This window comes from Triturus cristatus, chromosome 4_2 (assembly GCF_964204655.1).
Source record: "Triturus cristatus chromosome 4_2, aTriCri1.1, whole genome shotgun sequence".
Lineage (NCBI taxonomy): Eukaryota > Metazoa > Chordata > Amphibia > Caudata > Salamandridae > Triturus > Triturus cristatus.
Genome location: NC_140586.1, coordinates 967,061,569 through 967,133,657, shown reverse-complemented (window position 1 = coordinate 967,133,657; position 72,089 = coordinate 967,061,569). Strand labels below are relative to the sequence as shown.

General features: G+C 48.3%; 1 protein-coding gene across 2 annotated transcripts; it reads right to left on the bottom strand.

Annotated features, from left to right (window-relative positions):
- Positions 1-28,484: 28,484 nt before the first annotated feature.
- On the bottom strand, positions 28,485-61,438 carry LOC146839165 (uncharacterized). 2 transcript variants are annotated; one of them, XM_085603191.1, is made up of 4 exons: positions 61,319-61,438; positions 33,197-33,268; positions 32,519-32,653; positions 28,485-32,060 (listed from the first exon to the last, which is right to left on the bottom strand). In XM_085603191.1, the coding sequence occupies exon 4, from the start codon at positions 31,011-31,013 to the stop codon at positions 29,784-29,786; it is 1,230 nt and encodes a 409-aa protein (XP_085459317.1). In that variant the 5' UTR covers positions 31,014-32,060; positions 32,519-32,653; positions 33,197-33,268; positions 61,319-61,438; the 3' UTR covers positions 28,485-29,783. The 2 variants fall into 2 exon arrangements, with proteins under 2 accessions (XP_085459317.1, XP_085459318.1); XM_085603192.1 differs by lacking the exon at positions 61,319-61,438 and adding an exon at positions 61,150-61,239.
- Positions 61,439-72,089: the final 10,651 nt, after the last annotated feature.

Here is a 72,089-nt window from a genome sequence, read left to right as displayed (position 1 = left end):
TGAGGACGCCCACACCTGCATACCACAGTGTCTCCCTGCCGCCGCCGTATCTCCCACCTACACGGCCGCTGTGCGCAGGGAGACTACTGCTCCCAGCAACCCTTGCGGGAGGAACCCGCCCACGCAAGCAGAGCGCGCTGAAGGCGCATAAAGCCAGCGAGAGCCCCCGCGACGCGGGATCGCGCGCGGGTCGGCGCCGGGCTAAGCCCGGGCAAAGGGCGGGCCCTCTGAGGTCCTCAGAGGTCAACAGTGGTCGGGCGGGCCACCCATCTAAGCTGCCTTCACGGGGACCACCAGGTGAGAGAAACGAAAAAATGCCTGTCAGTGGGAGGTGCCCTGTAAATCAAACTGGCAAATCGATAATGGCACATCCTATCATTCCTTCATCATTAGAAAGCATGCTGGATAATGCCTTTAATATGGTTGCAAATGAAATCGCGAGCACTGAGAGACGGATGTCATTGGGCCTCTTACGTACACACCCGGAGCCCGGGGACTCCAGTACAGAACACATCTTATCCCTATCTCCAACTGTGATAGTTACCAAGCCCAACATGTGTCATCCACCTACTATCACCCCTGAGGAGGAAGGTGATACTATCATCCTTGATTCTCAGCTCGACGTTACTGAATATGTCCCTATTCCCCAGGCACCCTCGAAAACTAAACCCACTGGAGGGTCAAGGAAAAAAGGCCCAATAAAACAGTCAACTAACAAAAGGAAACCAGCCATATGCAACAAGGACCAACCCACACCACAGAGCATGTGGACTAGAGGGAAACAAAAAACAACAGAGGGTAGTAACGCCAGTACTGAACAAACACATTTGGCTGAAGGACCGTTGAATACTACACCCCCCAGAGATGGTATAAACTGCATTTGTACACAGACTGATCCAGTGAGTGAAAACTCCACACATAATAAGTCAAATGCTAATTTTATGGAAACCATTGTGGATACCATTTTTAAACAGCTAGAATCTCAAATGATCAAACAGTTTAATAATGTTTTTAAAAGACTAGATCGTATTGAAACTATGATCAAAAACGAAGATGCAAAAAGGAAGGGGGCTATTAGTCTTGACTTAACAAGGGGTGAGCGCTTCATTAAAGATCTAGAAGCTGCAAATAGGGGCACCCTGATTGAAAGACAAAATGCTCCTAATAAAACGACCACCCCTAGTATCATACCCAGAGGTGTTAACAAAGCTACAGAATCAACACCACATATTAGTCAGGTCAGCAATATGACAAATGATGCTGCCACTTTGTCATCTTTAGGGAGGAAGGCAGAACCAATACGCAATACCAGTCAGGCTAGCAATATGCCAAATGATGCCCCCACTTTGTTATCCACTGGGAGGAAGGCTTCTGCTCCCATTGGATTAGATAAGGGCCATACATTTACTGTTAAGCCAACATCGCATCCAGGGCCTGTTCTTCATCTGCCCCCCGACGCCTGCCCCTATGTAATAATTTTGGCAGGCGTACCACAGTTAAGAGAGGGGCAGAGCGAGTCATGGATGCAACTAAACAACAAATGCACAGACTGGCTATGTAAACACAAAGGAGTAGGCCCCAACATCATGAGAGAAATTCTAACCTCTAGACGGGTGAGTTGGGTTGGGCCATCACCCAAGAATATAGAAGGGGACTGTATTGTCATTAACTTCAGAAATCCCTCTATAGTTAAATATATCCTTGGCAGTACCAACATGCGCTTCCCCCTTCCGAGTGACATAATTTCTCTGCAATTGGGCTATTTCTATAGACCGCATCATAGATTACCCAGCCCTTTTTTATCACCTCTTCCCTTACACAATAGATATAGTGCATTGTCTGACTTGGGTACTCTGGACTGACCATCAACTATCTCCTTTGACCCACTGGGTAGAAATCAATCTAATATACTTGACCCAGCAGGGGATCTATTCTTGGATCCAACTAAAACGACTGCTAATGCCTCTAAGGCGGTCAAGGACAGGTGTTATGTCTCCCCCTCGGTAACATCTATCAATAACTTGACAATCCTGAGCTGGAATATAGCAGGTTTAAATACTAAAGTAACAAATGGGGATTGGGTGGACTGGGTCTCTAAAATTGATATCCTGATGTTTCAGGAAACCTGGTGCACCACTCCTTTGTTTTTTGATGGATACCGTTGTTTCAACCAAACCGCACCAATTCCTGCGTTGGGCAGACCAAGCGGGAAACTATCCATATGGGTTAAAATAGGCGCAGATATTAAAATCGAACCACTGGAAACACACGACAGGAACTTCCAGGCACTGCTTCACATCAGCAGCGTCAGAATATGTTTAATAAATGTTTATAATAATGATTTTAAAACACATCCCAATATGAATTTTATTAGGTTGTTTAATTTTATTGACGATATTTTAGAGGGACAAAAATTCGGGAAACTTGATGGGATATGTGTAGGAGGAGATTTTAACGCACATATTCACCGACAAACCCCTCCTTGCAAAAGAGGCAAAGAATTATCCAATCACTTGGCCACAAGGGACTTAATTAATGTTATGGAAAAGGCTAACACTATGGAAAATAAATGTCCCGTGGCCACGTATGTCGGACATGGGAGTGCATCCACAATTGATTACGTATTCGTGACCTCCGCACTTGTGGACCTTTTATCAGAGGCCAAAGTAGTTAGGTCTGTACACAGTGACCATCACCCGATTCTATCCACTCTGAAACTCCCCCTTAAGAGGGTGAATCGGATAGAAATAGGGGCAAAAAACCTAGTCGCATCGACAGACAAACTAAGGGTGGTTTGGAAGGGGATTGACAACAAGGGGGTGTCAGCCCGAGTCATCAAATCCGAACCAAGATTAGTACTCACCTGTTTATCTTTTGAACGCCCAGATCATGCGATCATTGAAGCATTTATGGCGCTGTGTAGGACCATAAAAAAGGAGATATCTAAGCCAGTTAAAATCAACTTTGATACTAATCCTAGATGGTTCGATAACTCCTGTTCTAGAGCAAACAGAGATCTGAGAGCTGCCCTAAAAGTCGATCCACCCAACCAAATATTGGTAAGGTCCCTGAGGATCAGTTATAAACGTACTCTAAGAAGACGATCCGAAGAGCTATTAAAAAGTCATTGGGAATCACTCGTACATACTGCAGCAACAAAGGATGCTGCTGGGTTTTGGAAAGAGGTTAAAAACCTGAAAACGTTTGGTTCCAATATTACCCCCACAAATTGCAGTATATCAGGGGACGTATGGGTGAAGCACTTCACTAACATTTATTTGTCATCGACTCCTCCCACTGAAAATCGTCAACCTTTTAAGCTTCCAAACATTTTAATAACAGAAGTGGAGGATGCAATTTCTCAGAGCGCAGGGAATAAGGCGCCCGGGCCTGATGGAGTATCCATCGATTTAATAAAATCAGAGCCCGACCTATGGTCCCCATTACTGTGTAATGTTTTTAACAACTTGTCCATTACCTCATTGCCCGATACCTGGTCAAATAGTACAATCGTCCCTATCTTTAAAAAAGGCGATAGACTCGACCCTGGCTGTTATCGCCCAATATCACTGATTGACAATACATTGAAGATTTTGGGCAGGGTCATTTTTAATAAGATCAGCACTTGGGCCGAGGAAAACAAAATCTTACACCCTTGCCAGCTAGGCTTTAGAAATAACGTAGGGACGGTTGAGCAGTGCTTGAACCTAAACCTAGTTTTAGATAAATATATTAGAGCAAAAAAATCCCCACTTTATCTAGGTTTTATGGATTTAAGCTCTGCTTTCGACTTTGTCAACCGATCTCGCCTATGGACTGCTTTGCTGGGCTATGGTTTAGATGAATCTCTGGTCCAATTTCTGGCCTATCTACATAGAGATTTAAAGGCCCGTGTTCGCATCAATAATGATGGTGAGGTTTCCGGCGAGATTTTAATTGGTAGGTGTGTAAGACAGGGTTGCGTCCTGGCTCCCCTACTTTTTATTTTATACATAAATGAATTAAGTTCATCAATAGATAAACTAACCACTGATGTCCCGCTCGTCAATGGCAATCCTTTACCCGTACTTCTTTATGCCGACGATGCGGTACTCATAGGCCGTACACCTAATGCACTTCGCACTTTAATTTCAGGCTTTGTTTCTTTCATGGCCGACCTGGACTTATGTACAAATTTTAAAAAATCTTATATAATGTCCTGTGGGCCAAAGAAACATAAAATTCGACATATAATGGCAGGGAATAATATCCTAGACAGCACTTGCACCTTCCCTTATTTGGGCCTGTTGTTCTCTGATTTTGGATCCTGGCAACCACATGTTGCCAGAGGGAGGAATAAATTGGGTAAAGCCATTAATTCTTTAATTACTTTACGCCAACCAAGGCTCGCCGAGGTCACCTTATCTTTACTACAAATCTATAAAACCCAGTGCGTCCCTACAGGAACGTACGGCGCCGAGGTGTGGGGATACTCGAGCTGCACCAATCTTCAGGTAGAAGAAAATAAGTTCTGTAGGAAGGTACTGGGGGGAGTCTTCTCGGCTCCGTCATATGTATGCCACAGAGAATTGAACCTCCCCTACATAGAGGACTTTATAAAATCAAGACCCGCTCTATTCTGGTTAAAAATCTGGCGTAACCAAGCTGCCTCATTGACCCGCGATATAATCTCAGATTGTTTAAAATGTGAGCGGGCAAATTACATCCCTTGGCTTAAAGCGGTACAGGTGAGCTTAGAAAGCGTAGAAATGGGGCATCTTTTCTCAGCACCTGACACAATAAACTCATCACACAAGCTTATAGTGAAAAGGGCCTTATTCGACTTATATCGAATAAATAGAGAAAATATTGAATTTAGAAAGCCAGCCATCCTTGGGTACCTACATATACAAGAACATTGCACTAGGCCATCTACCAAACCCCAAGGTTATTTGTGTAAGGTATTGGGCAGATGGAATAGGAGCTTGTTGTTTAGATTTAGGGACGGGAGCGTGGTAAATTTACTTTGTTTCCCTTTGGGTTATTCCCATAACTTAAGAGACTTACCCTGTCCATGTAACCAAGGTGGCAAGCAAAGTTTGATGCACTTTACACTGTTTTGTGGCTTTTATAAAAAATATACTAAATATTTTCTCATCCCTTATTTTAAAGTCAATGCCCTGACAGACTTTAAAGAGGCCTTTAGAATTTTGCGGACACTAAGCAATGAGGATGTAATTTATAGAGTCAGTCATTTTCTCCAAACTGCTGTCCGCTCCCGTGCCTCAATGAATACGATTTGAATTATGCCCATTATTTTAGATTTTTGTATAACGGCTTGTATATTATTTGCATGTTGCATTCCTGTTCTTTAGGTGTACGACAATACGTGTTGAACATATATTTTAACTTTTTAATTATTCATTGGGATGATCTTTTTATAAATTTTAAAGATGTATTTATTGAGCCTCTGATGTGAACAAACTGGACCTGGCCTGTTAGCTTTTGAAGTATCCTTTGCACATTTACACTTTGACTCTGCACTTTTGTATGAGAATATATGAAATAATTTTTATGTACTTTTATGGATGTTTCTAACATATCCGAATAAAGATCATTTGATTGATTGATTGATGGCCAACATGTTTTGAATGCACCGCATCATCTTTTCAGGGGTTCTCCTCAGGACAAAGAACTGCTATCCACTCTATGACAAAACACAACATTACACAAAATTCATGCATCAATATCAAACAGCTTAAATAGAATGGGGGTTCTCTTAGCTTATCATCATAAAACACCTTTACCTCATTTGATTTGAGATTATAAGCACCATTATGCTAACGTTGACTTGAATCCTGGAATGAAAAAGATTATTTATCACTGAGATGCCTCTAACACCACCTACACAAGTGCTAATTATAACAGCCACTGTCAAAACAAGACCTCTAGGAGTATATACTTACAGGCAATGGGGTCAAACAGCCCACTTCTGTCATGCGATCACCAGTAGAACAATCTACAAACAAATGGATGAATTAAACAAGGACTATAACATGTCCGTACAAGCTTCCGGTAGACAGAGCGGTGTGCAGACCGTGACATAAGCGACTTAAAAAGCATTGAAACCCAAGTCGGGAAGGGCTTCTGCTTTTGCCGCCTATTTAATCCAATTTGCGTGCTCACGCCTAAAATGGAGAAAGTGTGGAACGGTATAAACCAACCACTAAGAAGACCCAACCAGGGACAGACAAATGATTTTTTTTTAAAAGGCTGAAATACCACGCTATTGAAACTAAACGCATAGGCAGGTACAATGAGTACTGGGGCTGCCACACTCACAATAGTTCTCCTCGCGGAACAGAACAACACTTACTTTAATTGTGTTCTTCGTAGCCCTGCACAGCATCTCGTTGCAGTGCACTCGCTGCTCGAAGGAAGTCAGCGGCCTGAAGTCTGAATATGGACTCCGCCTATCTATACAGCCCAGCCTCATCCTTTCTGGTGCACCATTGAATTCTGGGACATGTGGTCTCTCAATCCCCAAGTGCATTTACTGAGAGAATCTCAGAGTTTCAGCTCCAAACACAGGAGGCACAGTTTAGAAATGATGGAATTTCACGTGTAGGGATGACACATCATGAAGAAGTTGGGAAACATGAATTAGGCAGGATAATTATATCACAGACAAGTTATTTAATTCTGACATTTCATTGAGTCCATTCGACACAGTATCAAGGTGTAATATAAGATAGGCCTCTTTCCGGTTCAGTTTTTGATCAATGTCGCCTCCCCGGGGGTTGATTTTAATGGTTGCCAAAACTGTCCAGCGTAAATCCACTTCTGTATGGTGATTATCTATCCAATAGTTGACTAATGAAGCAGACAGAACTTTACGCCTTATGCGTGATTTATGTTGGATGATCCTTTGCCGAGTCTCCTGGTTGGTCTCACCGATGTACAGTTTTTCACAAGGACATTGAATCACACATACAACATTTTTTGTTTTACAGTTTGAGAAATTCTTATGTAGCCATTTAACGTCGTTGTGCTGAAACAATGCTCCTTCTATTGTTTGGGGGCAACAGACACATGTGCCACCTCTGAAATGTCCCTCCAATGGAGATAAATTCCAAAGGATGTGTAGATTGCCTCTTGTGGGCCCTGAAGGTATCACAGCATGAACTAGCTGGCTTCCAATAGTACGTTCTTTTTTCAATGCAAACAATGGCTGCTCGAATGATTTGTCAATTTTTTTTTATCAAATGCCAGTTTTGTCTGATAATCTTTTTGAACTGGTTAGTCTTTGAACAAAATGTGGAGACGCATACCATGTGTTCTAATTTGTCATTTGCTGTTCTTTTTTCAAGAAGGGTCTCTCTTGGAGTCCTCCAAGCACGTTTCATCGTATTTTTCATCAATTTGTTTGGATAGCCGCGTTCCTTTAATTTGTGCACAAGAATTTCTGCATTCGTGAAATAATCATTTGTACCTGAGCAGTTCCATGTTATCCGGAGAAATTGGCCCTAAGGCAAATTGACACCTAAACTGCGAGGATGATGACTAGAATAATGCAGGGCATTGTTCCTAACCGTTGATTTGGTAAACAATGTAGTTCATAATCTGCCATTATGGCCAAAGACCGCTGCATCCAAAAACGTGATAGATGACTGGCTACTGGACACACAAAATTGTATATCTGCTGATCTGGCACTCAACCATTCAATAAACAAATTTAAGATATCATCTTGTCCATCCCAAATGCATAAAATGTCATCAATAAACCAAAACCATTTTCGGATATGATACGCAAATGGATTGTTTTCATAGATAAACTTCTGCTCAAATTTGGCCATGAATAACACGGCCAGCTCTGGAGCAAAGTGCCAACCCATCGCTGTCACTTTGATTTCCTCTCCATGGGAAGACACTTGAGATGTCTGCCCCAGTATTCATGGCGGAAGGTCGAGTAGTCGCGGTGGAAGGATCTCCTTTTTGAGTCTGAGGTGCAGGTGTTATCGCAGAAGTGCAACGACGGTAGAGTCAGCAGTGGTTGTCTGCATCTTCCCCTCTGCGTTCTCCGGATCAGCTTTTTTTTATTTAGCAGTTGACACTGGCAAGTGAGACACAACCTCTACACAGATTTGCTCAGTCAGGGAGACTGGGGGACCCTGGACACTTCACAGGACTTCTCGGCACTCTGCCATATTTCCTCTGTTCCTTCTGGGCCGTTCCTCACAACGGGCTCTGCTGCTGGTCCTCCTCAAAGCGATACCAAAGGGGATGATGGACGGAGCATTTGAGCAAATCAAACACTCACCCACAGTCAACTGATCTGGGTTTAATCCATCATCATTCTTTAGCTCACTCCACCACCCCAGTTCAGACATGGCCATATGCAAATCAGTCTGACCCTGTGCATCATGGGAACAGTCCAGCCCAAACTGCCAAGCCATGTCTTCCCTGGACCAGAAACAAGCATCCTGGGACCGGTTTCTGGCTAATCAGCCGTCATCAGCCAGGCTAGCTTGAATCCAGCGGCAAAGTGAGCAAGGGACCCACCTCTGAGCATACCCTGCCAACTTACGGCGAACAAAGCGGTACAAAAGGGGAAATTCACAGGACTTCTCTGCACTCTGCCACAATTCCTCTGTTCCTTCTGGGCCGTTCCTCACAACGGGCTCTGCTGCTGGTCCTCCTCAAAGGGCAGGCAGACTTCTTCCGGAGAAGGCTCTCTACTCTTCCCTCTCATCAAACAGGCAGCTCACAAGCCACTGCCCAGGGCAATAGTTTCATACCGGAAGACTTGCAGAAACCAGGCAATGTGCCCTCGCCTATGGGGGAGTCACGATCAGTGATACTTATCTTGAAACACCAGCTCTTTGTGTCGGACAGTAAACCAACTTGAGTTACTACAAAGCCAATATGTTTGCGACCCACTTTTTTGTGTTGTTTTCAGACTCTGAATGCTTATTCCCTGTCTGGGTTTACTGGTTTCCCTGGTTGCATTTCATCGTCCATTTTCTTCTGCAGCACAAACAAGGGCTTTGTGCAGGGTGATTGCTGCTCACAGCAGGTATTGATGATGCTGCCTCCATGCGGGAATACTTACAGCAAGAGCACAGTGATTGTGAACCTTCTAAAAGGCGTTCCTGACTCCATCCCGCCACCCTTGTGTCCAAAGTTACACTCTTTTCGTCTGGATTGCTGACAATATTGCCCATCTTGTGCCATGTTAGATGGTGGGCAATCGAACAAGGATGCGACTGGTAACAACATGCATACACATGTGTAAACAATATACAGCCCTGCTACCTTATATTATAAATACACCTCTCAAAACGGGGATGCCAATGCAGGGTCTGGTCATGACACGTGAATGGAACTTTACTCAATGTCCTGTCGGCATCGCGAAACAGCGGTTATGTGGGGAGAGCACTCCAATATTGAAGCAATTTTATCAATAGTTCTCCGAGTAAAAACAGCGGTGCATCAGTTATGTAGGAGTTTGTCCTCTCCTACTGAGCTAAAGACCAGATATTGACAGGATGAGAACCTGTGTATAACTGTGCACTGTTCACAAAGTGTCTAATCTGACACTAACCAATTTATGAAATCATAATGTGTTTAATTTTCAACACCGAAACAAAACATTCTCTAGAATTTTTCACAATATTTGGATGTAAAACAACGAGTAAAGATATTGCGGTTTGTACCAAAACAAATTCATGTCATGTATACATAAATAACTCGGTTACATACAGGAATCATGTGTAACATTAATTCAATTTACATGTTATAGACATTTGGTAATGCAACGGAATTACAACACAACAGAAATGTAAATGCCCAATGCATTTCGGAACCAGCCGGTTCCTTCGTCAGGGGCCAGTCTGAAAAATAAAGAATAAACCATTTCGCTGGTTAGAACAATTTGTTTGGGGCTCAATCTCTAGAACTCTGATGCAGAACGAGCGTGTCTCGAAAAAGAGTTACCTGTTCGTGTGTGTAATTAAATGTTCTCTGAAAAAGATAAAGACGTGACCAAGTCAGCAACAACTGGGGCTGTAGGGTGTACGTGAGAGATGACAGCAGATCATTGCCAAATTCACGCTTACCTGTTTATGAGGAACCTCGTGGTTCTGAAAATGTAAAGAGCGAACCATGTCGGGTTAATGAAGCTAACAAAACCTGGGATGAAATAAGTGTGCTCAATTATATTGGTTTCCGAGGAGATAAAAAATCTTACCTCTGACGAGATACTTTTAGGAGCTGTGTGGAAAATAAATGGAAGATATCAACGAAACGTGCCGTATGGAATAAGAGGAGCTAACGGGAATTGCGATTTATGCAGTATTGACAATGTTACGAGCGTTTCCAAACAGGTAAAAATCTTACCTCTAGAAAGGTGTGTAGTGAGCTGTGGAAAAAGTAAAGAAAGCGAGGTATTAGAATCAACGCGTGACCAAAGTTAACGGGTTGCTCGGCCACCGCAAATACCAGTAGAGAAACCTTACCTAAGAGGTGCTTCGGGACAAGAGTAACCAACGATTCTCCTCACCGGATAAGCGGGTGCAAAGAGTCAAATGTAAGGATGCTATTAGAAGGTAAAAACCGGAACACGAACCGGAAGTGCTCAACATAGACAGCGGACAATAGGGGACAGATGCAATCAGCTGAGTGTTTCTAACTCAAAGGACGCACGGAAGCGCCATCTTGGAACAGAGTCAAAAGACTAGCAGGAGAATTGGTAGATACATCTGGGTTCATGGGATGCTATAGATATAGGAATGGGAATGGTAAAAGAAGAAAAGCCAAATCCTCAGAGAAAAGTGTGCATCGTTTGCGATAGTAGACGCTGTCGAAAAAGCGGAAAGTCTAAGAAGCTGACATTCCAGCCTAGAGTTTGTGAACAAATTTCCCATTTTCGGTTCAAAAAGAAACTGCCGTGTACGGGGAACTGGGAATTTAGCCTCTACGGTGGGTACTAAACCTCATGTTATGCGGAACGAACATTTAAGGAGTGTTGGTGTTGTTGGTGTAAGGCGGACACTTGAGTGTGTGTTTAGGAGCGATGAATATCGTGGGAAGCGAAGGTGTTACCTGTGGTTATAGAAATGGTGCGCTAGGTGGTGATAAGTGTGTAACATGGTGTAGGTGTTTTTAGTTGTGCTGCAGTGCTTGTCACTTGCCTGAAGTATGCAAAGTAGCCTAGGGCTTCTCGGGCTGGTCGATGAGCTCGTAATTAAATGAAACATGACATGTCTAACCTGTCATTAAGACCAATTGGTGCCATGGTGTCCAAAAGTTTGATCCAAAAGATCTCCCTTTGTAGGAGTCTCAGGTGAGTGTTGACACCTTGTTGTTGTTCCACATGTTCGATTATTTGGAATCTGAGTTGTGATATAGAGTGGCATGCTTCGTGCCAGTGGGACGCCAGAGGAGAATTTTTGCTCCGAGTTCTGATGCGACTTTTGTGTTCTGTAAGTCGTGTTTTCATTTTCCGTTGGGTTTTTCCAATGTATAGTTTGCCGCACGGGCATTTAATCCCGTAGATTACATTAGTGGTATTGCAGTCACTGGTGTGTCGGAGCAGAACATCCTTGCCTGTGGTGGGATGTTTTAAGATGTTTCCTGGGATGATGTTATTACAATGCGAACAGTTTTGACATTTCAAAGTTCCTTTGTTGGTGCGGATGATATGAGGTTTTTTTGTTGTAGAAGATATTAGTTCACGAAGATTTTGACCCCTAGTGTAGGCATGCAAAGGCAATTCACGGAAAATATTGTTGAAATCCGTTTCGTTGGATAGTAGTTCCCAGCGTTTATTGATGATTCTTTTGATAGCAGTGGAACTAGTCGAGTATTTAGATATAAACACTATGTTTGATTTGTTTGTTTTTCTAGCAGATGTCAGTAATTCTCCACGTGATTTTGCCATCGCTCTTTGTGCACAAGAGTCAATAATAGTAGGGGGGTACCCCCGTTCCTGGTATTTTTCTTTTTGTTCATTAATCTTGGCTGTACTGTCAGATGTGTCTGAACAGATACGTTTGATCCGAATGAACTGGGAGTAAGGTAGATTGTTAATGAGGTTATTGGGGTGGAAGCTAGAGAATTGTAACGCATTGTTGCGGTCTGTGGATTTGGTATAGACTGTAGTGGTTAGTCCATGTCCATCTGGATTTTTGTTAATGGTGACGTCAAGATATTGGATAGTCTGTGTGTCAATTTTGTGGGTGAATTGAATCCTGGGATTGTGGGAATTTAGAGTGGTTATCATTTGTTCGAGGAGTTGCTGTGTGTTGGTCCAGACCAAAAAGATGTCGTCAATGTATCGGCAGTATGTATAGATGTTTGACCACCACTGGGGAATGTCCATGATATACTCCTGTTCAAACATAGCCATAAAGATGTTGGCGTACGATGGAGCCCCCGGAAAACCCATAGAGGTTCCCGAGAGTTGAGCATAGAATGGTTCGTTCCATTTGAAGTAGCTGTGATGAAGGCAAAAGTGTAGTAGTTGTAAAATGAAAACTTTTCCTGTGTCAATGTCTTCGCGTTGAAGAAGAGCCCATTCAACTGCCTCCATACCTGTGGAGTGAGGAATAGAAGTGTAAAGAGCCACCACATCGATAGTGCACAATAACCAGGTGGATTGGATGTTGGGTTGAATCAGCTCAAGTTTCTTAAGGAAGTCTGTGGTATCCTTGGTGTATGACCACCAGTTCTGCACAAACTTCTGCAGATAATGATCCAGATATTTGCCCACGGTGTCAAAAATTGAACCGCATCCTGAGACAATAGGTCTGAAAGGTGGTTGATGTAAATTTTTATGTATTTTAGGTAACATGTAGAGATGAGGTCTACGCGGATCTGATGTGGTGAGGAACTGTCTGGTCTGTTCGTCGATCCACCCTGAATCATATGCTTTTTTCAGAATGTCTTGTAGGATGGTGTCAAGTTGTGATGTTGGATCGGTTTGTAATGGTAAATATATTGATTGGTCATTCACGTGAGTGTTGACTTGTTGTAAGTAGAACTCTCTGTCCATTATGACAATTGCTCCTCCCTTGTCAGCGGGTTGGATGGTGATGTCTGGGTTGTTTGCAAGGGTTCTCAATGTGATTCTTTCTTTATTCGTCAAGTTCTGGTGTTTGTTTGAGCGAAGAGTCAAATTTTGTATGTCCTTTTTGACCATGATCTCAAATGTGTCCAGCATCTTGTGGGACACTGGAGCTTGGAAAGTGCTGCGAGGCTTGAATTTCGTGAGTTTACCGGTTTCTGGAGTTGCATCTGTAGCTACAACGTTGGAAAAATAGTGACGTAAACGTAATGTCCGCATGAACTTGTACAGTGCAACATCAATTTCCAATTGGTTTGCATAACTGGTTGGAACAAAAGACAAGCCTCTATTCAAAACAGCTTTTTGGTGGGGTGTGATGTCAACTGATGAAATATTTATAATCGGAATGTTCTTCCCGCTGCGTAGCGATTTTCCTGCCCTTTCCTCGCCTGGTCTTGTTGTTGCGCTTTGTGTCTCTGGTTGTAGGGCTGGTGGTATTCCTTGGTCCGGGGCCTGGGATAAAAAAGACACCGTGCTCGTTTTATCGGCTTGTTCAGTAGCATCCTTAGTTGGAGTTTGTGAGTTAGAGGACGAGGTTCCCGGTTGCACTGGTATTCTAGCTGTGGAAATGTCCTTATCTGAAACCAAGCTTTCCTCTGATGAATGCGTGTTTGGTTTGCGCGGTTCAAATCTTTTGCGTGCATATATTTCGGCCCAGGTGTAAACCTCGTTTAACTTGTAGTCGATAGTGTCTCTTTTATACTTCCTTAGTTTCCCCTCTTGTAATTCTCTACTGTACTTGTCTAATTTTATGTTCAAGCCCTCTAGATTGATTCTCCAAGTGTCATGTTCTAACCTAGTCTGAAGTTCATCTTTCAGTGTGTTGATTTCTTGTTCGAGATCCTTGATGGTTTTGGAAAGCTCCTCGATAATAAGAAGAATCAGGTCAAGGGAGCATTTGTTGAGGATTGAGAACCATTTGTTCATGAAGGTGGGGTTCAGGTGGAAACGGAATAGCATGGGTCTTATTGAAAGTCGTAGTCCTCTGGGGATCCGTTTGGCTTTGTGATACTGTACTAATGTGGAAGCATGAAGTTGTTGGTTGAGTTGGCGTCTGGTTAGGTATTCGAGTTGCTTGAGTTGTTGCGAGATCGAGCCACTGTGTGTGTCCATGTTTTTTACTTCCTGAATTAGAGAATAAATTTCAGATGCTTGATCTGTGGTATAAACCAAAGTAGTTGCTCTGTTATCTGTTATGTTTGTTATGGATTCAAACGACATTTTTAGTTAGGGTGGGTGCTTCTCCTTGGTGGACAAAGAAACTGGTGAAACAGCGGTTATGTGGGGAGAGCACTCCAATATTGAAGCAATTTTATCAATAGTTCTCCGAGTAAAAACAGCGGTGCATCAGTTATGTAGGAGTTTGTCCTCTCCTACTGAGCTAAAGACCAGATATTGACAGGATGAGAACCTGTGTATAACTGTGCACTGTTCACAAAGTGTCTAATCTGACACTAACCAATTTATGAAATCATAATGTGTTTAATTTTCAACACCGAAACAAAACATTCTCTAGAATTTTTCACAATATTTGGATGTAAAACAACGAGTAAAGATATTGCGGTTTGTACCAAAACAAATTCATGTCATGTATACATAAATAACTCGGTTACATACAGGAATCATGTGTAACATTAATTCAATTTACATGTTATAGACATTTGGTAATGCAACGGAATTACAACACAACAGAAATGTAAATGCCCAATGCATTTCGGAACCAGCCGGTTCCTTCGTCAGGGGCCAGTCTGAAAAATAAAGAATAAACCATTTCGCTGGTTAGAACAATTTGTTTGGGGCTCAATCTCTAGAACTCTGATGCAGAACGAGCGTGTCTCGAAAAAGAGTTACCTGTTCGTGTGTGTAATTAAATGTTCTCTGAAAAAGATAAAGACGTGACCAAGTCAGCAACAACTGGGGCTGTAGGGTGTACGTGAGAGATGACAGCAGATCATTGCCAAATTCACGCTTACCTGTTTATGAGGAACCTCGTGATTCTGAAAATGTAAAGAGCGAACCATGTCGGGTTAATGAAGCTAACAAAACCTGGGATGAAATAAGTGTGCTCAATTATATTGGTTTCCGAGGAGATAAAAAATCTTACCTCTGACGAGATACTTTTAGGAGCTGTGTGGAAAATAAATGGAAGATATCAACGAAACGTGCCGTATGGAATAAGAGGAGCTAACGGGAATTGCGATTTATGCAGTATTGACAATGTTACGAGCGTTTCCAAACAGGTAAAAATCTTACCTCTAGAAAGGTGTGTAGTGAGCTGTGGAAAAAGTAAAGAAAGCGAGGTATTAGAATCAACGCGTGACCAAAGTTAACGGGTTGCTCGGCCACCGCAAATACCAGTAGAGAAACCTTACCTAAGAGGTGCTTCGGGACAAGAGTAACCAACGATTCTCCTCACCGGATAAGCGGGTGCAAAGAGTCAAATGTAAGGATGCTATTAGAAGGTAAAAACCGGAACACGAACCGGAAGTGCTCAACATAGACAGCGGACAATAGGGGACAGATGCAATCAGCTGAGTGTTTCTAACTCAAAGGACGCACGGAAGCGCCATCTTGGAACGGAGTCAAAAGACTAGCAGGAGAATATGGTTAGTGTCAGATTAGACACTTTGTGAACAGTGCACAGTTATACACAGGTTCTCATCCTGTCAATATCTGGTCTGTCGGCATCGCGGCCACCCTCTGACAGGTAAAAGGGCCTGTTCATCTGGTGACCTCTAAGAACATGGTACGGTGCCACCACTACTCACTGTATGTAGCCAGGGACACAGACCGTAGTCTTTGCCCCACCAACAGTGTGCTTTTAGGGTCCGTCTACGTCCCCAGAGCCAGACTCTGGGTCTTAGGGTACATTTTGGGCCTAGTCATGCAGTGCACATGCAGTATCCTCTGCTTGCTGAGGCCAAAATAAAACCAGGATACCACAGTCACTTGTAGTTCCGTCTCTCAAGGCAAGGGTGTACGGGCTTTGGCCAAGGTGGGGGACAGGATGACCAAGCAGGATGTGGTGAGAGGGGAAGGTATTCAAGCTAGCCTGGCTGATGAGGGCTGTTACCCCGAAACCGGTCCCAGGATGCTTAATTTTGGTCCAGGAAAGGTATGGCTTGGCAGTTCGGGCTGGACTGATCCCATGAGGCACTGGGTCAAGACTGATTTGCATATAGCTGGGTTTGAACTGGGGTGGCGAAGTGAGGTAAAGAATGATGATGGGTTCAAACCCAGATCTGTGACAGTGGGTGAGTGTCTGAAATGTTTCGGTGCTCCGTCCATCATCTCCTTGTGTGTGCTAATGTAAGAAAATGTCAGCTTTTTAAATGCGGCATTCTCAGAATTGCAATTTAAAATCCAACTTCACCATAGGTTTGGATTTTAAATTGTGGTTCCAGAGACACTGAACGTGAAAAGTTTATTTCTTCACAATTGGAAATTACACTTATATAGTGTAATAAGGTAATCCCAATGTTACCCTTAGGGAAAGATAGGCCCTGCATTAGTAAAAAAGCAACTTTGGAAATGTTTCACTACCAGGACATGTACAACTTAAAAGTACATGTCCTGCCTTTTAAATACATTGCACCCTGCCCTCTTGGTTGTCCAGGGCGTACCTTAGGGGTGACTTACATGTATAACAAGCATTTGCAATGCAATAGGTCTCGCATTACTGAAAGTTTGAGCTATTGGCATTGCAAACAATAATGCACCGCCAATAGCTCAATCATTGAGTAATGCGAGACCTATTGCATTGCAAATGCTTGTCTTTTTGTGCAAAAGGCTGCATTCTGTCACGGTTAAACAGTTTAGATAGGGTGAAAACAGACTTTCTACATCACAGTTTAACAATGTGTGCGCGCGCACCGGTTAACGATCGGGCGAATATAAAATAAAAGTATACTTCTAAGTGAGGAAATATTACGCAGAGCTACACCCACTTTCCTGTGTATATGTAGGGACTGTCATTTCGACATATCTGGCAATAATAAAAAAAGGATTGTGAGGAAACCCAGTTTAATGAATTGATTAATTACCATGTTGATGGTGCCATGGTGTGTGCAGCTGATGGAACATATGAATATTGTATGTTTGGCTGTGACATCGTTTTCTATTTTTATTCAACATTTCTCTTGCTCCTGTTATTTGGACCTGTGTTCCTGGGAACCCTGGGCTGCAGCATGTGTCACCGCTGCCAGGCCAGCCCTCATACAGCCAGGCCGCACCCGGAACACTTGTTGAGCTCCTCTCAGGCTGCAGCTGCAGGACATTCCCCTTCGCAGCCATGCCAACAAGTACCCGGCTGCTACCCGGGAAGGATGGGGCCATGTTATGTGTAGTGCAGCTTCACACCCACAGACAGTCACCGCTACAACTGAACACACCCCTTCCTGTTCCTCAACCGAGGTCAACCGGGCTCACCTCACACATAAACGAAGTGCCACTCTTCACCAACTAACAAGTCCGTTTTATAAGGGGTTGTTGCAGTGATATCCCTTTTTCTCTCTCTGTTTATATGCTACTTCGCCAATGTGCGGAGCAATTGAGGAAAAAACTCAGGTGATTGGCAAAGCCACTTTCCAGGGCTGCAGGCACCACAGGCCTCCAGATGCTGATCTATGAGAATGTAAGATATATCATTTAGGTCGCCACGGTGACACTATTTACGTTCATGTTTGCGATCTGCAATAAGACTGGACAAATGCACAACCTGTGTGTATAAGCAACACTATCTATAAGACCATGGCTTGTCCTAGTGTGTGCAGTAAAATAAACGTGAAATAACGCCAGCTTGGTGAAGTGACATCTGCTGGTTTTCAGTGGTGCAGGACAGCGTGTGTGATATCAATCCAGCATCTGCATTAATTGTGAAACGTAGTCACAATGGGCCCGATTCACAGAACTAACTTAAGACAAAATCCTAAACTTACTACCAGTTTGGTATTCACAGAAGGCACTTACTCATTTTGGTATTCACAGAAGGCACTTACTCATTTCGGTATTCACAGAAGTTAGGAGTCCTAACTTTAGGACTCCTAAATGCCTTCTGTGAATACCAAGTCTTAAAATTAGGATTTTTCTCAGTTTTAGAGTAGTAAAGTTAGGACTCCTAACTTTACTACTCCTAAACTGAGAAAAATCCTAACTTTACGAATTTAGGTATTCACAGAAGGCATTTAGGAGTCCTAAAGTTAGGAGTCCTAACTTTACTACTACTAACCTGAGAAAAATCCTAATTTTAAGACTTTCGGTATTAAGTTAGTTCAGTGAATCGGGCCCAATATAATTACATTCCTGATTAACAATTTCATACTTGCGTATGTGAAATTAATAATTTAAATGTGAAGTGTTACCAATGACCAATGTATCACACAACACATGCATTTCTTTGAGCATCTGTTTTTTGGCATTTATTTGGAGCCAGGAGCAAGGCCCTGAGCAGGCTTCTTTCTATACAAGATTTATGTATGTAATAATAAAGCTGAGTGTGCAGACAATGAGCGTTTTCGGCTCCTGATCTCGGAGTTTCACTTGAATTCATTCATTGACGAACTCAGCATAGTAAACATGAGGCATGTCTCCTGTTTAATAATCTATGCTCATATCTCATCTAATTAGATTTGTGGATATTTTAACAGCCCTGTCGATGCTGTGAAGAACCCTGCGAGCTGGCTATTTGTCCAGCAGGATGGCAGTGGTCCCCCTCGGCATCATTCCTACCATGGCGAGACACAACACCTTGGTACCTGCAGGCAAACAAAGTTTCACGTGCACTGTAGTCTGGGCGGACATGCCTGCACACGTAAACACCAACATCACACTGATGGTGATTCCAGGACTGCCCAATGTTCTGCAAAGATTCAAAACTGACTGTCTGCTGTCCTGGGTGGATGCCGGAAGCTAGAGAAGAAACGGCACAGTGAACAGACCCCGGACAGCCACGCAGCACACAAGGACGCCATCCGCAACCACCACCACCTCATCAAGGCTGCCAAGAGGACCTCCTTCAAAGACCGCCTCGACAACAACACACACGACAGCAAGGAGCTCTTCAACATCGTGAAGGAACTCTCTAACCCCATCTCCAACACCAACAACACCCTGCAGTCGCAAGCCCTGTGCCACTTTCTTCCACCGCAAGATAGCAGACATCCACGACAGCTTCAACACCCAGACAGCCCCAACAGACAGCAACATAACAGACTCTCCTCACGTCATCGACCACGACCCCCCGCTAGCCTGGGCCAGCGTGAGCATCGATGACACCATCAAGACCATGAGCACAATCCACTCCGGCTCTCCGTCAGACCCATTTCCGCACCACGTCTTCAACAAAGCAAGCAGCTCCATCGCACCCCACCGGCGCAATGCCATCAACCTCTCCCTCGAGACCGCGACCTCCCCAGAGAGCTGGAAACACGCCAATATCAACGCCCTACTCAAAAAACCCAAGGCAGACCCAAGAGACCTCAAGAACTTCCGGCCCATCTCTCTGCTCCCATTCCCGGCCAAGGTCATCGAGAAGATCGTCAACAGACAGCTAACCCTATTCCTCAAAGAAAACAGAATCCTGGACTCTTCCCAGTCAGGGTTCCGCAGCAACCACAGCACCGAGACCGCCCTCATCGCCGCCGACGACGACATCAGGACCCTGCTGGACAATGGTGAGACCGCAGCACTCATCCTCCTAGATCTCTCCGCCGCCTTCGACACCGTCTGCCACCGCACACTACGCGCACGCCTCCACGCGGCAGGGATCCGAGACAAGGCTCTGGAATGGACCACATCCTTCCTCTCAGGCAGAACCCAGAGAGTCCGCCTCCCCCATTCTGACCCGAAGCCTCTGAGATCATGTGCGGCGTACCCCAGGGATCCTCCCTTAGCCCTACACTGTTCAACATCTACATGACCCCGCTTGCACACATCGCCCGACAGCACGACCTCAACATAATCTCCTATGCCGACGACACTCAACTGATCCTCTCCCTCACCAAGGACCCCATCACCGCCAAAGCCAACCTCCACGAAGGAATGAAGGCCGTTGCCGACTGGATGAAGATCAGCCGCCTGAAGCTGAACTCGGATAAGACGGAGGTCCTCATCCTCGGCTCCAACCCTTCAGCCTGGGACGACTCCTGGTGGCCGACAGCACTGGGGACAGCCCCGACACCCACAGACCACGCACGCAACCTGGGAATCATCCTAGACTCAACACTCTCAATGACCAAGCAAGTCAACGCCGTCTCCTCCTCCTGCTTCAACACCCTCCGCATGCTCCGCAAGATCTACAAATGGATCCCAACAGAAACAAGAAAGACAGTCACCCAGGCCCTCGTCAGCAGCAGACTCGACTACGGAAACACCCTCTACGCGGGAAATCCAACCAAGCTCATCAAATGACTACAACGCATCCAAAACTCCTCGGCACGACTGATCCTCGACATACCACGCCACGGCCACATCACCCCCCACCTGAGGGACCTGCACTGGCTCAACAAGAGGATATCCTTCAAGCTCCTCATCCACGCACACAAGGCACTCCACAAGACCGGCCCTGCCTACCTCAACAGACATCTCTCCTTCTACATCCCCAACCGCCAGCTCCGCTCCGCCGACCTCTCACTAGCCACCGTCCCGCGCATCCAAAGAACTACCACCTCGCCGCCAAAACATGGAACACCCTCCCACTGAGCCTACGACAGACCCAAGACCTGATGACCTTCAGGAGAACACTCAAGACCTGGCTGTTCGATCAGTAGCGCCCCCCCCCAGCGCCTTGAGACCCTCACGGGTATGTAGTGCGCTTTACAAATGACTGATTGATTGATTGATTGACTGATTGATTGATTGGTTGATTGATTGATTGACTGATTGATTGACTGATTGATTGATTGACTGATTGATTGATTGATGCCTGCAATAAAAGCCTGCCTGTTCGCTCTAAGTGCTCTCCACCAAGTACCCACTACAGGGTGCCTCGGCACTTACTCGTCACCAGGGGCACTCACTTTGAAGAGTCTGCTAGTTTAAGACCTCTGCCATTATTGTTCAGCGGTTGGCTGGTAACTTCATCAACGCTCACTAATCACAGAGGGCCATATGTAGGTAGCCCAATACCGGTCGGTAACGGCTGATTTTCGGTAAATATACCGTTACCGACCGGTATTTAGGCTTTTGATATGTAGGGGGATCATTTCTGTATTCGGTAATTTACCGAATCGGTAAATACCGAATACAGAAATGAGATGTAGGGGGAGTGTGTGGTGGGTGTGGGGATTCGTTATTTACCACCGACTGAAAGTTGGTGGTAAATGACGAATGTCTCAGTAAATGCATTATTTGGCCCTTAGATGTGTGCAATGTGGCAGACACACATGCCCTCAGGGCATGTATGTGTGCCACATGTGCACACATGCAGGAATCAGGGGTGCAACAGGGTGTCAATGTGACACCCTGCCACCCTTGATTGAGCTCCCCCCATTACAGAGTGAGTAACAAACAAGAAAGAAAAAAAATACAAATTTAGTGAACTTTGTTTTAAGTGCGGCATCTTCAGCGAAACGTCTTTAAAGTCGGTTACACTGTTTGTGTGATGGGAGATGCACCAGGAACGTACACTTGTCAGTCTTTGATGTCCACTGCCAGTGACAGCACTGTGCTATGTCCTGTTTTACTAGGAAACATTTGCGTTTACAGCTCGAGGAGGGGCATCTAAGGATAAGTGAGTGGTTCCGGAGCGAAGATAACAAGCATTGGCAAGGTCAAGTTTCAGGCGAGCCTATCAATTAACAGGGCGAGCCAAGCCAGAGGCGAGCCAAGCGTCTTGATTGGCTCTTCTAGCCTGGTTAGAAGCTGATTCTGGAAAATGTTTGCCCTGTAAACCATACAACAAACATGACATAAAATATCATGGTCTCTTCAAAGTTAAGAAATTCAGCTGCTGAACGCGTGCGTCACGGAAGGCAGCCATAACTAGCGAAAGCAAAAGTAAGGCAGCTTAGACCCCAGCCCCCAAGCAGTCTGCTGCTTAAATAAACAAGTGACGGGCTGCTGGTGGTGCTCCACCATCTGCCCACTCCTGCAGCGTCAGTATGCCGCACACGCACACATGCATCCACTCGTCACCGCCTGCTTCAAAGTAAAAAATAAATAGCAAGACACATCTAAAAAAATAGATCCCCGTTAACCAACAGACCCAAGTAAAAGGCACAAATTAAAAAAAAAAAATCACATGGAGGGAGAGAAAGATACAATAAAAAAAAAAAAACACGGTTGAGAGGAAATGTAGCATCTGAAACAAACGGTGCGAGGAGGTGGCTCAACATATAACGCTGCCGACTTTGGATCAGGAGAACAGATTTCGAGCCTCCGTGTGGGCAGCATCATTTAATTATAAATAAATAAACCGAGATCCCATGCATATTAAACATAAATAAATAAACAGCATTGGGTGAGGGCAGGAAGCTGCCAGATGTGGAAATGCGAGCAGCAAAGAAAAAAGAGTAGTCCCTCATTAAAAAGATAACAGCCAGCAGTGTAAGTTAACTGTAGTTGGCCGATGCTGCTTCCTCCAGAAACGGAAGCGACATATTGGACCACCAGCCAACAATGAGCGAGATAACAACAGCAATGCCAGATTCCACCAATGGCAAGTGACAAAATAAAGAGAAACGCAATGGGTGGAGTTTCACTAGTAATACAGATTACTTGATGCCTCGTTGACCTAAAAAGGGAAGGTTTGTGCCTGGCAAAAGGGTTATTTTGCCAGGTCGACATGTACACAGAGGCCCTGCAATGGCAGGCCTGAGGCATGGTTAAGGGGATACTTGAGTGGGTGTCACCTTCAGTGCTGCTGGCCCAATAGTGGTATTCAATTTACAGGCCTTGGGTACCCATAATACCGCCTTACTAGGGACTTTTAAGTAGATTAAATATGCCAATTGGGGATAAGCCAATGTGACCATGTTTCGAGGACAGAGCATAAACACTTAGCACTGGTTCACATTGGTAAAGTGCACAGACTCCCAATACCAGCAAAAACAAGGTCAGAAAAATGGAGGAGGTAGGCTAAAAGTTGGTGGGAAGAGTACCCTAAGGCTGTCAGGTTTAACACACACCAACCCACATACAATTGGAATGTCCGGGGCATTGACACTACTAGGCAATGTCATTTAATACAGTCAGACCTGCAGCGCAGGCAGAACCACATTGCTTACTTGTAAGAAACACATATGTTCAGATCCCAGCTCAAGATACTGACCTATGCTACAAGGCCCTACGCAACGAAGGACCACCATACATCAACAAACGCCTGACTCTCCACCAACCAACCAGACACCTTCGACCAGCTACCCTCTCCCTCGCAGACACCCTACGATCCGTCGAGCCACCAGTGGAGAACGCTTCTTCTCGCACCTGACAGCCAAGGCTTGGAACAACCTCCCCCTGCACTTCAGGATCACACCGTCGCTCCAGCAATTCAGAAGAGAACTAAAGACCTAGAAGTTTGAATGATCAAACCTCCACACAGCACCAAACAACTCTAGTGCGTCAAGACACTCACAGGTGATTTGCTGCGCTCTACAAATGTTTGATTGATTGATTGATATGTCCACCACAGAACTCGCCAAGGTACAAGATAGGTGAAGAGGCCACCAATTTCTGCTGAGTAGCCCCGCCCACATTCAATCAATCAATTACACATTATAAAGCGCAGCAAATCACTCTTGAGGGTCTCTAGGCGCTGGAGCTGTTGACTGCTGTGTGGAGGTTTGATTGGAGAGTTGAGGTCCCGAGGTGCAAGGGGAGGTTGTTCCAAGCCTTGGCTGCCAGATGTGAGAAGGAGCGCCCTCTGCTGTTGGCTCAGCAGATCTGTGGGGTGTCTGCAAGGGAGAGGGAAGCTGATCGAAGGTGCCTGATCGATTGGTGGAAGGTCAGGCGTTTGTTGATGTATGCTGGTCCTTCGTTGCGCAAGGCCTTGAGGCATTAGCCAGCATCTTGAACTGGCATCTCTTCTGAATCAGGAGCCTGTGTAGTTTCTTGAGATGGGGTGTGACGTGGGTCCTTCTGGGAGGTTGAATATGAGTCTTGCCACTGAGTTCTGTATTGTCTGGAGTCTCATCTGGAGGCGTGCAGTGATTCTTACATAGACTGTGTTTCCGGAGTCCACTCTGCTGGTGATGAAGGCTTGCATGATGGTCCTTCTGGTGTTTGCCGGATCCACCTGAAGATCTTGTGGAGCCTGCAAAGGGTGGGGCAGCAGGTGGATGAGACTGCGTTGACTTGTTTCTTTATGGATAGCTTGCTATCCAGAATGATCCTGAGGTTGCAGGCATGGTATGTTGATGCGGGGGGAGGGGTGCCGAGCTCCGTGGGCCACCATGTATCATTCCATGGCGAGGTGTTGTTCCCAAAGATGAGGACTTCTGTGTTGTCTGTGTTGAGTTTGAGACAGTTGTACTTCATCCGAGCCTTTGATACAAGCCCTGGCAATGCCGAGTATATGGGGTGGTGACTTCAATTCTGTCATGATAACTTCCTAGATAGATCCTTCCCCACACCACAACACACAAATGCGTTCCGGACTAGCTTATGCTTACCCAGATGTGCAACATCTGGTGACAGATGCATCCTCATACACAAGAGTACTTGTAGTTCTCAAAGTACACTAACTGCACACCAGAATTGACTTGCTCCTATGCAATCCCTCTGTGGCATCCTTGGTCTTGTGACCTGAATATCTAGGCCGCACACTTTCGGACCAAAGCCACTTCAAAATGACGATTCAGTGGAGCAGACAACATGCACCAGTACCTGCTAGGAGGCTGTATGCCCCGGCCCTCCAGGACAGAGTCTTCTGTGATACTGAAGGTACACATATCGCCAGCTTAGAGGAGAACGAAGGGACTGCCTCTACGACAGTGATAGAGAGGGATACCTTTAAGGGTCTCACATAAGGCCTGTGCATCAAGATGTAGCACAGTGTAAAACATGCCTTGCGAGCCCAGAACCTCTCCCTTGAACAAACAAGACGAACAGCGGAAATATATCTGGGGTGGCTGCAGGAAACTAGATCACAATCACCCCTCTCCGAAAGGAGTAAAGAGAGGCGGTGGTCAGACTACGAACACTACACTATCCGATACTAGCATGGCTCCTAAGGCCGTTGACCCCAAAGCCCCCAGAAATGCCAACAGATCTCCGGTGGGAGAGATATTGAATGTGCAAGCAGATATAAACCAGGCTTTCCTGTAGTACCACACATCTGTCTACCGGGCCGAGGAGGGAGTGCAAGCTCCCCAATTAGATGAGTATTTGAATAGACTGTTGATTCCCAGACTTAACCCCCTTCAGGGACATACACCAATGAGGATTGACTAGATCACGCGCAACAAAACTCCTGGGATGGACGGGTTCCCGATAGACTTTTACTTCACCTACAGAGCAACCCTCTCTCCAAAACTACTCCAAATGTACCAACAGGCCTGGCAGGAGGGCACATTGCTGGGATCCCTATGGGAGGCTATGATATTGGTCCTGCCTAAGCCCAACAGGGACCCCCTGGAGCTACACTCCTACTGGCAACTGTACTCCGACCACAAGATTTGCATGAAGGTCCTTGCAAACAGGTTGCTCCCCTGCCTCTCTACATTGGCACCAAGACCAGAATGGTTTTGTAACTGGGAGAAAAATGTGTCTAAACCTATGACGCCTCTCTGGCTGATGGAAAAGAATCTTCATGAATTGCCTCCATACACAGCACACTCACTAGATAAAGAGAAGGCCTTTGACACCCTGGGGTAGATGCGCATGAAACTAGGCCCAGAGATATTGCACTGGATAAATCTCCTCTACACCAACCCACTGGCCCGCATCCGGACAGGCAGAGATCTCAGTTTCTTTTGAAGCATGGGGATAAAGATGCCCGCTGTCGATTACTTTCGCCCTAGCCATGAACCTGTTCGCTGCCCTGTTTCATTCGCAGGACCCAGTAATCGGTATACCGAGTGAGCCAAATTGGGAGGCCATATCACTGTATGCTGATGATGCATTTGTGTACCTCAGGAACATGCATGCGTACCTACCACAGGTGATGGATGTTCTAGACAATTTTGCTTGGGCTTCTGGACTGAGGCTAAATTGGACCAAATCCAGCTTATATCCCATGCGCAAACTCACAACTTAGAACAGGAAGTGCGGCCGCAATTAGCACGGGGGTGGCACCCTGACATCTTCAGGTATTTAGGGGTGAACTTACCACACCAACGAAGAACTTATACAGGGCAATTTAAGTGATGTCCAATGTTTGCAGCTCCCTGTCGTTTTGGGGCTCCCTGCCACTATCAACCCATGGGTAGAGTGGTGTTGCAAAAATGCTGTTAATACATTTATACTGCTCCTTGAACCCCCCAGTTTACCTGCCCCGGCGCTTCTTCAGAAAATTGGATTCTGTTTCTGTTCTTATGGACTTAATCTGGGGAGCGGGCCACAAGAGAGTCGTGCTTCGCAAACTATACTCTACCTTGGAACGGGATGGGGGATGTACATTTAAAAGACTAATAAAGAAGTACAAACTACTGTGTGACTTGGAAGCCTATTATTTCTCAATACAGCCTTTGTTTGTGATCTTGTAACAGTTCTCACATTAATATCCACGCTAGAAGAAATGGGAGCCTGGGGTGTCTGATCACAGAAACTCATTTACATACAAAGGAGGTTGAAAGCCTGTTCACAAAGCACAACACACCTTATTAATGTAAAAGTGTGTACATTGCACAGGGAGTGTGATTCAGGTAACAGTGTGAGGGTTGTATGACAGGAGCGAGCAGTCTTAGTTGCTGAGACATGAATGCCTGCAGGGTGCATCTTCAGCTCTTTCAACTGTTTGGGAGAGGGTGGCAGTCTCAAATTCTGGGGGCACAGATACCAACAGCTTCCCTCATAATCTCTGCTTTTTGCATCTACAGTTGGTGCAGATGCCACCTAAGAGAGTAACCTTTCCAGCTAGGCAGTCTGCTTTCTGGAGTCAGCCTGCTTTGCTTTTCCCAAACTTTGGTCAACAAAGGTAAATGTGTCTTCAACTAAAGTGTTCTTAGCTCGCTTTTGGTAACGTGGCTCGAGCAGTATGGCCTAAGGCACGCTCGAAGGTAAAGCAAAACAGTGGAAGTTACAAATTTCAATACAGTTTATTAAAAATAGACAAGGAACTTTAAGATTCAAACATGAAACTTGTAACCGTCAAGGCGTATCACAGCAGGTTCAAAGGTTGTTCAGCGATTCAAACCCATATCTCACTTATCCAAGTGGAAAGGTAGAATACCAATCAAGGCAGAGCAAGGTGCAGGGATCTCAGGGTTTGGGCTCTCGGTGCTTACACTGAAGCCGTACAGCGAGGGTAAAAACTGTTCATCGTATAAAAATGTGCACAAAGGAGAAGACCTCAGAACCAGGTAAAACCAAAGTACATTTCTGCGCTAATGTTGTGGTAAAACCAACAAATTCAGGTAAAAGGAAGAAGAGAAGGGAAAATACTAAAGCAAATCATGATAACATGGCTAACAACACAGAGAAATTACCTGATCCTACTACTGCAATGATAAATCACTGCTACAGGAGGCCCTCAGGAGGCAGAGTGATGTAGTTAATCCAGGAAAATTACTTTATGATATTCGTTGCCGCTCCCCAGCCAAACAGACACATCGTACAAGTGCTCTGGTGTTCGCGTAGGATCATCCCATTCACTCTAATAACAGCCCAAGTGCCTGCGTCCACTTTAGCGTTACCACAAAAATGAAACACTCAGGTTGAGTTGGACGCCTCGAGGCTATTCACAAAGGTACCTTACACCTGTGAGTAATCTATACATGCAAGGAAGCTCATAGAATAACTTTGCTACTTTTAGCTATTCACTATTACGATAAAGTTACTCAAAAGTGTGGACTTGCACGTCTGCACACCCTTAAATAGATGTGGAGCAAAATGTACAAATGTAACTTAATGAAGCAAAAATGGAGCAATAGAAAGTGCAGCGCCACACATAGCCGATGGCTCGTAATGCCTTCTAAAACAGCATACAAATTCAAAAGAATGTTACAAAATTACCTATATTTTAAAAATAATTATTTCATGATAAAATATGTTAACCTTTTAATAAATAAAAAAGAATTTAACTATTAAATAAATAATCTCAATTAATTCTATCCATAACTTTTTGTAAAGCAGTTCCGCCTCTGAAGAGAGTTGCGAAAGGAAATTTAGTAATTATGAGTACATAATAGAAAAACAATGATTTTACTTTAGATGGGATTTTTCATACAAACCTTTGAAAAAACATGTTTAAAATTAATTAAATTTCAAGTTAATAGTGTATCATTTTTATTAGTTATAAAATAAATTTACATTCATATTTAACATAGAAATATTTTATTTTTTTCAAGTTTGATAAACTTGTAAAATGCTCCCTACATTTTTTACACAGGGAGAGCCTCACCCAAGTTGAATATATACATTTTTTTATTTTTTCTAAAGCCTAAATTAAAAGTTAAGTAACATTTTTATTATGTATTCTTAATTATTAACTGTGATGTAGAGAATTAATTGTAACAGTCGGGGCAGACAACTCCACAAAGAAAAAGACAGGAGAGGCAGAACGACCTCACGTGGTTTGTGAATCTCATTTTCTTGTATTTTAGTCGTCCTATTGTAGTTTATTAATAGGCCTGATAATCTGTGAGACTCTCTTGGGTGTATCTGACGAGATTGTAAAGCTGGTGAAACTGTCCTCAGCAGATGAGAAGCAGGTTCCATTTGTAGCAAAAAGAAGATGGAAAGAGGCCACTAAAGTGGATCTTTGTAATACGAGGCCGTGTCCCATTCGAACAGAAGTCATTAGGACTATTTATGGTGGAGCCAAGACGGGTTTGCATATGGTTGGCCATGTCTGCAGTAGTACAAAGACTAGAGAATGATGTGGTGGGATGATACTGAGATCAACTACCAGTCAATCCATCACTTTTAGTTTTTCTCAATGATCAGCCCTATGTGGCACAGACATGAACAGATGTTGGTCCCATAGAGACCTACGGCAAAGGGACTCCTGCTGCTGCCCCCTGGTGAGGCTCATTAAGGCTGGAAACAGTTTGAAGTTACTTGGATTCTAGATCCTAGGGGAGTGGCCTCAAAGTTCAGGATCGAATGGGCTTTGTGGGATGGAGCCATGGCTTATAAACACTCAGGGAACAAAACACGCTGAAGGGAATGAGGCCACAAGTAGTTACAAAAGGATGAGGTTAATTCAAGCATTTCCATCCCTCGCTGTGTGCTTTTCTCAGTAGAGTTTGCAGGACAATCAATGGATTGATGGCTTTGTGGCTGCTTCATTAAAGGTTTTGCGATGCTGAAAGCTCCTCCTCAGGGTTTACAGTGAGCACTTTTTACTCTCCCACATTGTCTCTCTCACATAGATAGGCTACATTTACAACTTAAGTTTTTGTCACATTGAGAGCACAGATCATTTTCTTTCTCACTGTGGGTTCTCTCTTGTTGAATCAAATTGAATCTCCAGCTGACACTTCCCTGGCATTTAGAACAATTACAAGGTTTTTTCCAGGTAAGTTCTCGCAGGTTGAGTGAAACCAGATTTCCGACTGAAACATTTCCAGCTATCAGAGAGCTAATAAGGTTTTTCCCCAGTGTGAGTTCTCTCATGGTGAGTGAGAGTTATTTTCTGACTGAAGCTTTTCTGGAATTCTGAACACTGATAGGGTTTGAGCCCAGTATGGATTCTCTGATGTACAGTTAAACTGGATTTTTGACAGAAACTTTTTGGGCATTCAGAGCACTGATACAGTTTATACCCAGTGTGGGTCCTTTCATGTACAGTAAGGTTGGATTTCTGACTGAAGCTTTTACAGCATTCAGAGCACTGATAAGGTTTTTGTCCAGTGTGAGTTCCCTGATGTTGAATCAGACTGCTACTAAAACTGAATCTTTTTTGGCACGTGGAGCACTGATATGGTTTTTGTCCAGTGTGGGTTCTTGCGTGTATAGCGACACTAGCTTTGTGACAGAAGCTTTTAGAGCATTCAGAGCACTGATACGGTTTATGCCCAGTGTGGGTTTTTTCATGTTCCATAAGGTTGGATTTGCGACTGAAGCCTTTCTGGCATTCAGAGCACTGATATGGTTTTTGTCCAGTGTGAGTTCTTTCATGTTGAGTGAGACCATATTTCTCACTGAAACTTTTACAGCATTCAGAGCACTGATAAGGTTTTTGTCCAGTGTGAGTTCTCTGATGTCGAATCAAACTGCTACTAAAACTGAAGCTTTTTTGGCACGTGGAGCACTGATATGGTTTTTGTCCAGTGTGAGTTCTTTCATGTTGAGTGAGACCATATTTCTCACTGAAACTTTTCCAGCATTCAGAGCACTGATAAGGTTTTTGTCCAGTGTGAGTTCTCTGATGTCGAATCAAACTACCCCAAAAACTGAAGCTTTTTTGGCACGTGGAGCACTGATAAGGTTTTTGTCCAGTGTGAGTTCCCTGATGTCGAATGAAACTACCCCAATAACTGAAGCTTTTTTGGCACGTGGAGCACTGATACGGTTTTTGCCCAGTGTGGGTTCTTGTGTGTACCCCGAGGTTGGATTTGTGATTGAAGCCTTTCTGGCATTCAGGGCACTGATACGGTTTTTGTCCAGTGTGGGTTCTTGCGTGTACACCGAGGTTGGATTTGTGATTGAAGACTTTCTGGCATTCAGGACACTGATGGGGTTTTCGTCCAGGGCTAGTTTTCTCATGTCCAGTGAGGTGGGATTGATAACTTAAGCTGTTCTCACATTCATTGCTCTTATTCGAGTTGTTTGTTTCTCCAAGTTGGGTTTGTTCCTGGATACAGGCCATCTTAAGACTGAATCTGATTCCAGAGTCTGTACTTGTTTATGTTACAACTCAGCATTAACTTCTAAAATACATTTCAGAAGCTCTTCTTAACATATGTATTTAACTAATGATAGTTTTTCCCTGGAGATCATTTTCCTTCCTTTAAACTTTCACTGAGGAGCCCCTTGTATTTATTAAGATGCTCCTCATGGATTCATATTTTCCAAGTTATGCCCGGGTGAATTCTATAAGGTTTAATTAATCTCATTTAGTGATTCTAGTTTATCACATGTGATTTAGGAGTTTTAAAAGCACTGATAAGGTCTTTGGGCTTTAGTGTTTGCCTGTTCGGTATGTTTGTTCATACAAGTAATGACAGGTGATTAGGGCATGCCAGGTGGTTTATGAATTATCAATAGCGTAACAATGACTCCTTTAATACTTTCTGTGCCAGTCTATACTTTTTTGTTCAGTGGTTAAGACAGGTACATGATCCACTTTGAAGTTACAGGACACTTTGAAACCACTCGGATCAACCGAAGAGACAGATTTGGTGGGGAAAAGCTTTCTATATTGGAAATGATAATCCAGCATCTTTGCTGTAACGACATCTGAGAAAGAGTATTTACAATGACTTTCTTTTAAACAATCTTGTCTCTCCTCTCGTCTCCAGGACACAGAGACAAAAGCTTCTGTCACATCACATCACGTCTACGGATGCTGATCTGTTGGGGAGGGTTTGGGCCTCCAAAGCATTTCTCATAAACCATCAAACAGAATTTACAACACTGAGTTTTCTCAAGTGCACGGCGTGGGGTTCAATTGTGGCCAATGTTCTCCTTAATCTCAGTTACTGACACTTGGTAAACATTTATGGTCATTTTCATTTAGGGATTTGACAACTTTCACATTCGCCAGTTTCTTCCGCTCCAACATCTTCACCATTCCAGGCACATAGAATGTGTTTCTACTCTAGAGCTCGAGAATGTTTTAACTTCCTTGAAATAATCCTTTTCGTTGTGTTTCACTAAATTTAAACCTTCTTTTTTCTGTTCATGCTTCAGTCACCTGTAGAAATGGAGTCAGAGAAAGTAAATGAACACAAAGAAAAAGTATTTATTATTTTTAACTTTATACTTTGCACAAAGAAAGTATTGACAAAAACAAGCTAGGAACTCAGTTGAGTAGCATTTCTGATAGCGGTGAAACAGCTCTGGGACACTGTGTAGATCGGGAGCTTCGGATCACTGGAACTCAAGGATGTGAGAGCAAATGTAATTAATATTTAAGAAAGAAACACAAGTTGCACATATATTGTGGCACAGATTCTCAGAAGCAGCCAACACTATCAATTTACAATTTCTGTGGCAAAGGCTGGCATCACAATGAGATATTTATAATACTTTTAATGAATTATCAGATGTTATTTACTCCCCTACCCACTTAGAGTGTTCATCTATTTCTTTTTCAAGTGATTTATGCAGGGACATTTTATTGAACAATGGAATTGGCCTTGTTTCACTCACTGCTTTAAAGGCCCCTGTAGATGGACGCTGTGTCCAGTCAGCTCAGTGGAATTCACTATTTCAAATTGTGCGGATGATAAGGACTCACTTGGTGGCCTAGAACTCCTCACACTCCTCCGACAGGCACTGCAACACCTAAAAAGAGGGAAAAAAACAGCACAACTGTAAAGGAAATTAAAAAGGGACTAGCAAAGAAAAACATAAAACAGAAGAAAGAGGAGCGGCTCCACCGGTTGTTCCACCCTAAAGCAGGCCCTGTGTGTATGTGTGTCCACGCACATGTACTGTGTCTTTTGCTTGTATTAGACAAGACAGAAAAGGGCAGTTTAGGAGGACATAAAGAGATGGAAGTCAGATCCAGAGAGAAAAGATGCCGAAAGCACAGACCGAGGGAGGATAGTATCATGTGTTGCAGAGAAGAGGACAAATGTGATAAGAGTTCAGGAACTGATGGGCAAAACTGACCTAAAACAAACTGGATCTGCACTGCACCTCCCACATGTTCGAGGAGGAATGTGGCTCCATCATATTATTACCAGAAGTTTGATAGCAACAAGAATAGTGTACAGAGAGAGTCAAATGTTGAAGCTGAAGAGACTTAAAAAACCAAGATCAAGAAAGGGAATAGAGAAAGAAGAAACAGGGGAAAAGGAAACTTAGAGTTATCGGTATCCTTACCTGACAGTTATTTTATTTTTTGTTCCTCCAAGGGTGGCAGCCAAGCTTCACTACCTGGTCATGCCAGAATACCTTGAAAAGAAGTAAAGAAATGGTTTTGAATCAGACGACAATCACACTTCATCCCATCTTTCAAATAACCGTCCTGAACTTACAAAACAAAAGAATCTCTTGTTCTCTGGAGGCCATTGTGAAGCAACTATGGTTATAAATAAATCTTTTTATGGTTCAAGAACCACGATCCCTGGCTGGAAAAGGTCTCTGTGAATATGGAGTGCACCCACAGTCTCAGAGAACAGACCCTAACAACCCAGTCCACGTCTTCATAACCCCCATCTTTCCATTTACAGACCATGAAACTTGGGAATCAAAACAATCTGGTTTGCAAAGGTATGTTAAAGTCCTCGTACATAATTCTGTCCACCGTTCATAAATTAGTCAACCAGACTCTTATATTTATAGAAACCATGCTCTCGGAGCAACTGCAATTCAAGTTAAGGCTGAAGGGATGATGTGGAGGGTCAGTGTCTTGTAAGCCCTATAGGGCGGCGACCCAAGGACTAGAATAAGGAATCAAACCTTCGCAAGACAAAGCTTAGAACATTGGAATGTTGAGATCTCCACTGAAGACAATGGAGCAGCAGCAGCCTATACAACCTGATATAGGCCCGCTGCTCTCAACATTACAATGTCCTAATACACAGCCTCTGCCTCTCTCTTTCCCCTCCCTCTCCGAAATATATGAATTGGGCAGGAGAAGGCAGAAGATAGACCCTGCAGCAGGGCACACCGGAGCCTTCCCACCTTACTCCTGTTGTAGCTCACAATGTCACTGGTGCCTTGGAAGAAAAGGGGGGATTTCTGCTCATCTCCTGCATCTCCCTTGCTCACCTGAAGACAAATAGCAGTTTAGCTGGCGGGCGTGGCTACAACGCGCTGCAAGGTGGCCGCCTGTTGAAGGGGCTCTGCAGGTCGGTAAGAACACAGATATTCTTACTGGACCACGGAACGGAGCTGATTCTGCGCCCATCGCACCTGGGGTGTGGATCTGGGCGACATCAGAGAGGGAGCAGACAGAGTTTGCTCGTGACGAGGCGCAGCGGGCGAGGAAGCGTGTAAAATGGCCACTGAGAGTTGAACTGCAGAAATATAGCCCGGGTGCCAGATCACCTGGTCTGCGGAGGGACGAGGAGTCCGCTGCTGCAGTTAGCGGAGTACCTGTCCCGCCGATATTGACATCCGCTGCTTACAGTTAAGCCGCAGCACCCTTGGGACACGTAGACCGCTGTGGAGTGCAGCCGCCAGCCGTATACACGCGAAGACAGGGAATTTCGGCCCGAGACCTTGGGGGCTGCGAGAGCTGCCATCTGCACTCATCGATTGGTGTGCCACAGTTAGACGAGGTAGGGGACTGCTTGTGTGGCCTGTCTCGTGTTGCTGCGTAATTGCTTTGCGGGGCCTGGGCGAAATTCATCAGCCTGCCGGGGACTTGGCGCCTAAGCACGGTCTGTGGGGCGCGGGCGGGAAAGTGCACCTCAGCCTACCCCCAACGAGAGGCAGAACCTGGGAGCGTGGCAGAGTGGGAGCAGGTGGCAGGCCATGCCCTGCAAACGTGGATCCGGTCTTGTTTGCCCACAAGAGTGGTTGGGGACTGAGCAGGGTGTTGCGTGGCTCGGGCGAGGGCCCCTTCCCGCCTCCATCTGGCCATGCCTAGACCTGTTATTCCGGCCTACATACGGAGAAGAGACACTGTGGTGAGCGGCGTGAAGCTCTCAACGGAGAGCGTTGGACCCCCCCTGCTTACTGCTCCCCTCCCAGTTTAGAATACTGTGATCACACACCTGGAGGACGGATGCGAGCAAGGTGTTGTGGGTAATTTGGCCACTTTGTATGATCGGCTCTTTGACACCTGAGGAGATAAGACGCCTGTGTGTATCCTATACACAATGGAGGGAGTGTCCGATTGGTTCACAAACCGTCATTGTTGTGACTCCTAAGAACCGATACTTGAGCTAGCGGCATTATCCTGAAGTGGTTGGGGCTACTAACGCCACGGCCAGGCATCAGCAGGTGTGGACTGTACGCTACTATGGGCAAACTAGATCCCAGGCAGCCCAAGATCCCGTTTGACAGCAAGCGCCAGACGCGCAATATGGATCCAGCTGTTGATCAGGGTACCACTGGCACTGAGGCATATGCTTCTGACGCCCCAGAGGAGGACATGCTCTCCATTCTACTTGATGTCCGCTCAAGTTTAAAAATGATAGATGGCAAAATAGATGCTCTCACCTCTGGACAGAATGTGATAAAGAAAAAAGTTGAAATACATGAAACTCGACTCGACGGGCTAGAAAATCGGCTGTTTTACACACAAGATTCCCAATCTGAAACAAGGGCGCAAGTGTCAAGCTGTAACGCCCTGAACGTCTCAGGATCGTTTAACAGACACGACAATGAGGACGCAACCACTTGTGAAGGGTTAGTTATTTTAATGAAGGCAAATATAATACAAGGAATAAACAAAAGTTATAGTCACTGGAATCCTCCAGGCTAAGTACCAGCCCACAGCACGGATGGTCCTAACCGTCCTCTGCATATACGCCGATCCCGGCGTATGCCAACAGAGGGCAGAAATGAAATGGCCGACAATGCCAATCGGTAGGCTGTGAGGGGCACGAAGAGTGTTGGGGAGAATCGAGGAGTCAGGGAAACACCCAGCCGGGGTCTCTACCTGAAGGGAGCAGCCGCTCAACCTCTTCCTCTGACTGCACCGGGACGCGGAGTCACCTCCTGGTGATGCGTCACCGATACCCCAATCAAAAGCAAGAAGACTGAACCGAGAGCAGCCGCTCGATCGATCCTGTGGACTTCCGAGTCTGTAACGCGGCAAACACCTCCTGGTGTGCCTTACAGCTGGCAGTCCCTGTGTCTCTGGTCGGGCTGGGAGTTACGACTCCAACCAGCAAAAGCGCCACTGTGCTTGGACTCAGCCGAGTCAAAAAGCGAAGCTCAATGGTTGACCGGTAGAGCTTCCGGGTCCTTCACAGGTGACGATGGGGCAAGACACGGCCCAGGGAGTAACGACTCGACCTACCTCCGTTCTTGCCTTACTGGAGCACCACTCCGGAACACTGCTCTTCACGAAGCAGGTACGTCGGTGTATACACAATATCCGACAGCGTTGTGCCTCCCGGTTCCTCCCTTTATAGGGCGTGTTTTCCTTGAGTTATGTAACAGCTCTCCTGTTTACATAAGGGCGTGTTTTCCTTGAGTTATGTAACAGCTCTCCTGTTTACATAAGGGCGTGTTTCCCTTGAGTTATGTAACAGCTCTCCTGTTTACATAAGGGCGTGTTTCCCTTGAGTTATGTAACAGCTCTCCTGTTTACATAAGGGCGTGTTTCCCTTGAGTTATGTAACAGCTCTCTTGTTTACATAACCTCTCAACCGCTAAGCATCCTGGGAGATGTAGTCCGTTTTCGCTGGTTACCGTTTTCCTCCCCTCGTATGACAGGAATTCTTGACAGTACATCCTCCCTCTCAGCGGCTCCCCACAAGTCCAGCGCTGGCAGGAAAACGCCGATGGAACAAGGAGACCAAGCGCGGAGCATGAACCCCTTCAGCCGGTTCCCATGAATGCTCCTCCGGGCCATAGCCTTTCCACGCAACCAGGTACCACAGCTTCCCCCTGCGCCATTTGGACGCCCGTATGCCCGACACTTCATACTCCACCTCCGACTCCACGCATACCGGCCTAGGTGTCCCAGACGGCTTGGAGGGTGCTGGTTTGAGCAATGATACATGAAAGACAGGGTGTATCCGCAATGACTGGGGCAAGCACACCTTCACGTTCACGGGACCCATACACTTGGTAATTCGATAGGGGCCCATGTACTTGGGATGGAACACACTGTTCTTTCGAAACCTCATGTTTCTTGTGGATATCCAGACGTAGTCTCCAGTGCGGTACAGCGGCCCGGGCCTTCTCTTCCTATCTGCCGCAGCCTTGTATCTTCTCTTGGCCTCTATTAGGACAGCCCTTGAGCGCATCAACGTGTCTTTTATGTGTGCCACCCTGTCCGCTGTGGCGGGAATCCTGTCCTCTCTGAACGGATGTAGAAACGGCAAGAACCTGGGATGTTGGCCATAGTTGCTATAGAACGGCGATGACTGTGTGGAGCTGTGAGTGGCGTTGTTATAGGCTATCTCTGCAACCCATAGCAAGTCGACCCATTCTTCCCTGCCCTGGTCCACAAAACATCGCAGATACTGTTTGAGCGTTTGGTTCAGGCGCTCGGTTTGGCCGTCCGTTTGAGGGTGGTAGCTGGTGGACAGGGCGGTCTTAACATGCAGCGCAGTGCACCAAGTCTTCCAGAATTGCGCAGTAAACTGCGACCCCCGGTCCGACACGATCACCCCAGGTAATCCATGCAGTCGTACCACATTCTTTAGGAGTAGTGACGCCAACTCCCCGGCCGTAGGGACTCTCTTGCAGGGGATGAAGTGCCCCATTTTCGTCAAGTAATCCACCACCACCAGTATTGCCGTCATCCCCTGGTCTACCGGTAGGCCCACCACGAAGTCCAGTGATATGCTATCCCATGGTCTATCCGGGGTCGGAAGTGGATGTAAGAGCCCTTGGGTTCGGCCATGGTCGGCCTTCATGGTAGCACACGTAGGACACTCCTGTCCCCACCTCCTGACATCCACTCTCATGGTTGGCCACCAGAAATGCCGTCCCATGCTAGCCACCGTTTTTTCAAAGCCCAAATGACCTGCGCATGGAGAGTCATGGCACCAGATGAATGCTTGTTTCCTTAGCCTAGGCGTGGGTATCAATAGGCACCTGCCCTTCAGGGGTATCCCGTCCTTCAGCTGCCATTCTCTGTGACTGAGGAGCCACCTCCGCCACGCGAATGACCTGATCCCTCTCTTTATTCCCCTCAGGAAAGTATCCGGTTGGATAACCCCCAATACCATCCTCGGGGAAATGATGGAACGCTCGGTCGCAGGTAATGGTTCCTTAACTGCAGATTGACGGGACAGGGCGTCCGCCTTCCGGTTTTTCGTCCCCGGCCGATATGTGATGCGGAAGTTGAACCCTGCAAAGAAGATCATCCACCGCAGCTGCCTGGGAGAAAGGTGTCTAGTGGCCGTCATGAACTGTAGGTTCCGATGGTCCGTGTACACCGATACCACATGTCTCGCCCCCATCAACCAATGCCTCCATTCGGTGAAGGCGTCCTTGATTGCGAGAAGCTCCTTCTCCGCAATATGGTAGTTGCGTTCGGCGTCGTTGAGTTTGCGGGACATGTACGCAACGGGATGAAGCACCCCTGTGTCGTGGTTGCGTTGGGACAAGATAGCCCCCAGCGCCACATCCGACGTGTCCGCTTCCACCACGTAGGGGAGATCCGGATCGGGGTGAGCCAACACCGGCGCCTTACCAAAGGCGCTTTTCAGGGCCTCAAAGGCTTTGTTCGCTTCAGGGGACCAGACAAACTCCTTGGACTTTCTCAGTAGCTGTGTGATTGGGGCCACCACTCCTGAAAATCCATCTATAAACCGCCTGTAAAAGTTGGCGAAGCCAATGAAACTTTGGACGTCCTTCACGCTTTGGGGCACCGGCCATTCTTTCACCGCCTTGATCTTTCGTTCTGCCATCTCCTGTCCCTCTGGACTCAGCATCACTCCGAGGAATTCCACGGATGTGACGTGGAAGTCACACTTGCTGAGTTTACAAAACAGCTTGTTTTCCCTCAGCTTTTGGAGCACAGCTTTGACGTGGTGTACGTGCTCCTCCACACTGGACGAATAGATGAGGATGTCGTCGATATATACGACCACGTAGATATCCAACTCCTCTCTGAATACCTCATTCAAAAAGTACTGAAAGGCTGCCGGGGCGTTGCACAGACCGAACGGCATGACAAGGTACTCAAAAAGGCCGAACCTGGTCTTAAAGGCGGTCTTCCACTCGTCTCCGTCTCTCATGCGCACCAGATGGTATGCCCCTTTCAAATCCAACTTGGTGTAGATACGAGCTTTCTTGACCTGTTCCAGAAGTACACTGATGAGAAGCAAGGGGTACCGATTTTTTATGGTTATCGCATTCAATGCCCTAAAGTCCACACAGGCTCTCAGCTCCCCATTAGCCTTCGGGATGAAGAAGAGTGGCGAGGCGGCCGGAGACTTGGACGGGCGGATGAATCCTAGTTTGAGGAGTTTATCCAGGTACCCCCGGAGATGCACGTTTTCAGGCTCCGTCAGGGCATACAGCCTGCCGCTGGGAACGCTGGCCCCTGGCACCAGGTCGATCTGGCAGTCAAACTGTCTATGTGGTGGTAGCACTTCCGCCTTCACCTCATCAAATACATCCTCAAAACTGTGATAAGCCTGGGGGAGAGCCACATCTTTTTCTGCCGCTGTAGCCACCGTCTGACTCCCGCTCTCATCTGCGTCAAGGGATTCCGTTCTTATTCCACAATGCAGGATGCAATACGGTGACGTCATTTCGATGCGATGTGTTGGCCAATCCACAAAGGGGTTGTGTTTCTGTAGCCACGGCAATCCCAATATGACGCCATATTGGGGCGCTCGGATGATGTTAAAATCGATTTGTTCCAAATGGTTCCTCCCATATCTCATCGGAAGGACCCCCGTGTGCTGCCCGATGGGCCCCGTCACCAATCGCCTTCCGTCTACAGCATAGACGTCTTCGGGTACAGCTTTGGGAAGAAGCACTAGCCCTAGCCTCCATGCCTCGTTGTGGTCCATAAACATGCCAGTGGCCCCTGAATCCACCATGGCCACAACGGGTATCCACTGGTCATGCACTCCCACGTGCACCGTGAGAAACAGGTGTCGTTGTCCCTTAGTGACCGAGTTGGAAAGTGAAGGGATGGATGAGTGACTCCGAGATGCCCCTTCTTTGGTCTGGGAGTCCTCTAGTTTTCCGCCGGTATGTCCACTACGGCTGTTACCGACCGGTTGGCCCGATAACGTGACGTCTTCGGTTTGGCAGGGCATTCACGTACGTAGTGGCCTTTTTTGCCACAATATAGGCACAATCCTTGTTTACGGCGTGACTCTTTCTCCGTGGCTGTGAGGCTCGCTCGTATTGCGCCGATGTCCATGGGTTCTCCCTTGGATGCGGTGGAAGTTTCAGGACTTCCCACCGTCACATAGGATGGAAGGGATTTTCCTTTTCTCCCATGATCCCCCTTTCTTTCACTTAGCCTATGTTCCAGCCGTAATACCAGGTTGATAAGGCCCTCACATGTCTTGGGTTGAGGGTCAATATGAGCCACGGCGTCCTTGAGCTCATCGCACAGCCCTTGATGGAAGAGCGCCGTCTGTTTAGCAACAGGCCACTTGGTTTCCACAACCATCCTTCGGAACGCGTTGAGATACTGCACCAGGTCGTTGGATCCCTGTCTCAACTCAAGCATTTCACGGTCCGCCGTGTACGAGTCAGCCCTTCTGTCAAATACCTTCAGGAATGCCTCGCGAAAAGCACCCCAATCACATAAGATGGGGTCGTCCCTGCTCACCAGAGGTACGGCCCATTGTGCCGCGTTTCCAGCCAAATAGGATAAAAGGAAGGCCACACGAGCCTGACTCGTGGGGAACGCCTTTGGTTTGCACGTTAAATGTAGCGCCACTTGTGTGAGGAATACCTGCACTGTGTTAGGATCCCCACTGTACCTCTCTGGTGTCGCCAAGGGGATGGCTACCGGCATTTCCACTACTACCGCAGGGGTCTGGTTCGTGAGGGATGGCTACCGGCATTTTCACTACTACCGCAGGGGTCTGGTTCGTGAGGGAGGTGCTGGGCGTGAGCGGGTCCACTTGGATAGCATCCAGTCTGGCTTTTACATCGGCTGTTTCTTGCCTAGAGGCAGCCACTTCAACTTGCATGGCCGCTAAAGCAGCCAGCACATCATCAAGTATTGCCATGTCTGTTATCGACCGGGAGACAGTTAGTGTTATTAAGGTCGGATATTTTGTAACGCCCTGAACGTCTCAGGATCGTTTAACAGACACGACAATGAGGACGCAACCACTTGTGAAGGGTTAGTTATTTTAATGAAGGCAAATATAATACAAGGAATAAACAAAAGTTATAGTCACTGGAATCCTCCAGGCTAAGTACGTTACCAGCCCACAGCACGGATGGTCCTAACCGTCCTCTGCATATACGCCGATCCCGGCGTATGCCAACAGAGGGCAGAAATGAAATGGCCGACAATGCCAATCGGTAGGCTGTGAGGGGCACGAAGAGTGTTGGGGAGAATCGAGGAGTCAGGGAAACACCCAGCCGGGGTCTCTACCTGAAGGGAGCAGCCGCTCAACCTCTTCCTCTGACTGCACCGGGACGCGGAGTCACCTCCTGGTGATGCGTCACCGATACCCCAATCAAAAGCAAGAAGACTGAACCGAGAGCAGCCGCTCGATCGATCCTGTGGACTTCCGAGTCTGTAACGCGGCAAACACCTCCTGGTGTGCCTTACAGCTGGCAGTCCCTGTGTCTCTGGTCGGGCTGGGAGTTACGACTCCAACCAGCAAAAGCGCCACTGCGCTTGGACTCAGCCGAGTCAAAAAGCGAAGCTCAATGGTTGACCGGTAGAGCTTCCGGGTCCTTCACAGGTGACGATGGGGCAAGACACGGCCCAGGGAGTAACGACTCGACCTACCTCCGTTCTTGCCTTACTGGAGCACCACTCCGGAACACTGCTCTTCACGAAGCAGGTACGTCGGTGTAAACACAATATCTGACAGCGTTGTGCCTCCCGGTTCCTCCCTTTATAGGGCGTGTTTTCCTTGAGTTATGTAACAGCTCTCCTGTTTACATAAGGGCGTGTTTCCCTTGAGTTATGTAACAGCTCTCCTGTTTACATAAGGGCGTGTTTCCCTTGAGTTATGTAACAGCTCTCCTGTTTACATAAGGGCGTGTTTCCCTTGAGTTATGTAACAGCTCTCCTGTTTACATAAGGGCGTGTTTCCCTTGAGTTATGTAACAGCTCTCTTGTTTACATAACCTCTCAACCGCTAAGCATCCTGGGAGATGTAGTCCGTTTTCGCTGGTTACCGTTTTCCTCCCCTCGTATGACAGGAATTCTTGACACAAGCATGGAAAAAGTCCTCGAACTTATAAAAGCTAAGAATGAGGACTTGGAGGCGCATTCCCGCCGGAACAACCTCCGCATAGCGGGCCTGTCAGAATCAACTGCCATCCAGAAAATGGACACCTTCATCGCGGACTTGCTGCAGGTACTCTTTGGCGCTGCATTATCTAAGGTCATGATTGTAGAAAAGGCCCACGCTCGCTGGGCCCCAGACTGATCCCGGGGGCACCACCACGCCCAGTCATAGCACGGTTGCTAAACTACGCTGATCGAGATGCCATATTGAAAGAGGCACGGGCCAGAAGTCCGATTGTCTACAAAAGTAATACACTGTCGTTCTTCCCTGACTATACCCCAACGGTGCATGCTGCATGAAGAGAGTTCCTATCAACGGAACGCATGCTGCAGAGCTCTTCCATTCCATATGCTATTCTTTACCCTGCAAAACTGAAAATCACCCACGACGGCCAAGCCCATTTCTTCACTGACGCAAAGTCGGCACTTAAATTTGCCAAGCACATCTGTCCCAAAACCTCCTCCGAAGGTGCAAGGCGCGTCGACAACAACGAAACTACGCTGGACGAGAATGACTGATCTGATGTGCCTCACAAGTTATATTCCTCTGCTTTCTACCATGTTGCTTCTTTTATTTGTCACAATAGCTGTTTTTTTTCTTTACAACCCACCCTTAAGTAAGCTAGATACATAGTCATATTAGAACAAAAACTGTTGGGTACTCTTTTGAGCAGCGGCCCTCATGTCTACTCTGCTTATTGGACGGTGTTCTAGAGTTTATCTCCAGGTTTGCCCGACCACCCTGCTACTGGCAGGTCTCGGCCGTTGTTCCTTGCCCCGCAGGGAAATATCCCATGACTTTACCATGGTTCGTCTAATGGGGGTAGATATGTTTATCCCCCCATTTGTATTTTCGGGGTGCTTTAGGGAGGGGGGAGGGTTCTAATTTTTGAGTTTGGAGTGGGGGGGTTGAGTACAGGGGAAATTGTATTGGTTGTTATGCAGAGCCAGGGTGTTTTTTTTTGGGGATATGAGAGACATACGCACTACAGGTTGGAGACAACCACTTCAAATTCGACTAACAAGCGGGGAGTGTGGGTGTGCACTGGGCAAAGATGCCCCGTTGGCCGGAGAGGGCCCAGGGAAACACTGGAAACATGATCTGACGCGACCGGGTGTGCAAATCACAAGCCACAATTCAAGATGACGGATGCATGACTTTTAACATGGAACATAAGCGGTTTAAAGGATCACAAGAAGGCTAGACTAGTCAACTCTTACCTACGAAGACACCATATTGACAAATGCTTTTTGCAAGAAACTCACTTATGCAACCCAGCTGACTCTAAATTATTCCTTCGCTCTTGGGGCGAGGTCCACTCCGCCACTTTCTCACAGTATGCCAGGGGCGTTACCATCTTGATCAGACGGGGTCTTGGGTGGCGGACGCATCATACCATGATAGACCAGGATGGACGTTTTGGTATAGTGCGAGGCCAGCTGGCATCTACTCCAATCACGCTAGCCGCTATCTATGGTCCTAATACAGATGAGCCTTTGTTCTTTCAGTCAGTGTGGGCTAAGATTGTCTCAGCAGGATGTGATACTGTCATATGGGGGGTGACTATAACGCCATCCTTAATAACACACTTGACAGGGAGGGCGCAGCTCTTAATCCCCATCGAAACGCCACACTTTCCCTAAACTCTATTATATCTGAACATAACCTGTATGACACTTGGCGACGGTTTCATCCACTCGCAAGGGAGGGCACTTGTGTGACCTTATTCAGACAATCATGGTCCCGGTTCGACTATTGGTTGGTGTCCGCCGACCTGATGACTTGGACTACCGATACGCAGCACCTCCCACGTACCCTCTCCGATCATGCCCCGGTACTATTGAAGTGGCAGATCCGGGATATGAAACCACGCGACTTTGCGTGGCAGCTCCCGCCTCATGCCCTTTTGGACCCGGTCTTCAAGGACGAAATAGCCACAGAAATCCCAAACTATTTTTCTTTAAACGAGGGTTCAGTGGACTTCTCGTCCGTATTATGGGAAGCTTTTAAGGTGGTTCTAAGGGGTGCCTGTATCGCCAAGCAACCAGGTGTTCTTAAATCCATTCGGTCGACCCTGAACCGATTGGAGCAAGACATTAAAGGTCTGGAAATGCAGTTTTATGCCACCAAAGATGCTGCCTATCTGGGATCTATCCGTACCCTCATCACAGAGTTTGAGCAAGAGGCTGAGAGGGAGACATGCTTCTTGGGAAAGGAAGCCAGAGCCCGTGGCCAAACTCTTGCGTCAGAAAACTGACCCCACGTATATAGTGGAGCTCCTGGATGCTGATTCCATTCCCACACATGGACAAACAGGCGCACATGAACTTCTCACCCAATTCTACACATCCTTATATGCGGCCAAACAAAATTCCATACACCCCGATCTGATGGAATATCTAGATTCCCTACAACTTCTATGGCTAAGCCCTAGACACAGACAGTACTTAGACCTCCCCTTCACGATAGAGGACATTACCCAAGCTATTAGCGCTCTCCCAACTGGAAAGGCACCGGGACTAGACGGACTAACCACCCTTTTCTATAAATCTTACGCCGATATTCTAGCTCCTCGACTATTAGGAATCACTAGGCTTTACCCCAGTCCGTGCGTGAAGCGGTAATCATCGCACTGCTCAAACCAGATAAATCCCCAACACTATGTGATTCTTACCGACCTTTGTCCCTCATAAACAGAGACACCAAAATCCTAGCTAAGTTAATTGCGAACCGACTACAACCCCTTCTACCTATTATTGCTCGCACCGACCAATCCGGTTTCATTCCCGGGAGATCGACATCCCAAAACTTGCGAACCTTTTTTTCGGTCCTACATCAAATTGATCTCAAACTCCCTATGGCAGCTGATTTTTAGATGCTACTAAAGCGTTCGACTCCCTAGAGTGGCCCTACCTATTTCCTATTCTGCCGCGCCTGGGATTTAGCCCTACTTCCTCAAATTGATCTAACTGCTATATACTAAGCCGACAGCAAGACTCTTAGCCAATGGTCTCCTATCAGACACATTCCCGATATCCAGGGGCACACATCAGGGGTGTCTCCTTTCCCCACTCCTATTGCGATGGCGCCTCTATCAGCCCGGAATCACCAACATCCCGAGTTTTAATATTTACTGACCGCAATCTCACCATATCTACGTACGCGGATGACATAACATTATATGTAAGATATCCAGACGAGAACCTAAACCCGCTACTTAGGGAGCTATTAAGATTTGGGGGGCTGTCTGGGATTAATGTAAATTGGGGAAAATCCTCCATTCTGCCATTAACAGATACACCAATGTGCAGAACTCTTGAGTTCCCATTACAGTGGGCAGAGGGAGAGATCAAGTATTTGGGAGTGTGGCTCTGCAGAGATCTGCAACTCCTGTGGAACTTGAATTTCGCCAAACTGTACTCCTGGCTAGAGGACAAGATCAAAATCTGCTTCCCCTGTCATTGGCAGGCAGAATAGCCATTCTTAAAATAATTGTCCTCCCTAAGTTTTTATACTATTTTGTAAACATCCCAATTCCTCTGATCCAGGCCTTTTTTTAAACATTAGGATCTTCAGCCATATCGCTGATTTAGGTGGCGAAGCAACCAAGGATTAGTTGGGATGTCCTAACTCGCCCGTTGAGCTCTGGGGGCCTCGGTGGCCCGGATTTTGAACTATATGCCCTAAGCGCTCAGGCTCAGTTTCTACACTACTGGACCTACCCTGTCCCGTTTCAGCCCCATGTTGCCACAGAGAGACATAGCGGACCCCGTTTCACTTAGCACAGCCATATACTACCCTTTTCGACTTACCCCGAACAAAATTAATACCGTAGAGATGGCGCACTGGGCTTGGGATGGGCTGCGGAGGCAAGTCCAGGCCCCACTGTTATACGCTCCATCAGTGCCGCTGGCGCGTCATCCCCACTTCCCTTTCCTCCATGATAGGGGTGCAATAGACCGAGCCACACTATTGTCAGGATTTTAGCGTAGCGGCGCCTACGTAACCGCACTACAATACCCAGAAGCCCATGGGCGAAGGAAGTACTTCAGACGCGGACGCGTGGGCGTCGGCGTGCGTAATTCTGAGTTCCGTAGTGGCGGTTCTCGCCCGGCTGGGTGAGAGGTGTTCCCCCCGACGTTCCGGGAAGCCGTTGCTTCGTTTCTGGCCCGGACACTCGCTGCTGGCAGAGAGAGCGGATCCCGACGCTGGACCGTGCCTTCTGTAGGTAGGGAAGTGGAAGCTGGGGAATTTTAGCCTGGGCTCTTAGAGCGGAGGGCAGCGGCGTAATTGTTGGAGCTGCGCCTTGCCGTTTCCGGAGCCGGGGGGCCTATCTTTAACACTGCTCGTGGCGGAACGAGCAGAGGAGGTCAAGGGGCATATAGCGGAACGTGGTGGGAGTCCTGCACGCGTTACTGTGTATGGTAGCTCCAGCACCCTTTGTAGCCAGGGAATCGTGGTGATGCAAACCACGCTTGGGCACGTATGACTCTGGGAAAGTTCTTCCATTATTGTTTGTGGCATTTCGAGACTATTTGACCCGTCTAGTGAGGAGGTGATTTACAACCGCCTACACACGGCGCTTAAGCTGGGAATTGAGTCCTAACACTGTTTTGACTTCTTTTGAGATTTGTTTATTCTTTGCACCGGGAATTAGGAGAAGGGCAATCGTGCTGATTCATGGCTTGTTACCTACGGCCTGTGAGACTATTAATACTGGGGGTATGTATGTATGTCGCATGAGATGAATGACGGTTCTCTGGATTAAGTGGTGGAACCTGTATTCACCCAGTTATGTATTTTAGATGGCGATCTGGAAGTGCACAAGGCTTTGAGGTACTAGAGGAATTCCCATCCTTCAGTACAGGTACGCTACTCCCTTAGTGAGACTTAATGAGGGTGGTCCATTGTTACGGCTCCTTGTTTATGCTGTGTCCTTGTCGTTTCAGATCCTTGCAAATCCCATGCTGCTCCTTTCCTTATTCCCTTCCCTCGCCTGATCCCTCGAACACCCTGTGCCCACGGGTATATATTGGGGTGTTGGTGATATCAGGAGGTGGACCATTGCTCAACGCTTCCGGACCCCGCGAGGCTCGATCCTGACAACTATGGGTATAACCACGATGGGAGAACTATACCCCAATGACATCTTTCTACCAAATCCAACTGTGCGGGAGGTGGAGGAAACCCCACTAGTGGATAAGCTCCTATTACATCAATTAAAGATGACCTGCAAGGCACTACATCCAACATTTCCGACACCCCCGGCAATATTGCACTTCATAATTTATTGAGTACACCATCACCGCGGAAACTTGTAACAAGGTTGTACACCACCACACAAACTCACATACCGTATGCAGTCCCCGCAGCGCTTATGCAATGGCGTCTAGACCTGGGTGGCATCCCCACAGACGAGCAGTGGGCCCATTGCTGCTCTCAGACTAAATATTTATGTCCCAACTATAAGTTACGATTAATACATTTCAAATTTATCCACAGATTTTACAGAACCCCCCTACAACTTTTCAAAATAAACCTTAGAGGTACCTTGTTGGAAGTGTAGACGGGAGGGAGCCGCTTTCCTCCACGTGGCCGGTGAATACCCCGCGGTCTCTGACTACTGGACGGAGGTAACTGAAACTATACATGCAGTTACCGGTCAGACCATTGACCGTACACCCTTGGTGTTGCTTTTGGGCTACGTGGCACAGATACGACCTGAATATCGGCGCTTAACGGCAATGTTGATAGTACTTGCCAGACGCAGGATCGCAATACATTGGGGAGCCACCCGGGGTCCCAAAATCAAAGACTGGTTACATGACGTTGCCTACTGTCAAGAGCAGCTGACCCTTTACTGGGACCTCATGACGACAGCATCCAGACCAAAAGATATCTGGGAACCTTTCAAGATCTGGCTTCGTGCCCATGGTGCACCTTCAGACCCCGCTGTATCACCACCCATCACAACTACACGGAATGAGGAACAGGCCTCCGACTGACCAGACATTATTTTGCATATTGAGCTCTTGAATAGATGTGAGAATGTGAATTTGTTGACGAGGCTGGTGTATTCAGGTGTTAGTTATCCGTAACGCTAAAGCAAATTTGTTTCTTTATGTATTTAGTCTAGACCAATCGCTACATACAATGCTATTTCTCCCTGAAGCGGGACTCCCTGGCTGACTATGGGGCAATGAAGTTAATCGTTTATGTGCACTATATGTCGTCTGTTGCCATCTACACGTCTGCTATGTTTGTATGCACTGTGTATGATCTCTCAAATAAAACAATAAATAAAAAGTTTTTTTTTTAAATAGCAGTTTAGCTGAGCCCAGGGAGAACCGGGGGCTGACTTCAGCCTCCTTTAACAGCTATTGCTGTGAATGTTCAACAATTAACCACTGTGGTCCTGCATGCAGCTGTTATCTGTTCAACATTCACAGCAACAACTGTGAAACAAAGGTTTCAGAGTACCGGAGGCGTTTCAACCCCCTCGGTCGCTAGGACACATTTGTTTTATTAATTAACACATTCTGCCCTCGTGGGGCAAATGATGAAATTACCTTATATTCAGCTGTAGCAGGCAATACTGCCCATTAAAGCACCGTTCCCTTGGTAAAGGCATATTGAAGATTTAAAATGATTTCCGAAGGCATAAACATGGTTACTCAGTCGAGAAATAATCATCATAATATTTGCAGGAGGATCACATGAAGGTAACCTCTAAAGTATATCAAAAGCCAGAATCAGAAATAACTCTAGCTGTAAAGTCAATAGACAGACCAACACAACAAATGTGTGCTAAGAAATAAGAAAACCTTTTTCTATAATATCAAATAGCAAACTGACATAGAATCTGCTTAGTTAAAAATCAAGGAAAAGTTCTTAAGTACAAAATCAGTAAGAGGACATGTAGTCTGCATTTTGGAAAAGGGTAAAATAAAACAATTCCAGCAAATATCCCAAAACAATACATTTTATAGGTTTTTAGGCAGAGAGAACACCGCATTTTTGACATGGTTCATGATGAGGTAAAAATGACAACAACCAATGAACGTTCATGAAAACATAGCACAACAAAATGTAATTTTACAAAACACACCTACAAAATGAATAATTAATTATGACTCTTCACCTTGAAGCAAGAGATTGGCATTGGATCTTGCATGTTCTACCATAAAATACATCAACATGGGACAACAATGGTATTAATTCTTCTCAGGTCCTTTACTATCCTCCTTTTTCTACCTGTTTATTAATTTCCTGTGATAGTAGAGTTACATGGGCTCCATATCTCTTCTTTTAGAATGTGCTGCTCGATCACTTTATCAATGATGGGTAAAAGCCCCTCTTATGCTTCATGTGTACGGTTGTACAGAGGAGTGTGTGGACACACTGCATTCGGTTTCACAGTGATTTAAGCTGGCTCTGCACTTTCAATCAATTCAGATTTCTTTCCTGTAAAATTCAAAGCCTCTTGATTTTTCGTGCAATTTAAATCTGGAGGTAAATTCACTTTTGTAAAGCCTGGGAACAAATTAACTCTTGAGCTGCCGAATGTAATATAGAGTCTTCACATTTTGTTTGAACACCAACACCATCCGGTGCACAGTAAATTACACAAGTCATTTTACAAGGTTATTCCCTAACATAATAACTGGATCTTAATCACAGTTTAAGTTTCTGGCCATTCATTTATGACCCAATTTGTACAGGAACATTTTCTGACAGCTTATTAGTTGTTTATTAGAAATGCCTACAACTTGGACTCCTTTCCCAAGAAGGGTGATTTGGGAGCTCCCGTTAGTCTGACTGTGGAACGGGTAGCACATTTATTGATTAAAAGAGATACTGGATTCCCATTTACTTTTTCTACAAAAGGGCCACTCTGGGTGACCTCTAGGACTGCACCAAGCATGCAATCCTTCTCCCGCCTCAGGCACCGTCATTGTGTCTGATTCAGTCCAGAAGAAACTCCTAGTGTAGATGCAAGTTGTAGAAAATCCTTATTAATCACTGAAAAATGTTGTTGAAATCCTGAATTTGTTACGAATTTGACATTCTGTTCTGCACTGGACTGTGGGGCCTTCGGTACTGAAGGAATGCTCCAATTTAACTGCCTTTGATTCTGCATGCTCGGCACAGAGGCCAGTTGGGCTGGGACCATTGGCTGTGACATCCTATTCTGTGCCCTCTGATTCATGTTCCTGTTTCCCAGTTTGCTGCAAGCATGGCAAGGAGCGTGTCTTATTCTGCACATTATTAATATTTAGGTATTTATATTGCCATGGTTAGTAAAACTGATACCTTGAGAAAAACAAATCCTGGATGCAACGCTAAAAGAGAGGCAGACACGAAACCACACGCGCCCTCTTTTGTCCGGTCCTCGACTTTGGTATATTGTGTAAATCTGCACAAACTTGTGTCGCTCTCATTATTTTTAATCAATTGACTTGCTTAATCCTTTGTCTTTAAATTAAATGATCAACTCTTTATACTTTTGCACAACAATCTTGGGTTATTTTGGGGCGCTTCACTCTGTGGCTCCTCACCTGGCCAGTTTACAACCAACTTTAACTCATTCCACAAATCTCTTGGGACAATAATTTCAAAGAACGTATTCAAACCCATCCAAAGCACCTTCAAAACAGTTACAATCTTCTCACCCTCTGTGCACCACTTTTCTGGTTCCTTCTAAGCTTGTGGAAATTTGTTGTGAATGTATAAAGATCATCTCTCGACCACGGCACATTCACATGCGCTCCTCCATGCACTTCTCAAAGGAAATTGTTTTCCAACAACTGTTTCCGTCTCTAAACCACATTCGTCAGCATCCCCTATTTCTTCATGTTTTTCTCCCCCTTTGTTGTCCATTTCTTTTTTTATTTCTTCACATCAACCCCATCTCTTTTTGTATTTATTAGTTCTCTCAGATGCGTTCTTAATGATACAATTGTCACACTTTATATTGCTGAATTCACATTATGATCGTTTGATAAATCCTCAAGTTTCTCATAAGCGTCACATGCACATTTTGATGTTTCCAAATTCAAATATTTCAATTCTTATTATACCACATTGTCATCTCTGAGACAATCGTACCATTTATAATATCTTCTAATTAAATGTTTTATCTGAAAATATCAATCTCTTTAGTTTGCTGAACTGGGGTAAATAGGCTAAGTCCTGCCTCATCTACCCTTACCTTTGTATCTCTCGCACCTTTCTCCACTGTTTGCACTTCCATACGAGCCTCATTATGTAGTAGCGGTCTCTCAACCAACAAATCATTTAGAAATTCTTATTCTTCCTAACCCCCCTCCTTCTCTCCCATCTCTTTCTTTTTGTCATCCTTGTTGTTGTTCTTTCTTATCAGCTTTTATTTTCCTTTTGTCCAAGTCATCAGTAATCAAAGTTAAATCACCCACTGCTTCTGTAACCTCCTCCTTCCTTGTTTTTTCCCGTAAACTCAACCTTGCCTCCAGCCAATGGTTAATGGTCCTTTTAACCTGACATTTCAACATTTTGCTATGTTGCTTCTCATTTGCTACAACATCCCACTGTCAGAAATTGGGGTTTTGGTTAACTGGGGTGTAAGCCCTGTTCAAGCAGCAACCACAATCCTAGTCAGAGTAAGGGGCGCTTTCCCCCGCCAGTTATGTTGCAAGTGGATTCACTTTGTAGAGATTTGGAGACTGTAATGTCCTCTCCTTGTTGTCACCATTATGTGCATTAATACAGCGTAGTGAACCCGATTACAAAACATCACATTGATTAAAGTCTATGAAGGATACATCACCACTTGTGTGTATAAGGCACAGTGCACAGTGAGGACTCGAGGGAACTGCTTGGATGACTCCTGCAGTTCTGTAGTGCGGGGTACAGAATCACCCATAATACTGGTTTTTCACGCGTTGTGCCCAGGATCAATGAGCCTTGAGCTTTAGAAGCACGCGCTCCCTTTAAGCCTAATGATGTCCATGGCTTTATAGGAAATGACATCACATTACAATGGACCCAGTGCGGCTACAGACGGCGATGACATCAGGAAAACAACATGAGAAGTCGTAGATAAAAGACTTTCGAGGACTGCCTCAATGACAGTTCCTTCACTAGGTGCGCGTGTAGTGAAGTGTTGGGAGCTCCAGTGGCTGCGGCGAGGCAGGAAAGGTATGATATGGCTTTCTACTCTCCATTACAGAGCAAGGCAAGGACCAGGCAACACAGCCACTCTCCCTTCAGCGACATGAAAGAGATAGCAGTACAGCTGCGTCGATATCTCTTCCGCTCCCTTGAAAGGCCTGATATGGACCAGAATGCATTGCTTGCTCTTACACTCTTGCATTGCCTGGTATGGACCAAGATGCTGAGCCTGGAACTAGGGAGAACCAGGGAGCTGAGCCTCAGGCCTGAGGAGGACCAAGGCACTGAGCCGTGGCCTGGGGGGGACCAGGGCACTGAGCCGGGGCCTGAGTAGGTCCAGGAAGCTGAGCTGGTGCCAGTGGATGACCAAGGCATTAAGCCAGGGCATGGGATGGACCTGGGATGGACCAGGGAATGAGCCGGGATCTGGTGAAGACTAGAGCATGAGCCAGGGCCTGGGGAGGACCAGGATGAGAACCGGGGGCTGATGAGGGGCCAGCATGTGAGCCAGGCCTGAGGAGACCTAGAGTAGACCAGAGCATGAGCTGGGAGCTAGGAAGGACCAGGGCATAAGCTGGGACCTGGAAAGGACCACGGCTTGAGCCGGGGCCTGGTGAAGACTGGGACATAAACAGGGGCCAGGTGGGGACCAGTATGCGTGCCGGGGCCTGGTGGGGAGCAGCGTGTGAGCCAGAGCCTGGGGAGAACAAGAGCGGACCAGAGTATAAGCTGGGGCCTGGAAAGGACCAGGGCTTGAGCTGGGGCCTGGTGAAGACTGGGACATAAACAGGGGCCAGGTGGGGACCAGTATGCGTGCCGGGGCCTGGTGGGGAGCAGCGTGTGAGCCAGAGCCTGGGGAGAACAAGAGCGGACCAGAGCATAAGCTGGGGCCTGGAAAGGACCAGGGCTTGAGCTGGGGCCTGGTGAAGACTGGGACATAAACAGGGGCCAGGTGGGGACCAGTATGCGTGCCGGGGCTTGGTGGGGAGCAGCGTGTGAGCCAGGGCCTGGAGAGGGCCAGTGTGTGAGCCAGGGCCTGGTGAGGGCCAGTGTGTGAGGTGAGGTGAGGCCTGGTAGGGACGAGGATTTGAGTCGGGACTTGGTGAGGACGAGGAAGTGAGCCGCGGACTGGTGGGAACCAGGATGTGATCCAGGGCCTGGTGGGGACCAGTATGTGAGCCAGGGCCCGGGGTTGATCAGGGTCTGAGCCAGGGCCTGGTGGGTACCTGGATGTAAGCCGGAGGCATGGTGTGGACCAGGATGTGATCTGAGGCCTGGTGGGGACCAGGATGTGATACGGGGGCCTGGTGGGGACCAAGATGTGAGCTAGAGGCTGGTGGGGACCCGGATTTGAGCCAGGGCCTCCTGAAGACCAGCGTAAGAGCCCGATCAGAAGTAGAGCATGACTAGTGGCCTGGTGGGAACCAGGATGTGACCTGTGGCCTGGTGGGGACCAGGAGGTGAGCTGGAGGCATGGTGGGAACCAAGATGTGACCCGGGGCCTGGTGGGGACCAGGAGGTGAGCTGGAGGCATGGTGGGAACCAGGATGTGACCCGTGGCCTGGTGGGGACCAGGATGTGAACTGGAGGCATGGTGGGAACCAAGATGTGACCCGGGGCATGGTGGGGACCAGGAGGTGAGCTGGAGCCTGCTGAGGACCAGGATACAGACCCCGCTCTCGCTCACCTGGGGCGAGGAGCCATTCTGGGACGAGAGGGTTCTGCTGCATAGGGGTGCCAGAGCAAGGGGGAGGGGTCGTAAACCACGATCTTCAAAAGAAGGAGGGGACAGGCAGAAGAAGCCACTTTCATTTACACCCCTACCCTCTGAGCCCAGCCAGATGGCAGACTTAAGGAAGGAATGTGCAGATGCCAGGGAGAGGGAGAATATGGAGCTGAGCCATCCTGGAGGGTGGTTTAGTCAGCTCATGTCTCTCTGCATCCATATTGAATTTTGGAGAAATAGTGCTTTCTGGGAAACCATTGTGCTCCACTTTGGAGAAAATTATCATGCACTGGGGTGTTGCCCTGCACCTCATTGGACAAGAGTGCCCTCCTGTGTGGCCCGAGAGAACACTGAAAAAGTATCTGAGAGGGGTAGAGCCTATCAGCTCTGCTGATTGAAACTGAGAAAAGAAGAAGGACTGCCAAGCTGGACACATGATTTGCACCATCAGGCCCTGCACTCTGACTGACTGCGCCTCCTGCATTATCTGAACTACAGCCCTTTGGATGTAGCTTGTTTCAAGAGGAATAAAGAGTGTGCTCCCTGCAATCTACAGGTTAACAGAGCTCACCTGCATCAACTCCACCAAGAGTCCCCTGCCTGGAGTGAATCCAGTGGACTGTTAAGGGTGTTGTCCAGGTGCATTGTGGGAATTGTGGTCCTAGCCTTTCAAGGACCATTTTGGAGATTCCAGACCCCTGGATTGTGTTTTGGGCACTTTTGACCGTCAAGAGTAACTTCAGGTGAAGTTCCAGACGTTTGGTGAACTTTTGTGAGAAATCTCCGTAGGGAGATTCCGGCCTGCTTGAGGAGGGTGAAAGACGTCTGGAAAGAAATCCTCCGGAAAAGGTTCTAAGTGTAAAGGTAAAATCTTGACCGGGGCCTCCCGCTTAGTGTATCCAACCAGGGACCAATCTCGTCAACCTCAAACTTTGACATTGTCCCGGTCAGAGGCGACCAAATGTCCAGAAGTGACTCTATTGGTTTCTAAGCACTAGAAAGTATTTAATCTTTAAAAAATAATATCTATGGTACCCTACATTACATTTTTTGTTTTGATGTCATTTAAAAGATAAACACATTTCCTATTTTTATAAATTGGCGTTGGATTTTTATTGTGGGTTGTGTCTTAATTATTTACTGAATTTGTGTCTTTAAATGCTGTACATACCGGTCCCTGAAGTTAAGCCTGCCTGCTCACAGCCAAGCTACCATGGGGTGAGCATCGGAATACTTTTCTGAGACCTATTCTGAGCCCTATATCGTGTCCGTGGTATTATTGTCAGTGGTAGATGCATATTTACCATTATTAATAATCCACTTTCCAACAACGGGCCTCACCTCCCCTGCCTGCCCTGGAGAGACCTCCTCTTCTCTGCCGTCCCCTCCCCGTTGACAGGCCTCACCACCTCTTCACCCCTTCCGGACAGGCTCCAACTCCTCTGAACCCCAGCTCAAGACAGGCCTCCCCGCCTCCTCACCACCTGGACAGGTCTCATTTGCTTTGCACCCCCTGTACAGGTAAGCCCTCACCTCCTCTGCACCCTCCTGGACAGGCCTTACTTCCTCTGCACCCCCTTGACAGGACAGGTCACACCTCCCCAGCACACACACCCACCTCTCCCCAGACAGGCCTCACCTGCTCTGCACCACTTAGATAGGCCTCACCTTCTCTGGATCCTTCCGGATAGGACAGGCCTCACCTCCTCTGCACCCAACTGGGCAGGACAGGCCTCACCTCCTCCCCTGCACCCCCTAGACAGGCCTTACCTCCTCCGCACCCCCGTGGACTGGTTTCACCTCCTTTGCACCCCCTGGACTGGCCTCAACTCCTCAGCACCCCCTGGACAAGCCTCACCTCCTCCGCACTCCTGTGGACTGGCCTCACCTCCCTTCCACCCCCTAGACAGGTCTCAACTCCTCTGCACCCCTGGACAGGCCTCAACTCCCTTCCACCCCCTGGACAGGCCTCACCTCCTCTGCACCCCTCCTCTGGACAGGCCTCATCTCCTCTGTACCCCCTAGACAGGCCTCATCTTCTCTGCACCCTTCTGAACAGGACAGGCCTCATCTCCTCTGTACCCCCTGGACAGGCCTCACCTCCTCTGCAACTCCTTTGACAGGCCTCACCTCTTCTGAAGCCCCCGGACAGTCCTCACCACCTTTTCACCTCTTCAGGACAGGCTCCACCTCCTCTGAACTCCCAGCACAAGCCACACCTCCCTTCCTCCCCACCCACTGAACAGGCCTCACCTGCTTTGCACCCCCTGGACAGGAAAGGCCCTTAACCTCCTCTCCACCCATCCTGGACATGCCTCATGTCCTCTGCACCCTTACTAGACAAGCCCCACCTCCTCTGAAACTAACCAAGCAAAAGACAGGCCTTCCCTCCTCTGCACCCCTCACCACATGACAGGCTTTACTTCCTCTGTACAAGCTTTGGTAGGGAAGGCCTAACATACGCTGCACCCACCCCCTATCCCCATGGACAGACGTCACCTGTCCTACACCTCAAGACAGACCCCATCTCATCTGCAGCCTCTGGACAGGTCCCACCTCCTCTGCACCCCTCTGGAGAGGCCTCACCTCATCTACAGCCGCTGGACAGGCCTCGCCTCCTCTGCACCCCCTGGACAGGCCTCACCTCCTCTGCACCCTCCTGGACAGTCCTCACCTCCTCTCCACCCTCATGGACAGCCTCACCTCCTCTGACCCCTGGACAGGCCTCTCCTCCTCTGCACCCCTGGACAGGCCACACCTCCTCTGACCCCTGGACAGGCCTCTGCACCCTCTGGACAGGCCTCACCTTCTCTGCACCCCTGGACAGGCCTCAACTCCTCTGCACCCCCTAGACAGGCCTCACCTCCTCTACACCCATGGACAGGCCTCTTCTCCTCTGCACCCCTGGACAGGTCTCACCTCCTCTGCACCCCTCTGGAGAGGCCTCACCTCATCTACAGCCCCTGGACAGGCCTCGCCTCCTCTGCACCCCCTGGACAGGCCTCACCTCCTCTGCACCCTCCTGGACAGTCCTCACCTCCTCTCCACCCTCATGGACAGCCTCACCTTCTCTGACCCCTGGACAGGCCTCAACTCCGCTGCACCCCCTAGACAGGCCTCCCCTCCTCTACACCCCTGAAAAGGTCTCCCCTCCTCTACAATTCTGGACAGGCATCACCTCCTCTGCACCCCCTGGACAGGCCTCCCCTCCTCTGTACCCCTGGACAGCCCTCCCCTCCTCTGCACCCCATGGAGAGGCTTCACCTCCTCTGCACCCATGGACAGGCTTCACCTCCTCTGCACCACTGGACAGGCCTCCCCTCCTCTGCACCCCTGGACAGGCCTCTTCTCCTCTGCACCCCTGGACAGGCCTCACCTCCTCTGCACCCCTGGACAGGCCTCTTATCCTTTGCACCTCTGGACAGGCCTCACCTCCTCTGCACCATTCACCTCCTCTGCAACCCTGGACAGGCCTCCCCTCCTCTGCACCCATGGACAGGCCTCTTCTCTTCTGCACCCCTGGACAGGTCTCACCTCCTCTGCACCCCTCTGGAGAGGCCTCACCTCATCTACAGCCGCTGGACAGGCCTCGCCTCCTGTGCACCCCCTGGACAGGCCTCGCCTCCTCTGCACCCTCCTGGACAGTCCTCACCTCCTCTCCACCCTCATGGACAGCCTCACCTCCTCTGACCCCTGGACAGGCCTCTCCTCCTCTGCACCCCTGGACAGGCCTCACCTCCTCTGCACCCTCTGGACAGACATCACCTCCTCTACACCCCTGGAAAGGTCTCCCCTCCTCTACAATTCTGGACAGGCCTCACCTCCTCTGCACCCCCTGGACAGGCCTCCCCTCCTCTGTACCCCTGGACAGCCCTCCCCTCCTCTGCACCCCATGGAGAGGCTTCACCTCTTCTGCACCACTAGACAGGCCTCCCCACCTCTGCACCCCTGGACAGGCCTCTTATCCTCTGCACCCCTGGACAGACCTCTTATCCTTTGCACCTCTGGACAGGCCTCACCTCATCTGCACCATTCACCTCCTCTGCAACCCTGGACAAGCCTCCCCTCCTCTGCACCCATGGACAGGCCTCTTCTCTTCTGCAAACCTGGACAGGTCTCACCTCCTCTGCACCCCATGGAGAGGCTTCACCTCCTCTGCACCTCTGGACAGGCCTCCCCTCCTCTGCACCCCTGGACCGGCCTCTTCTCCTCTGCACCCCTGGACACGTCTCACCTCCTCTACACCCGTGGAAAGGTCTCCCCTCCTCTACAATTCTGGACAGGCCTCACCTCCTCTGCACCCCCTGGACAGGCCTCCCCTCCTCTGTACCCCTGGACAGCCCTCCCCTCCTCTGTACCCCATGGAGAGGCTTCACCTCCTCTGCACCCATGGACAGGCTTCACCTCCTCTGCACCACTGGACAGGCCTCCCCTCCTCTGCACCCCTGGACAGGCCTCTTCTCCTCTGCACCTCTGGACAGGCCTCTTATCCTTTGCACCTCTGGACAGGCCTCACCTCCTCTGCACCCATGGACAGGCCTCTTCTCTTCTGCACCCCTGGACAGGTCTCACCTCCTCTGCACCCCTCTGGAGAGGCCTCACCACATCTACAGCCGCTGGACAGGCCTCGCCTCCTGTGCACCCCCTGGACAGGCCTCCCCTCCTCTGTACCCCATGGAGAGGCTTCACCTCCTCTGCACCCCTGGACAGGCCTCACCTCCTCTGCACCCCTGGACAGGCCTCGCCTCCTCTGCACCCCCTGGACAGGCCTCACCTCCTCTGCACCCTCCTGGACAGTCCTCACCTCCTCTCCACCCTCATGGACAGCCTCACCTCCTCTGACCCCTGGACAGGCCTCTCCTCCTCTGCACCCCTGGACAGGCCACACCTCCTCTGACCCCTGGACAGGCCTCTGCACCCTCTGGACAGGCCTCACCTTCTCTGCACCCCTGGACAGGCCTCAACTCCTCTGCACCCCCTAGACAGGCCTCACCTCCTCTACACCCATGGACAGGCCTCTTCTCCTCTGCACCCCTGGACAGGTCTCACCTCCTCTGCACCCCTCTGGAGAGGCCTCACCTCATCTACAGCCCCTGGACAGGCCTCGCCTCCTCTGCACCCCCTGGACAGGCCTCACCTCCTCTGCACCCTCCTGGACAGTCCTCACCTCCTCTCCACCCTCATGGACAGCCTCACCTTCTCTGACCCCTGGACAGGCCTCAACTCCGCTGCACCCCCTAGACAGGCCTCCCCTCCTCTACACCCCTGAAAAGGTCTCCCCTCCTCTACAATTCTGGACAGGCATCACCTCCTCTGCACCCCCTGGACAGGCCTCCCCTCCTCTGTACCCCTGGACAGCCCTCCCCTCCTCTGCACCCCATGGAGAGGCTTCACCTCCTCTGCACCCATGGACAGGCTTCACCTCCTCTGCACCACTGGACAGGCCTCCCCTCCTCTGCACCCCTGGACAGGCCTCTTCTCCTCTGCACCCCTGGACAGGCCTCACCTCCTCTGCACCCCTGGACAGGCCTCTTATCCTTTGCACCTCTGGACAGGCCTCACCTCCTCTGCACCATTCACCTCCTCTGCAACCCTGGACAGGCCTCCCCTCCTCTGCACCCATGGACAGGCCTCTTCTCTTCTGCACCCCTGGACAGGTCTCACCTCCTCTGCACCCCTCTGGAGAGGCCTCACCTCATCTACAGCCGCTGGACAGGCCTCGCCTCCTGTGCACCCCCTGGACAGGCCTCGCCTCCTCTGCACCCTCCTGGACAGTCCTCACCTCCTCTCCACCCTCATGGACAGCCTCACCTCCTCTGACCCCTGGACAGGCCTCTCCTCCTCTGCACCCCTGGACAGGCCTCACCTCCTCTGCACCCTCTGGACAGACATCACCTCCTCTACACCCCTGGAAAGGTCTCCCCTCCTCTACAATTCTGGACAGGCCTCACCTCCTCTGCACCCCCTGGACAGGCCTCCCCTCCTCTGTACCCCTGGACAGCCCTCCCCTCCTCTGCACCCCATGGAGAGGCTTCACCTCTTCTGCACCACTAGACAGGCCTCCCCACCTCTGCACCCCTGGACAGGCCTCTTATCCTCTGCACCCCTGGACAGACCTCTTATCCTTTGCACCTCTGGACAGGCCTCACCTCATCTGCACCATTCACCTCCTCTGCAACCCTGGACAAGCCTCCCCTCCTCTGCACCCATGGACAGGCCTCTTCTCTTCTGCAAACCTGGACAGGTCTCACCTCCTCTGCACCCCATGGAGAGGCTTCACCTCCTCTGCACCTCTGGACAGGCCTCCCCTCCTCTGCACCCCTGGACCGGCCTCTTCTCCTCTGCACCCCTGGACACGTCTCACCTCCTCTACACCCGTGGAAAGGTCTCCCCTCCTCTACAATTCTGGACAGGCCTCACCTCCTCTGCACCCCCTGGACAGGCCTCCCCTCCTCTGTACCCCTGGACAGCCCTCCCCTCCTCTGTACCCCATGGAGAGGCTTCACCTCCTCTGCACCCATGGACAGGCTTCACCTCCTCTGCACCACTGGACAGGCCTCCCCTCCTCTGCACCCCTGGACAGGCCTCTTCTCCTCTGCACCTCTGGACAGGCCTCTTATCCTTTGCACCTCTGGACAGGCCTCACCTCCTCTGCACCCATGGACAGGCCTCTTCTCTTCTGCACCCCTGGACAGGTCTCACCTCCTCTGCACCCCTCTGGAGAGGCCTCACCACATCTACAGCCGCTGGACAGGCCTCGCCTCCTGTGCACCCCCTGGACAGGCCTCCCCTCCTCTGTACCCCATGGAGAGGCTTCACCTCCTCTGCACCCCTGGACAGGCCTCACCTCCTCTGCACCCCTGGACAGGCCTCACCTCCTCTGCTCCTCCTGGACAGGCCTCACCTCCTATGCACCCCTGGACAGGCCTCGCTCCTCCTCTGCCCCCTGGACAGGCCTCACCTCCCCTGCACCCCTGGACAGAGCTCACCTCCTCTGCACCCCTGGACAGGCCTCTCCTCCTCTGCCCCCTGGGCAGACCTCACCTCCTCTGCACCCCTGGACAGGCCTCTCCTCCACTGCCCCCTGGACAGGCCTCTCGGTGCTTCTCACAGGAGCTCTCGGTGAAGGATTCTCATTAAGGACAGAGGAGCCCAGAGTTCATTCCACCCCATACAGCGCCTCTGACTCCGGTCTGAGCCTCGGGGCGCTATGCACAGGCCCCGAAGAGAGACACTGCTCCCCTGGACCTGCCCAGAGGCGCGGGGAGTGGGCAGGACTGTGGCTCGGACCGAGGCGCTTTAATACCACACACCAGACACGAGGCGCCACACACGAGGCACGTGTTCATCCCTCAGAATAAGGGAAATGAAGGAAATGTCCTGATCCATTTCGCATCTTTCAGCCCCGGTACCTGGTTCCGGTGATGCTGCCGCCCCCCCCCCCCCCCCCCCCACTCAATTATCCGTCCCCACGTGACTTTTAGCCCCGGAAGTGTCCTCTCTTGGAGAGGCAGGCCCCCGGGGGTTTTTTTCTGACTTGTGGTGACGATCGTGTCTTGTGCAGCTGACACTGCACCCCACTGTACCCCACTACTGATGTCTGTCCCTCTAGGGGTGTTATACTGTGTGTATCTCTTCTTGTGCACAACTTGTGATAATAAATGTTTAATACGAGGCGCCTCGACTCCCCCCGGCCTCGTTCACGCTTTATAAACATCCTAAAATAAACACAGAAGAAACCCCTCCCTGGGGGGGCTGCTGCTGCCTCTCCCTGGGGACCCCTGTACTAGGTTAGGAGGGCCCCTCTGCTTCTCCTTGTGGGGGGGGGCCCCTCTGCGTCTCCTTCTCATGTGGATGGAGTCCTTGTCAGTCACGCCTCAGACATGCTTCTGCCTCCCATACAAACACCTCTTACCTCCTTGTACCAAAGGCCCTCTTCACAACCACCCCAACCTCATCCACAACCACACCCCAGACAGGGAAAACCACACACCAGACAGGAAGAACTACACACCAGACAGGGAAGACAAACCACCAGACAGGGACAACCACACACCAGACAGGGACAACCACATACCAGACAGGGACAACCACACACCAGACAGGGGAAACCACACACCAGTCAGGGACAACCACACACCAGACAGGGACAACCACATACAAGACAGGGACAGCCACACACCAGACAGGGACAACCACATACAAGACAGGGACAGCCACACACCAGACAGGGACAACCACATACAAGACAGGGACAGCCACACACCAGACAGGGACAACCACACACCAGACAGGGGAAACCACACACCAGACAGGGACAACCACATCCCAGACAGGGACAGCCACACACCAGACAGGGATAACCAGACAGGGACAACCACACACCAGACAGGGACAACCACAAACCTGACAGGGACAACCACACACGACGAGACAGGGTACAACTACAAACCAGACAGGACAGCCACATACCAGACAGGGACAACCACACACGACGAGACAGGGTGCAACTACAAACCAGACAGGGACAGCATGCCAGACAGGCACAACCAGACACCAGACAGGGACAACTATATAGCAGTGCAGAGCAGACAAATGCACATTCAGTAGCAAATGTTAAGGTTTCAATCAATCAATCAGGGGTTTGTAAAGCACACTACTCACTCGTGAGGGTTTCAAGGTGCTGGGGAGGGGGGGGGTGTCCAGTCCACATCACTTTAAAACATCTTTAACATACAGAAGCCTGTGATTAAATTAATTCTCAAGCAGCTTGCAAATGCCACTGTTTATTTGTTTCCAGTGACACACAGGCACTCATAGGCACACGCAGGTACAAAACTTACAGGCACTCAAAGGCACATGCATCCACACATCGGCACATACAGGCAGACATAGGCACACACACAGGCACTCATAGGCACACACATGCACACAAAGACACACACAGACACTCACATGCATGCACAGGCACTCACAGGCACTCCTAGGCACACACAGGTATACACAGGCACTCATAGGCACATACAGGCACACACAGTCAAACATAGGCGCACCCAGGTACTCACAAGCATGCACAGGCACAAACAGGCACTCATAGGCACACACAGGCACTCATAGGCACACACAGATATGCACAGGCACTCAGGCATACACAGGCACATATAGGCATACACTGGCACTCAGAGGTACACACAGGCAGACCCAGGCACGCACAGGCACCCACAGGCACGCAAAGGCACACATAGGCACACACAGGCACACACAGTCACTCACAGGCACATACAGGCAGACACAGGAACTCACAGGCACACAGGGGCACTCAGGCACATGCAGGCACACATAGGCGCACACAGGCACTCATAGGAACACAGGCACGCCAGACACACTGAGGCACACCAAGTCACTCATAGGTTCACTCAAGCATACAAAGTCACACACAGGCACTAATAGGCACACACAGGGGTACACAGATGCACAGAGGCACACACAGCCACTCAAGCACATGTAGGCACTCCTAGGCACACACAGTCACACATGGGTACACACAGTCACACACAGGCACACACAGGCACACTCAGGCACTCATAGGCACACACAGGCACTCCAGGGCACGCACAGGCACTCCTGGGTATGCACAGGCATACACAGCCAGGCACTCCTGGGCACGTACAGGCACTCATGGGCACACGCAGGCACACAGATGCACACAGTCACAGGTGCACACATATGAATACAGAGGCATACACAGACACAAACAGGCACTGGTAGACACACACAGACACACTCAGGGACACAGCCACTCATAGGAACATACAGCCACTCATAGGCATACACAGGCACTCATGGGCACACACAGCCACTCATGGGCACGCACAGGCACTCATGGGCACAAACAAGCACTCCTAGGCACTGCTGTTCAAAGACACAAGGACGGAGCGGACCCGTCAATAAAAAGCCGGGAAACACATTCTTGGTAAAAAGAAATATGAAATGAAACCAGAAGAGTGTTGTATAATAGAATATAAAGAGCAGAAGATTAACAGCTTCCACATTGCACCATTCCTGAGTTACCTATAAGTATGCGGTGACATTGTATTATGTGGATAAAGGAACTGAAATGCAAGAGAGTGCCTTTGGGAGTCAGTGGGAGGGGGCAGAGTGAGGAGGAGATGAGATAAGAGGTGGGGGGACCCAGAAAAGCAGATGTTTCCATCATGACGCGCACACTGCAGCAAGAGGAAGATGAGCGCAGACGAAGAGCCGCAACCACCCAACAACGGAGCCAGTTAATGAAATAAATATCACAGAAAACATTTCAGAAGTGAGACGTCACTCAGGCTCTCGGTGCACGCGTTAGATGCATTGACAAGATGTGCCCTTTGCGATTTTAGTAAAGGAAGGATGCAGAGAACCTGCGGTGACTGCCATGATGCAGGGAGTAAGGGTGGGCGTCAAATTCCGTTCCGCTCGCGGAATTTGCGATATTTTGACATTTTCGCGTTCCGCGGAGAGCGCGAAAATGCAAAAATTTCCGCAATTCGCAGCGTTGCGGAGATTTTTTTCATGTTCGCGCTTTGAAAATGCGTTCTCGCGCGCGATCGCCTTACCGGGATCCCTACGTTTGCCGTCGAGTTTTCCAATCCGTTCGCGTGCTCCACGAGATGTTGATAGCCAGTCGCGCTATCCCGCTGGAGTTCGCGATCACGTCATTCGCCTCCCCATCAGACGCCGCCAGAGACTGAGATCACAAACACGTCATTTTCCAGCGTGAGGTCGCGAACACGTCAATCTCCACCGCGACAGAGAGCATGAGATCACGAATACGTCATTTTGTACGCGCCATCGACATCCGGCAGAAGTGTGGTGAAGCTCACGATAGCGAGCACGCCAAATTTTCAATCTGGAGAAGAATATTATCTCTAGCAGCATAAAACCTTCTTTAAATGATGTTTTGGATGAAAAAAACTCCTCAGATTGACATTTGGCTGTCCTTTTTTGTGCAAGGAGTCTTTGGGGGGAGAGGGAGGAAGTGCCACAGAGTCTCCAACTTCCTGCTCCTGTCCATCAGGCTCCTCCCAGTGCTTTGTCCATCTCCTGTTCATTCTGCCTTTGGATTCTGAGCTGGAAGGATCACTCTTTGTGTCTGCTGCATCATTATCATTGGATTGGAGGACTTTTGAATTTGATATTTTACAAGTAAGTTGGTGTGTCTGTTTGATTGGGGGCATTGGAGTTGCTGCAACTACAATGTTGGTACTTATCATTCTTTTTATTAAATTGTTGTTGGTAGCCAGTAGGCCCAGTGCTAGTCATGGGTGGGTGCATGATGAAGCAACTGTTCCTTTGGTGGATGTTGAATGTATTTCAAACATCATTTAGGGCATGGATGGCATGGGATTGAGTTGGAAAATGTGTTTTTTGGGGGTATTTCTGTTTCTGGGTGTGTGTTAAAGAAATGCCTTTGTTGTGTGTGTCTGGTGTGTTGAAGTGCACCCTGCAGACCTTGTTTTGCCCTGTGGATTTTCGTGTTTGCATTATATTGCATTAAAAAGGCAAAGCAGTGTGGTTTAGCATGCATCCTTTGCCTGGCTTTTATAGGCCTTTTGTCAGTTCATTGTTTCCCAGGCCTCCTGCTTGTTGCTTGTGATTTGTGAGTGTCCATGTGGCTGGTGGCCTTTTCTGGTGGGAGTTATTAGTGTGCTGCCTTTGCCATATAGGCCTGCATGGTATTCCTTTGTGGCCCAGGCTTCTTGTTGTGGGCCTGGCCATGAGGCTGGCGGCTATTGTGAAGGCGGGCAGTGTGGTTTTGGCAATAGGCCTGCATTGTCTGTCTTCTGTTTCTTGTAGTTGGGTGGGCCTGGCCATGTGGCTCGTGGCCATTTTGAAGCCTAGGCCTGTAAGCTTGTGTGGCCTTGTCTGCCCACGGGCCTGTTTTCATCCAGTAGGCTCAGAGCAGGTAGCCACAGGTGCATTAAACAAGTGTTTGTGTGTGTTCTGTTGAATCTAAACATAATTTAGGGCATGGATGGCATTGGATTGAGTTGGAAAATGTGTTTTTGGGGGGGGGGGGTATTTCTGTTTTTGGGTGTGTGTTAAAGAAATGCCTTTGTTGTGTGTGTCTGGTGTGTTGGTGTGCACCCTGCAGACCTTGTTTTGCCCTGTGGATTTTCGTTTTTGCATTTTATTGCATTAAAAAGGCAAAGCAGTGTGGTTTAGCATGCATCCTTTGCCTGGCTTCAGTTCTTTTAAAGGCCTTTTGTCAGTTCATTGTTTCCCAGGCCTCCTGCTTGTTGCTTGTGAGTGTCCATGTGGCTGGTGGCCTTTTCTGGTGGGAGTTATTAGTGTGCAGCTTTTGCCATATAGGCCTGCATGGTTTTCCTATTGGCTTACTGCTTCCGTCCATCCCTGTGAGAAGTTGGCCTGATATATGCTGTCCACTAGTTCTAGTGGGCACCCTGTATCAGTCCAAACAACCCCTTATGGTAAATAGGTTAAAGACAAACTTTATTGAAAACTATCCTAGTGGTAGCTATGGAGAGCAGCCTTCAGGCTAAGTCTTAAATGAATGTAAAGCAGCTTGTTTTACCAGTCTATAATCTCTTAAATGACCAAGTGAAAGGACAAGCACACCAGGTATATATTCAAAATATATGTATTTAAGATAAAACACACCCCTCTAGTCTCTTTATGAGGCTAGAGTTCGAAGTACTTCAGTTACAAGTCAGTATTCAACAGTAAAAGCACAAATACACGTTTGGACCCTAGAGACGTACCAAACCATATACCAATAAAGTGGTAAAAGAACCACGACTGAACTAGACACAAGGCCTAGAGCCTGTAGAAGTGCTTGGACCACAAGAAACCACCCAAGCCAGTGACACAGGGGACCCACAGGGGACGCGTGCAGTGTGAGAATACAGCCGCGGATCGCCGTTAACTTCTATGGGGAAAGTCGCGGTTGGAAATTAAGAGTTTAAGGACACTTAGGGGACGAATATCAGCAAACCCTTTTGGACTTAGAGGTGTCTAGGGCCAACACCCACGGGAGCATCAGAGTACGCGAGTTACCTCACCCAGGGGAGCCGGGTGCATAGGTGTCAAATGGCGTTGGGTCGCGGCGTCGTTTTTAATGGAAGCTGCTCAGGAAGTGCTGCTGCTGTGAAGAGGAGAAGTGTCCGAAGCGATCCAAGCCTGGATCGAGGATGGAAGGAACCTGAAAGCAGAGGAGACAGAGTCTGGGTCACTTACCAGTGACCAGGGGCACGATAGTCCAATGCCCACAGAAATCGGGTGCTTCAGGTGAGTTGACGGGTGTCTTGACTCTTCAGCCACGAGGTCCAGAAGGCGTCGACAATGACCAGGAGCTGGATTCGAGCTGCCCATAAAGTTTGTCGAGTGCTGCGGTGCCAGAGACCAGAATGGACCCAACAAGCCTTGCAACGGCAAGTCACGTGGAAATAGAAGAAAGACGTCTTGATAACTTGCTCACCTGAATGCTCACCTGAATGCTACCGCCACCGCCACTGACATCGCTACTATCGGGAGACCAGGAAAGCTGCACCCTTCGCGTCGCCGCCCCGGGACTACGATCCCCGGCAGCCCAAGCGGCGGCGCGCTGCCCTGACGCAACAGCGCCGGGAGGCGGGCATAAAGCGGAGAGAGTCCGGCGGAGTGGGGGGAACGCTCTTGATAACTTGCTCACCTGAATGCTCACCTGAATGCTACCGCCACCGCCACTGACATCGCTACTATCGGGAGACCAGGAAAGCTGCACCCTTCGCGTCGCCGCCCCGGGACTACGATCCCCGGCAGCCCAAGCGGCGGCGCGCTGCCCTGACGCAACAGCGCCGGGAGGCGGGCATAAAGCGGAGAGAGTCCGGCGGAGTGGGGGGAACGCTCTTGATAACTTGCTCACCTGAATGCTCACCTGAATGCTACCGCCACCGCCACTGACATCGCTACTATCGGGAGACCAGGAAAGCTGCATCCTTCGCGTCGCCGCCCCTGGACTACGATCCCCGGCAGCCCAAGCGGCGGCGCGCTGCCCTGACGCAACAGCGCCGGGAGGCGGGCATAAAGCGGAGAGAGTCCAGCTTCGCGGGACGCGCGCGGGACGCGCCGGGCGAAGCCCGGGCCAAGGGCGGGCCCGTTTGTGCCCGTTCGAGACCGAAAGAGGCCGGGGCGGGCCTACCCCTTTTCATCAGCTGCATCCATCTCTATTCGGAAGGCCAGTGAGTAGCCCATACAAAACGATTGTTCGGAAGTGATTGTGTGTTTGGTTTGTGGAGGTTACCATCTATCATCCGCCGACGCTATGGCTGCCACCCCAATGGCTAGTAATGAAAGCAGTGTGGACAAAAAAAAGCTGACAGGAGGAGCACTAATGGGCACCCTGGACAACTTTTTAGTAAGAGTGTCTTCTGTACTGGCGAAGGACATCGAATTGACAGAAAAAAGGTTATCTCTGGACATTGCTTTCAATAAAAGATCCTCTATGGGTCTGTTAGCTGAAGTCCAGTCACCAGTTCTGTCACCAGAGCCCTGTTGGTCTAAGACCCAAGACTCATTAATTTCGGTGGGTTCCCAAGACGAGGGGACGAGGGGCCTCCCGGATACACCAGGGCTGTTGTCTATTGAGGTCCAGGACAATTTGCCCGTCACAGACAAAATCATAGATGTGGTGACGCCTGTGGGACCTGTGGATGCAGACTCATCGGGCATTAAGACCCGTCCAAATACCAGGGCAAAATCCAAATTATCTAGGACGGATCAGGCCCCCCAATTGAAACGGCCTCCTCGAAGTAATAAATCTCAGACAACGGGCAAAAAGTTAAAATCTAGTGAATCCCAGAGACCTGATAAATTATTTTCCCATGGTTCACTACAAAACACTGGAAATGCCTGTGCTTTCGATGACAATGGGGGCAATGGGGAAACCTGCAATTCCACCGGGGGAAAGATCGCGAGTGAGTTGGACCCCACCTTCTGGTCAAAAATGGAAAGTCTGATTAAAAAAGCTTGTGTCCCTATTGTAACACGCTTGGACTCTATAGACTCTAGATTGACTTGCCTTGAACTTCAGCTAGCCTCCTCACGGGGCAAGAAAATAGATTTATCTAGTGATTTAGGCAGAACTCAAATAGAGTCTGGTAAAGGTGGTAAGGGCCCCGTTATGACAAATAGAATAGAGAACCCCACCCCAGTGGGAAAGCATCCTATACTGACTAACAAAACCCCTGCCCCTGCTAATCTGATACATCCCCGGGATAGAAGTCCTGCTCCGTGTACGAATAATCTATCAGGGTCTGACCCTGCTGAAGAGAACAGTGGTCTTTCACATAGAAAGCCTGTTTTTGTGGAGCTACAAAAGGAAGTACTGGCCATACACACAAAGGGCGACGATGATGTCATTCCATCACACATTCAGCTCCCCCCACAATCTGCACCATATGTAGTGGTCCTGGTGGGGGTTCCGCCATTAGGTGGAGGTAAGAGGGAGTCACATCAGGAGTTAAGAAATAAATGTATCCACTGGCTTAACACGAATCGCCCATTACCAACTCATGTATCTGCGGAAATTATCTTAACAAGAAGAGTGGGTTGGGTGGGGCATAGACAAAAAGCAGTGGAAGGTGACTGCATTGTAATTAATTTCAGGGATCGTAGGATGGCGGACTTCATTTGTAATTGGTTCCATGATGATAAAGCCACTTCAATTTATCCTCTTCCCCTATCTTACTTCTATGTAAACGGAAATGCTGGCAGGGGGGGCACACAGTACTCTGGATGGCAGAAAGTGAGGGGTATTGGAGGGAGGATACATTTGAGTAACAGATATAACGCACTATCTGGCCTGGAAGACTGCGATTGACTGACAAATAATATAAGGGGCCAGATGGAGGCTAATGTTGCTCCCAATCGCATAGAGGTGGATAAAGCGCAATATACAATAGCCATTGAAAGATTAGAGGATACCCACCCTCAGAACAAGGCTAATACAGCCCCAAAACTGCCGGAGACAGAGGCTACTCAAGACATATTTGACCCAGAGGGATTAGGGGTCATTGTGCAGGATCTGTCCATTGCCAAATCCCCCCCTACAGGTAGCGTATTGATACACCCTGTGGGGGGCGATCCAGGTCATGGCTATTTGGTTGGGGAGAGACTCCAGGACAATAACAGTATAGTAACTGAAATAAGATCGGAAAGGAATAAGGGGGGTGACCCCAAGGACTTTGTAGCGACCACTCCCAGGGATACCTTGGACCCAGGAAGGAATCAGGGCATAGAAATGATCTCCTGGAACATCGCGGGGCTGGCCTCTAAATTCCATAATCAGGAGTGGAGACAGTATGTGGGCAAATTTAGTGTGATTTGCCTACAAGAAACTTGGGTAGTGGACCACAATCCCTTCCATCTTGAAGGGTTCAAGTGCTTCTCTGTGCCTGCAAGGAAATTGGCGCCGGGAAGACCCATGGGGGGGTTAATTACATATGTGGATCTACATCTGGAAGGTACCTGGGTTGATTTGCAATGGAACTCTGTCAATATACAAGCTATTGGATTTGAATCCAGGAACATGAACATTGTTTTTATTAATATTTATAATGCTGTTTCAGGTAATAGGAATAGTTTAATAATCCGTAATTTGGACAACCTATTAAGCATGGAGTTAATGTCAAGAAAGAGAGCAGTAGCCCCATATGTGATTTTAGCGGGGGATCTAAACTGCCATATGTGCCCCAACCTAAGATGGGCGGAGGGGGCCTGGACTGGCTGCACAGTAGAAAAGAGACCACATCTTGAACATACCTCCGAGGGATTGGAGTTAGAAAGGGTTCTGAATAGCCATGCGCTCAGGCATACAATAGATTTGATGGGGCCCAAAGCAGGAGATAAAATTATACCTACATTTAAGGGAAGAGGGTCATGCTCTATTATAGATTATATAGCTGTCTCTATCCCTTTTGTGAACTGGATATGTAAGGCGAGCATAGAATGGAGCATATTTAGTGACCACAACCCCTTAGTTTTGCGGATAAAGAATTGGGCCCCATGCAAAAACAAGGAAAATGGTAATGTAATTAGCACATTGAGGCCCACGGACCAAGGGAGAAGACTTAGATGGGCCAGGGTGGACGGGGACGTCTTCTACAGTTCTTTAATGGATGCCGGTAAGGAGATGATTGGGGTTTGTTTGGACCCATCCTTGGAAGGTCCCATGGTGGTCAAAGCATTTGAGGCACTGGCTCGCCTCATTGACGGACTGCTAAAGTCACCCGCGCCCGGGCCGATGAAATGCTCCCCCAGATGGTTTAATAGAGATTGTTCTAGGGCCCACAAGGATCTGAAAGAAAGTCTAAAAAAGTTGCCTAGAGATAAGGGGCGTATTGTACAATGTCGGACAGTTTACAAAAAGGCCATTAAGTCAAGGAAGTTGGCCCTCCAATCACAGACATGGGAAAATTTACGGGAGGCCGCTGACAGAAAAGACTCTAGAGCATTTTGGGAAATAATTAATAACCCTTGTTTCCAGGATGCGTCTGCACCGGTGATTGCCACTACCATTCTCCCCGAACAATGGTTTGACCATTTTAAAGGCTTATATAACCATGCCAACGAGCAGGCGGGGAGGGGTGAGGCTATTTGCCCATGGGTGACAAACATAGAATTTACGGTAGATGAACTGGTAGTGGGGATCAAAGGGTTGACACAGAACAAAGCACCTGGGCCGGACGGTATCCCCCCAGACCTCTACCTGAGTAAAGCTGACCTATGGGCACCTATCCTCACTAGAGTAATAAACACGGCTGTT

What these genes read in the sequence shown, in the direction of transcription:
- LOC146839165 (XM_085603191.1), bottom strand. Translation starts at nt 31,013, where the DNA reads ATGGCCTGTATCCAGGAACAAACCCAACTTGGAGAAACAAACAACTCG.